This window comes from Trachurus trachurus (genome assembly GCF_905171665.1).
Source record: "Trachurus trachurus genome assembly, chromosome: 4".
NCBI lineage: Eukaryota > Metazoa > Chordata > Actinopteri > Carangiformes > Carangidae > Trachurus > Trachurus trachurus.
In genome coordinates this window covers 27,287,697-27,357,938 of record NC_139898.1, presented here as the reverse complement: position 1 = coordinate 27,357,938, position 70,242 = coordinate 27,287,697, and the positions used below count along the sequence as shown (strand labels likewise).

Sequence of the window (70,242 nt, the reverse complement as noted above, 5' to 3'; positions counted from 1 at the left end):
TCTACCTCCGTCGAATGACGAATAAATGAATGAATCTGTTTATGTTGTCGGGTTGTGGTATGTATGTGTTTTGGATTTTGTCTCTGTGGACTTTTGCCCGGCGTTGTCACGCCTTTACGTTGCCTCGTTCGGCGACTGTGAAGAAATCAATTCGCCTGCGAGAAGAAGCGCTGGCGAAGGAGCAGGTGACAGCAAACAGCAGCCAGAGCAGCGCCCAGAAATTGCGTAAGATCTTAAAAGAGGAGAAGAGGTGAGTTGGCTGTGATGGATTAAAGGTACTGCAGGTAAATATACTGCTGGGAAAAGGCATGTAAAGACCACATTATGTAATAATGTAATACATTTTCATGTAATAACGCCAAATTTTGCGATAAAATTCTTGAACACAATATGTAATTAACTTTGCTGCATTTTGTAATAATTACATATTGGATCAGTTATTACAAAATGCAGGTGTTACACTTTTTTATGAAGAAAATATAATAATTTGGAGCATTATGAAAAAATGCGGGGAAATTTATTACATATTGCATTCAAGAATTTGATCACAAAATGCGTCGTTATCTCATAATGTGGTGCTACACATCTCATAAGGAAAAGCAGCTGTTTGATCAAGAATGACATCATCAGTGAATCTCTCTTCTCCTCAGGATGAAGAAAAAACGAAAGAGATCAGCATCCTCCTCCTCCTCCTCGTCCTCCACTTCCACCAGGAGCTCCTCTGCTTCCTCATCTTCATCTTCCTCTCGCAGGAGGTCCAAAAAGAAGAAGAAGAAGCGTCGGAGGTCCGAGCGTGGAGGTAAACACCAGCGCAGGATCTCCTCGAGGGAGAGCAGGAGGAGCGAGGAGGGTAAGAGCGAGAGAGACAGGAAGGAGGAGGAGGAGGAGGTGGAGTGGTACCCCGCGCCTCCCAACACCTCTGCCACCTTCCTGAACCAGAAGGGAGGCCCGGGGTTTGGAGAGAGGGATGAGGACGCGGCGGAGGAGGAGAGGAGGATCTGTCAGCTTTACTCTCTGTCGGCAGCCTCGGAGAACGAGGAGTCGGACTCCTCACGTAGGGAGAGAAAGGGAGGAGACGTGGAGGAGAGCAGAGCCAAGAGGAGGAGAAGCAGTGTGAGTCCAGACAGAGAGGAGAGGAGGAGCAGGAGCAGGAGCAGGGAAAGGAGGGAGAAAAACAGGGAGAGAGGGAAGGAAGATAAGAGGAGTCACAGTGACTCCAAGAGGAGAAGGAGCTTAGACGACAACAGGAGGCGTAAAGTGTCCTGCTCGTCAGCCGACTCCGAGTATTCACGCAGATCCAGCGTCAGGTCCGAGTATTCGGCAAACTCTGCTTCTGTGTCCAAACGCTCAAAGAGGAACTCCTTTGACGGAGGTAGGTATGAGAACAGAGGGAGGGAGGAACTGTCTGAGGTTGGAGGAGAGAAAAGAGAGAAGGAAGGTAGAAAGAGGAGAGAGGAGGACGAGATCAGAGAGAGATCAGTAACAGCTGGAAACCCTCGTGGCGTGACCTCGGCGCCGGGGGCGACGCCTAAAAAAGATCTTCCTGCTAATCTGCTAAATATTTTCAATCAGATCGCTCAGTTTGAGAAGGAGAAGGGCGGCGGTGGCGGCAGGCCAAAAAAATGACTTATAAAAATAAAAGCCCAGAATTTGCCAAATACCCAGAGACATTGAAATGGATGATTGTACCATTTATATCGCTCTCAAATGTGCCGAGGATTTAATGTCCCAAGATGTCTTTTCTTTTCCCGTTATTGTTCCCGTGTTGCAGAAATTAAGTCATTTTATTTTGAAATGTTTCATTCTTGATGGTAATATTAAGGCCTTTTATTCAGCTGTATTGATCGCTGGTCAACATGTGATAAAATATTCATCTGAATGGACTGAAACTGAAGATGATAAACAATAAATGATACTGTGATACAACAATACAACTGATTGAGACTTTGATTTTTTAATTAGCACATTCACATGATCCCACCCAGCAAAGGTACCTGGCCTCACTGCAGCAACAGATGCTGGTGTACACACTGTGTTTAATGGTGTTCAAGTGGGAGAAGTGAAAGTGTTGTTCCAATAGTAAATGTAGATTTCTGACCTTTAAGTGGGCGGCCATGTGCATCAACACAGCGTGGAGCACAGTGACCTGCACCGACAAGATCCTCAGACATGTGGAGGAAGAAGAGGTTAAGGTCAAAGGTTGAGCACAAATTCATGTGGTTATATAGTTCATGAGGAGATGGAGCATTATTATTAGTATAAGCACTCAAAAGTAGGTGGCTGAATTAATTACAGTATTAGATGCACTGAAACATACACACAGTGGTATGATGCCTAGTTTGAGTTAAAACTATTATTAGTACACGCATAATGCTCTCTGCTCTCCCTCTTCCTGGCTGGGGACTCTCAGCTCTCCCCTCACAGTGAGCCATGATCTGGAGGGAGGAGACAGACAGACAGGTGGTGGTGGATTGTCATGATAAGACATTAGGTTGTCTCTAAAATATAAATTATTAGTCTTTTTACCCTGCACTTTTTTTGGGTATATTTTTGGGGGGGCTTTTGCCTTTAATTGATAGTGCAGTCGAGACAGACAGCAAATAGAGAGGGGGAATGACATGCAGCACTGTCTCAATGTTGAGTCTGCATAATCAGACTCCACTGGGTGTTTTTATTTTTAATCTATTATTGCATGTTAACCATTTATTTGTTTAGGGAAAAAAATGGCACAAAACGGCAAGTATACATTTTTTTTTAACTGCACTGAAAAAGTCACAGGAGTGAAAGAAAATACATAAGGATCATAAACAGGTTACACAAATGTTTTGTTCATTTGTACAATGCTATGTTAGGTTTGAATGCAATGTTATTTAATATGTGACACTGCATCATCAGGTTTTCTAAAAGCATCATCTGTATCTATCTAAAGTAAAGACTAGTCCATAAGTTTCCCCTGACGTCTAGTTTTCAGAGGGAAACGTGTTCTTACACTGAGTGCATTTACATGCACACTACTAAAACGATTATGAGGAATACCCCATTAGTGATAATAATGTGTTTGACGCGTCTACACGCTCTTCAATAATCCGTTTTCTGATTTTGTCAATTATCGAAAATCTTTCCATAATGCATGCTGAGAGAGAGACAAACTAATCTTACAACATCAGTGTCACCACCACTGCACCAGTAGAGGTGGATCCATGACAAGACCTCAGTTACAGTAATGTGGCATTCATCCATTGTGTAAGTGTCTTGATCTGACTCAGTGGTGAGCGCTGCCAGATGTTTCTCCAAGTCCAGGTGGAGCTCCTGAAGAAATAAACCCCTGACCCCTGTGCAGGTGAATCAGACCTGCAGTTCTGCAGATCTCCACAGGAGGGCAGTGGGACACTTAGGTGTGTGGACGTGTGGACACCAGCAGCAGGTTTCAGGTACAGAGAAATCTCAAGTACACTGCAAAAACTCAATACCTTACCAAGAATATTGTCTTATTTCTAGTCAAAACAAATCTCATTCTACTTAAAATAAGACTCATCACATTAAAAGCAGCTTGTTTTTAGACACTTTTTTTTTTTACTTATTTCAAGCTGATTTTCACTTGAAATAAGTAGAAAAATCTGACATCTTTCTTTCTTATTACAAGCACAAAAATCTTGCTTTCACTGGCAGATTTTTCTACTTATTTCAAGTGAGAATTTGTTTGAAACAAGTGGAAATGATCTAAACACAAGTTCATTTTTAGGTGATGAGTCTTGTTTAAACTGAAAAGAGATATTTTGACAAGAAATGTGACAAATATTCGTTTTTGCAGTGTAAAGCATCTTTGTTGATCATGCTTTGCTTCTGTACATATGTACACAGCTGTGCTGTACGACTTAATTGTGAGCTTTGTGTTTCCTGAAAGTAAATTGACCATGTTTGGTGAGTCTGAAAGGTATTGTAGCGGAGTGTTGAGCTCTGTTTAAACCTAGACACCATGAGCTCAAAATAACTTGTTTATTGATACTTGTACAGTAAGACTGACTAGCCTAATTTATTGTCCGATTCAATGCTTTATTGTTTTGTTTAGTGAGAGTTGTACTATACTGTATTTAACACAATCACACACACACACACACACACCCACACACACACACACACACACACACACACACACACACACACACACACACACACACACACACACACACTAGATGATAAAAACAGAACATTTGAAGCAATAACAGTCTTGTTCTCTCCAATTTATGTAAATTAGCATCTTTATTTACTGTTTAATGGAATATCCCTTTGGGGATCAATAAAGTCATTCTTATCACCATTGCACCCCAGAGCACCTCAAGCTCAAGACCAGGTACAAATTATGTAGCTAATATGTATACATACATATTATATAGCAATTTCTTATAATCATAAATTGGCAGCAGATACAATTTAAAACGGAGCCCTGTCAATTCACTAGTGTTAGAAAATTCAAACACTGTACATCACTGAGCTCAGGTTTGCTACAGCATAAAGTAAATAGAAGCAATAAAGTAAACTAAACTAACTAACATCCACTTTCAAACTCATCCGTCCTCGTGTAGCTGCAGAAGACACTCAGTGATGTTGATGATGATGCTCATGATGTTGCTGCTGAATGAAAACACATTGACATTTCCATGTGAATGCAAGCCTCAAAAATACAGTAAAAACACTGGATCCAAGTTAATGAGTTCTTTTTGCCAAAGTGTATATATGTATAATTCATATTATTTATAAGTATTTATAAATTATAGATTTCAACCACAGGAAGTGGTGGTTAACAGGGTATTTGTGACCCTTTTTTTTTTTTTTCTAACTTCTAGACATGACGCTGACCTTTTCATTGCACCTGCAGCAGTCGCCACACAGCGCTCCCAGAAGGCCGTTCAGCACCTGTGCAGCACACAGCACCACCTGGAGTGCACCCATCACTAGCAGCACGGAGAACAGGGCCAGATTCCAGGACACCACGCCTTCCGGCTCAAGACACTTGGACCACAGAGACGTTTCAGTCAGGTAGGCTCTGGAGAGGGAGGCAAGGTGGCAAAGAGATTAAGATTAAGATGCTTTATTGTCATTGTATATCATACAACGAAATTTCCATTTGAAGAGCAGATTAATTAATGAGTGAGTGCAGTGCTACAGCCCAGTTCAATCAGACAACTCTGGAATGAGAAGAAATCATTTATTGAGCATAAGCATAGCAAGCTGAAGCACAGCATGGATAGCATATTCTTGAGCATGGTTGCAGCAGGTTTGGCGTCAGGCTCTGACTCATATTCGTTCCCTGAATGATCTGCCTTGCCAGACATTTACAGGGAATGAAGCTGACCCCCCACAAGGGATCAAGAGACAGAGCCCACAGGTGGATGCTGGGGAGGTGGTGGGTTTGCAAAACCTCATGGGCAGCAGGGCAGCAGAAGCAGCAGCGGCGAAAGCAGAGCAGCGGCGCAGCAGCAGAAGCATAGCCAGGAGCGAGCAGGTGAGCTGGGAGATTTAAATAGCCCGCCCTATCTGGGCGAGGAGAGCATGTGACTGATCAGCTGATCAGGATGGGCGCGGCTTGAGTCGTCTGCCTGAACTAGCTTCGCAGGCTTCGCATCATTTAGTGTAGATTAAAACTGTGAACTAGAGCGGGCATCAAACCAATAAGAACTGATTTGTAAGAACAATTCAATTTAAATGATCAATTGGCCCAAACACAACATGACTCTAGATTCTGTATCTAGATTTTTCTGCTTTTTCTAGATTTTTTAAAATATTTATCAATTTATTTATCAATTTCTAATATGATTCAGTGCAAATGTTTAAATCCACAATACTAAAAATAATATACAGTAATTAGAAAGCAAACAGTAGGCTACTCAAAGCTCTACCCCCATGGACCCATGTCTGAGTGTTTCTCTATACATTTTTATTCCACCACCCATAAAAACAGTCAGCCAATCACAGAAGAGGATCAGAGCCTGCTCTCTTCTGATTGGCCTGTTGTTACTGAAGAGAAGCCTGACAGAGATGCAAAAGTACACTGAGATGTTTTTTGGATCTTAAAATCACAAATATATCTTCTTATGGATCAATAAAGGGAAAAGTGTAAATTATCGACCATTTTAATGTTATGTCTCACCCATCTCCATCTCCGAAGGGATAGGTCCAGTTTTTCTCGTTCTTGTCGTTGATGAATGTCACACACAGGGGTCCGTAGTTAATGCCCAGAGCAGAAACCAAAACCGAGTATCCGCCCCCCAAAACGCCCACAGCTGCAAATAGTAGTGAACTCAGCATCTGCAGAGAGAGTGGATGGAGAGAGGGAAGGAAAGATCAGTCACTCACATGGAGAATCAATACGTTCAGCTTTAAACTTCTTAACAATGGCAACAATGGGGTTATTCTCTCAGTGTGCAGAGACGAGGCCGAGGGTCATTAACAGAGCACGACCAACACAGAGCCGCCGAGATGGTGTGAACGTATCTGTGTGTGTGTGTGTGCGCGCGCGGTAATCTGACAGACTTTTGTTTGTTGATTCGCTCCTCACACTCACACACCTACACATTCCTGAAGTATCGATCAGTATGTGTGTCTGCGGTGGCACAATACCGGCTCTGTTAGAAAAAGTCATGTGAAACTCCCATCAGAGGAATTTCTCATCACACTGATCGAAATCTCATCAATTGGTGTGTGTGTGTGTGTGAGCGCGCACACACATTAACCACTCTGTAATTCCTGGTGTGTGTGTTTGTGTCTACAGTAGGATTGTGTTTGTTTTCCATTACAGGCAATTAGATCCTGCAGTTATCAGCTAAAAGGTCCAGCAGCTCCTAACCGTGAGCTTAAACGCTCAGTATCATGTTTTTAGTTAAAGGTCATTTTAACCAACAATTTTAATTTTCCCCAAAATACTTTTCTACAACATGTGGAGACCAGAGTCGCTCACAATTTTAAAAAAGAAAAAGAAAAAAGGCTGCATGGTAAAGTATCATGGAAAAGTTTGTGTATTGCTAATTTTTTACTGCTGTGCCGCACTTTTAGGTTGCTTCATTTAAGCAAATTAGAAAATATAATTTAAATGTACTAAACCTTTTAACTTTTTTTTTTTTTTAGAAAACACGATTGAAATCTAAGTCTGATTTTTGATTTCAGACAGGTTGAAGGGAACGGTGAAACGTCTCCTTACTGCAAATCTCCGCCCACAGCTTTCATTGCCACAGCAACCGCAGCAGTCATTGTTCTTCAGACCCAGGAAGACCAGAGCGGGGAAGATGACCTGTTGACAAAAAACATACAGCAGGTGACGCATTGCATGTTCCTCTGGAAAAAAACAAAACAAGGAAACTCAACAGCCCAATATCCCATGATGATGACTGGGACATAAAGTTATAGTTCCTGAACTGGTCATTTGTTACATCTGCACCAGTTTACACCAGTATTGGTCATTAAACATGCCATTACAACTATTTGATGGAGACTTTCAACACACAAAGAGTCAAAGTAAAGCTCTGGATGCTTAATTGACCAGTACATTTTTTTTTTGGTAAAAAATAAATATGAGATGAATATGATTTTTTCACTTTGTTGTAAATGACACCACCTTTGGTCTCTATTATTTTGTGGGTTACTCATAGTATGTATGTTTTTCAGGAATAATGACTTTAAAATATGTGGATAATTATTATTCTTTGTATTTAAAAGTACACACACATACTACATGTGCTACTGTATGAAGAAGTTATACTTTGAAAAAAATACTACTAATACTATATAAAATTATAATCTGAATAATTCAAAAGCATCTCTTATGGTAGAACCTATATTACAGTGAGCATCCTCTACTCTGTGTTAAACATGATCCAGTGAAGGCTGAGTTGATTCTCCAGCTCTCAGCATGTCAGTGTTTTTGGTTCACGTACTCACCAGTACTCCAGATCCTAAAATGCCCCCAAAGTACCAGACCTCTTCTGTGATGTTGTCGCTGCCCACATTATTCCCGCCGGGGAAGAAGAGCAGGATGTTGCAGATCACACACACAAGTGCCAGAGGAATCAGAGTGATCCCCAAACACTTGGCAAAACTGCCGACACACATTCTGACTCTGATTCCTCAAACTACCTCTGATAGAAAAAAAAACAAACTCTCCTGTTGTTGAGTTTTAAAAAACTCCACTCACGCCGAGCTGTAACCTGGATGATGTCAAACTCACAAAACAAGGACGTCTCGACGGTGAACCTAAAGTTGAGGGGTTAAATTTGCGGCAGATCTGACGTGTTATCTCCTGAATACTCTACCGTCTTTACTGTAGTACTGAATGACACTGAATGGCAGTACAGCTGAGACTTTATAGACCCCCACCTGTGCACGCGCTGTGTGGTTACAATTAAATAGACATAGAGCCATTAATGTGGGATTGTGCACACAGACACGCCTGTGAAGACACGATGGTTAATGTTCCACCAGGTGTTTTGTGTACGTGGAGACAGAAGGGGAAGTGACAGAGTTGGTCGACACAGAGATAGAGGTAGGGCTGGTGGTGTAGTGGTGGATTTTTGGGGCGGGAAGGAAGCTCTGAGCTGATATGCACTTCCACACAGTGAGTAAGGACGAGATGGTCTTCATCAGTTGTGCATTATCCTCTCGTCCATTGGTCAGATCTCATTTTACACTAGTCTGTTTTTTAAGTGCACTGATGAGAGACATTTGAGAGCTGGATAATCCAGTTGGACAAAAGTCCAATAATTTGGACTTTTGCCTATATACAGGGATGCAAACGGGTCAGGACCAAAAAAGAGAGGAATTGTTGTGGGGGGGGGGGGGGGGGGGGGGCTCACCATTAACAATATCACAGAAAAGTCTATTTCCAGTAGTTCAACCCCAACCAAGTATTGAGTGCATATAGATGGACAGTTTTCAGAAGGCCAACATTTCTATATTAAAAATGCTTTAAAAAAATAAAAACCATTGCAATATTTGGAGATACTGATTTTTAGGTCTTCACTGAATGTTAGTCATAATTATTACTATTAAAATGAACTGAAGAAATAAAGACATGGGATTTAACATCCCATTCAGTGTGTAATGGACATATAGGCCTATATAATGTGTTAGTTTCACTTTAATTGAACACATTCTACATCGCGGAGGCGACGTCTCTCCTTCACCTCTGAAACGGGGCAGAGCTCCGTGGGAGACACCTGCCTGACACAGCAACGGACATGCACGGGGGGGGGGGGGAGGGGGAAAACGGCGGCGCCGTCGCACCGAATGCACGCGGATACGCGCCGCTTTGGGTAACGAGCGCGCACGTCGCGTCTACATTGGAGGTGAATAGGAAGGCTCTGGGACTGATTGACTGTGGACCACCACCAGTCTGATCAGGTCCATCACAGCACAGCAGCTGCAGCTCTGCCCCGCTGTCACATGACGCATATCAGCGCAATCTGTTTACATTAAACCGACATCAGGAGAATAATGAGAATTATGATTAAAAAAAAAATATATTTGTTTCGAATTTTGGCCCCTGGATCATGATTTTTTTGGGCGCATTCTTGGTAAAAAAAAAATCCTCTAAAAAAAAAGACAGTTGGGATGCATAATGTGTCTCATAACAGTATACTGTGCGTCACGTTATCGCCTCAACCATGGTTGGTGAGAGCAGAAATGTTGTTGTAGGCCTGTGCATATTCTCATTTGTCCAGGTCATAGTATTTCAAAGGAGGTTAAATCGAAAGCAACTGGACTTATACTGAGTCTCCACACCAGATAGTTGGACCAGTCCCAGCCTGGTCAGATGCTACATGAACTGATGAAGCCTCTTGGATGAGAGGTGAAACGTCTTCCTATACTTTTTTTTTTCAAAGGAGGTTAAATCGAAAGCAACTGGACTTAGTTATAATAAGTAAATAACTAAGTCCAGTTGCTTTCGATTTAACCTCCTTTGAAAAAGAAAAAAAAAAAAAAATTGTTGTAGTGAATTTTTTTTTTGAAACGAGTGAAAACGAGCGCTAATTCGCGTATCTCGCGTATCTCGCGTTTGGTTGCGCGTAAAAGCTCGCGCGAAAAAAAAGCGTTCCTCGTGTTTGAGTGGGAAGCCCCTTTGGGTCTTCCCACCAAACACGATGAAATAGACGAAGACGCGAGGGTCCCGTCGCCATAAAAGAATCGGGTGTATTGCGTCGCAAAAAAAAAAAGTCGCGTCTACCGCGTCTCGCGCCTAATCGCGTCTTTGCGTCACGGCCTTTTACACCGCGGACGTAACGAATAAACGGTGACGGTGTGAATGAACAACATAGAACAGGACCAGACGTGGCGTTGTTTCCTCTTTTCACCGACAGCTCCACTCTCCCTTACTTACACTAACTACTGTTATTGTTGAGGCCAGAGGATTGTGGGATTTGTAGTTTTTGACCAATCGCAGGTTGTGCTCTTTCTTTTTTGTGATTTTCCTGGTTAACACATGTTTGTTTTTTTTTAGGGGCAAATGCGAGCGAAATGCTCGCCCATGGTGGGCATACGAAAATTTAAGAGCTGTCTTATTTAAGTCTTGAACACAATAATTCAACAAATTTAAGACATTTTAAGGCCTAAAAGTGTGTAATGGACATATAGGCCTATATAATGTGTTAGTTTCACTTTAATTGAACACATTCTACATCGCGGAGGCGACTTCTCTCCTTCACCTCTGAAACGGGGCAGAGCTCCGTGGGAAACACCTGCCTGACACAGCAACGGACATGCACGGGGAAAAACGACCGAATGCACGCGGATACCACGCGGATACGTCGCGCGTCAACATTGGAGGTCGGCAGTTATCAGTATAACCAGAGACAACCATGAATGAGTTCGCCTCAGTTTCACGTGATTGTCACTGTCAGCCTGTTAGAAAAACATTTTACTGACCCCAGCTGAGACCCCCCCCCCCTCCCAAAAACAAAAACTCTTCGGATCTGAACGATTCACACAAGTCACCTAATTGGTCATGAAAAAAGCGAGTTTCGCTTTTCGGCGCGCTGTTTGCATCCCTGTATATATTTGTGTTTACACAAGTGTAGAAACATCAGCTGAAATGGCCCCGAGAGTCAGAACAGAACTGGGAAAAAAGGCTTTTAAATTTTCTGCCCCGGCGTCTACCTGGAATGATGTGCAGAAGGACTTGAAATTAACATCTTGTAACTCTGGGGGAATTCAAGTCAATTATAAAAGACAGGGAAATGAGCTCGATCGGATCTTGTGATTGCATTGTGTAATCATGTAAACCCACTCTTGTTTTCCTGTAATGTGTGGGGGTTTACCTGGTTGTTATTGATTGATAATGATTTTCATTCTCATATCAACTTAAAATTAATAATTGCTGAAAATGAGGATATCCTTCATACAGTTAGCGATTTTGAAAGTTTTACTGTTTTATTTGCTCTATGATCAGTAAAAATGACAAGACAGACTGTTTAGATGCTGGCCACAACAGTTTCTTCTCCACTTGAGCTGTCAGATGGCTGAAGACCTGCAGCAATTCTGTCACGCACATACACAAACATGTTCTTAATGAAATTAGGAGAAAATTAATTAAACTTGAACTTGAGCTAACATCTGCTATCCACTGCATTGCATTATTCTATGATATTTAGATTTTTGGTTTACATTCATTAAACTTTATTTTGTATAAGAGCCCCAGTTAAATGTTACAGCCTTTGTAGAAAAAATCCACACATCTACTAAAGACCTACCTAACCCTAACCCAGTTTGGAGCAGTGTTGGGAACGTTACTTTTAAAAAGTAATTAGTTATAGTTACTAATTACTTCTCCCAAAAAGTAACTGAGTTAGTAACTCCACTACAGTACTTCACTATAATAGTAACTAGTTACCAGGGAAAGTAACTATTGCGTTACTTTTTCTTTCTTTTTTTTAAGTTTAAATATGTCGAAGAATTTGGATTTTTTTTCTCTCATTTTTAAATTGTATTTTTATTGTTTTCATATATTTCACTGATCGCAATTATGGAATGCGAGTGTGTGTTTTATTGAAAGCGAGGCTGGTGTGCCTATGAAAATAGGTTACAGTGGGTTTTTTAAGTGCTGTGGCTACAAGCAAATCTCATATTGTCTCTGTACAAAGACAACAAAGACCTTTTTAAATGTGAAAACAGCGGAGACCTATTCAAGATTTGCGTTTAATAACAGGCGAAACATCGAAATTAATTTATTCATGGCCACATTAAGTGAAATTATTAACTTTACCGATTATCCATCTGATTATCTGTCCTGCTGCGAGCGCACAACAGGGTATCTGCGGATCCTTAAAAAGTCTTAAATTCAATTAAGGCCTTAAAAAGTATTACATTTATTAGAAAATTCTAAGATGGTCTTAAATATATAATACACAGCATCATAAAATATGTATGCACTTAAACTTTTATATGAAATAACAGGGTATGCGCGCGGGGTCTTAAAAAGTCTAAAATGTGAAAATCTAAATTTTAGGTCTTAAAATGTCTTAAATTTGTTGAATTATTGTGTTCAAGTCTTAAATAATTTTAGACAGGTCTTACATTTTCTTATGCCCACCATGGGCGAGCATTTCACTCAGCATTTGCCCCTAAAAAAAACAAACATGTGTGAACCGGAAAAATCACAAAAAGAAAGAGCACACGATTGGTCAAAAACTACAAATCCCACAATTATCTGGCCTCAACAATAACAGTAGTTAGTGTAAGTAAGGGAGAGTGGAGCTGTAGGTGAAAAGAGGAAACAACGCCACGTCTGGTCCTGTTCTATGTTGTTCGTTCACACGTCACCGTTTATTCGTTACGTCCGCGGTGTAAAAGGCCGTGACGCAAAGACGCGATTAGGCGCGAGACGCGATTAGGCGCGAGAAGCGGTAGACGCGACTTTTTTTTTTTGCGACGCAATACACCCGATTCTTTTATGGCGACGGGACCTTCGCGTCTTCGTCCTTTTCATCGTGTTTGCGATTTTCATAATAGTTTGAAGCTGTAACTTACGGTTTCAAAAGCCTGCCTTGAACGCAGCATTAGCCGAAACGGCCGTGAAGCTGATATCTGCTTTAATCTCCCTGAGGTAAAAGACAAGAACATGTGAGGTGTAGCTACATTATGTCCCGGAGCGAAGTGTTTGTCCTGAGCTTCTGCTCACCTGACTCTGTGCAGCTTCTTCATTAAATCCAAACAGTCCGACACAGCGACGCACTGCTCCTCTTTACTCTAAAGTCTCTGTAGCTCATCAGCTGGAACTCTTCCAGAGCAGCTACAGCAGCGTTCAACCATGGTTGGTGAGAGCAGAAATGTTGTTGTTGTAGTGAAAATGGGCGGGCTCGTGAAGACGCGAATTTACACAAAGTCAAAACTACGAAACTACGACTTGGTAGCGTTCCAGGTAACCCGTAGCTCGTGTTTTTACCATCCTGTTGTCTGTGAAAGTTCCCTATAACGGCCACTCGTAACTTCCGACCCGTGAACTCGTACCAGATCGAACTGGTATGACTTCACAGGAAGGAAAAACACAAAGTACGAGTTTCTTTGAACGCACCATGAGTTAGCAGCCCCCGCCCTTGTCAGGCATCAATTGGTCCTCGTGCTACGTCACCACATTCACGCGCATCCCTTGGCTGCACACACAGCCCTTCATGCCGTTCTCTCTCCTCATTGGATAACACTTGTATCCCACAAGGAAAATTTTCTCCTCGGGTTACAGCAGAGCAGAGTGACGGAGAGACTCGTGTTTAGGCTGAAATACTTCATGTAAGTGATTGCTGACGGAAAATAGGACTATTTAGGACTTATATTAACAAAAACATTCCACTGATATCTGCTTTAAAGTAGTGTCTGTTTCCACTTTCCCTCCGATCTCGGCAGCTTCCCTCTGCTAGTCTGTGTGTGTGAGGCTAAACTGCGTGCGTGTGTGGTTTGTGTACAAACTGAACACTGCCTCTGATTGGCTTAGCATGAAACCTTACTCTGCCTCAACCAATCATCATCACTTATGCGGTTGTCTCGTCCCTCCCTCCTCCCCCCTCCCCTCACCAAAGGAGAGGAGGAAAAAACAACAACAGTTTAGCAGCTTCTGTGTCTGAGATGAGATGAGCCAAGTCGGAGGACAACGGCTTCACTGACCTAGTTTGTAACGCGCCTCATTGTCGGTAACGGTAACGGCGTTGTAACGGTGGAAATAGTAATTAGTTAGATTACTCGTTACTGAAAAAGATAACGCCGTTAGTAACGCCGTTTATTTTAACGCCGTTATTCCCATCACTGGTTGGGAGGCTGTAACAAACATAATTTTCAAACATAATACATCTCATTGTGATCTTTCTTTAACTGTTTTTGTTGAATAGTATAGAAAATTGCCAAAAAAATACTACAGGTTGCATGACTGAGATCAATTCATTTTTCAATTATGATGATAAAGATTTGTTAAAACAAACAAACAAGCACACAAAACAGCCTCCATATTTAGCAATATGCCACTGAAGTGCTCAGCTAATGGAAATTCAAAGTTTTCGAGTTTCTGCTGATGAAGGCAATGAAAGGACTGAAAGCTCCAGAATAGCTGCTAAATGGAACCTGTGCCTCGGGTTAATAACATCAAAAACAGTAAAAAATAAAAAAAAATAAAAAAAAGTATTCTTGCATTTTTATTCTTTGAGATGTATCATTTATGTAATCTATCTTCTCCTAAAACTTTACATAGCCTACTTTACCTCAGCGTCTATCGATCGATGTCATCAGTGATCGACTGCTCTGTGCTGTCATCCTTATTGAGCCAAACTCAATCGATAACCGAGTAACCGATCGGAAGTTGAAAGTACAAATCAGGTTTAGTTTTTATTGCTCTATCGACTTTGTTGTTGTCTTTGCACCGACGGTCTCTGGCGGGATGGACAGCGGCGGCTTGTCCTTCTCCTCTCGACGGTCTCCCGTGGTGTGTTTACACGGCTGCGCAGCGTCCAACCAGCCGTTAGCTTCCAACGTAGGACTCGGTGAGTGTCACCAGTTGTTGTTGCCATAGAGATCCGGGATGATTGGCGGCAGAACCTCAAGCTCCTGCAAAACACCTGCTAATTTTCTGTTTTAGCTCATAAAAGTAGAAACGAGGAACACACACAGCTTTATACTGTGACAAGAAGCCTGAATAATCCAGAAGGAAGAGCGAATTAGCTTCTAAACTATCGCAGCAGCATGATGAAGATGAAGGAAAGGGAAGTAGTGAGTGACCATAACAGAGTTTTAAATAAGTGATTTCTTCTCAGTAAATGGCATCAGTATGAAACACTCATAGCCTAAGCCTACCACTGGGTGCAGAAGATATAGTTTGACAAATCTCATACTCCTAACATCATCATCAGTGCATCAGTGCTATCAGTTAAATTATTAATTGATTTGTCTATTTGCTAGAAAATGGTTTAGTGTCCTGGGCCTAAAATGACATAGCCTACCGGTAGCCAAATAGCTTGACCTGTCCAACCAACAGTTCAAAACACAAAGTTAGTCAGTTAACACTATATAGGATGACAAAGAGAGGAAATAGCAGGATAAAAAACTTGGGAATCAAACTATTGAAGTAGTTAATCAGTTATGAAACTGGTTAGTCACTTGACAATATTATGTTTTATATAATTTTAAGTTTTTTTTGTTTTGGAATATATTTGCCTGACCCTCCATTTTGCCAATTTCCCTTTCTTTACCCATTGTGGGTTAGGATTAGTCGAAAGGGCAGACTGACGTCACTGCATTATCAGGCAATTAGCCTAATACAGCAGTGGTTCTCAAACTTTTTTTTTTTAACATCAAGGACCCCTAAAATGACAGAAAATAAACACAGTCCTCCATCTGTTAAGGTTGCAGATGTTTTATCTGATAAGGTGTTTGAAACCCATGACACAATAGTTCAAATTCTGTGACAAACTGTAAACTGTTTTCTTGTCTGTAACAACATCTATTGCACGTCTGTCCGTCCTGGGTGAGGGATCCCTCCTCTGTTGCTCACCCTGAGGTTTCTCCGATTTTTCCCTGTTAAAAAGGTTTCCATGGAGTTTTTCCTCAGTCGATGTGAGGGTCTAAGGACAGAGGATGTTGTTACGATGCCATGTAAAGCCCTTTGAGACAAACTGTTTGCAAAAACGGGCTATACAAATAAAATTGCCTTGCCATTGCCTTGCCTTCAAATAAATTATGTCATTGTGAAAATAAATGATTAATTTTTGTCCCATATGGGCCTGTGGAGGTCTGTGGACCTCAGTTTGAGAACTTCTGATAATACAAGTCTGTCTGACTCTGCCTGAAACTTGAAATGCAAATGTAGGTGAATGGGATGTAGATTACAGCTCACAGAACCAAACCAAAACTGTTCCCATCGATGAATACCACTAAGAGCAAGTGATAAAAGTTATTTTTGGCCTATGGCGTGAAACAAGGTAATTTGTAAATCTAAGAGACTAAACAGTGGAAAATCACTCCACATGTACAGTAGTAAATTCATAAAACATACTCTGAACACCGTGTTTGCCAGGAATGCTATTGTGATGCGTGTGTGTATGTGTTTGCATCCAGATGTCCTAAAGCGTGGCGGTAATGCGGCAGATGCTGCAGTTGCCATAGCAGCAGCACTGGCGGTAACAGAGCCGTGCAGCACTGGTCCTGGTGGAGACGCCTTCTGCTTGTTCTACGACGGAAACACTGGCGAGATCAGAGGACTTAACGGCAGGTGGAGACTCTTGACTCTCGAGGCTGTTGTCGACTGTTCAATACAAAGTGATAATCTCTCTCTTTTTCTTTCTCTGTGTGTCCTCAGTGGTCGTTCGCCCAGAGCTCAGACCCTGGAGCTCCTGGAGGGCCGTGGTTACACCGCAGAGGCCCCTCCCTCACCTTTTGACGCACTGAATATCACAGTACCAGGGGCTCCTGCCTGCTGGTGTGACGCTGTGCAGCGGTTTGGTAGTCACAAGGTTTGAACGTGTTTGTTTGTGTGGAAGTGTTTGTGCTGGTGTGTGTTTTATGTAACTCTCAGGTAGCTAATATAATCATTCACATGTCATAAACAACCTAGATACATATAAACACACAGCAAAAAGGGACCGTGGTGATATACACAAGACAACCATTCACAAACACAGTCCTAATCAGTGGTATTTATGTAAACAAGGAGCGGAAAAAACTTTAAGTGGGTTCTTGATACATCCTCAGTTTGGTCAAAACAGCAGTGTCATATGGTTGAGTTTACACAGTACAGGTAAACGTTTCAACTTTAAAGTGAGGCTCTCAGAGTTGAAAGGAGCTATTTGTACATTTTATGCTTTTTTCCCCTATTGCTTCATACCTAATGTTAGAATAAACAGCTTGTAAGCTTCTAGCATCAATCTTCAGTCCTTTATCCACCATCACATCTTTTTTTTTCTCCTGAAGTCAGCATACTGATCATCACTTTTTGATAGCAAACCTGTGTTGCCTCCAATTTTCTCCCGGAGAAGTAGCACTGCCTTTGTTACTTAATTTCCTAACTAACACATTTTGACGATATAGATTTCCTCTAGTCAGTGTCAAAATAGCACAATTCTTCTTTGAATCCTTATGTAATGGCAGTGAAGTTTTACTGTTGCTTTTGCTGTAAAAATAAATCATATTAGTGTGGCTCCTATTGGATTTTAATATCAGCTGATCATTTATTTAAAACTTAGGCATTAAAATAACTTTTTGCAACTGACATTCAATAATTATAGAAAGAGAAAATAGCAAATACTGTACTTAATATTCCAAAAGTTATGTCTGTCCATAATTACATGTGTATGATACAGATTACTGTTCACAGTGGCCTTTCAGAATGTGTTGTGGGAAATGTATTATATTATTAATAAAATGTATTAATAGATGGTGAGTATTAAAGTGAATTATCCCCTTAATCACAATTAAGAGCCAACAATTCTTCTATGTTGTCTCTGGAAAACCTTAAGGGGAAATTACGAGTCTCCACACATTTTCTTTCCAAAACAATGACGCACACTTCCTGCCCGATGCTCAGCTTTTCTGTGAGGTAGTAAGGGTGTGTTTCCTCTGTTGATATCCCCCAGCTGTCCCTTCAGGAGGTGCTGAGTGGGGCGGTGGAGATTGCAGAGGTGGGGTTTCCTGTTGCAGAGGTGGCAGCTCACCACTGGGCGAAATGGGTTACTGCTCTGAGGGATACTGGGAAGGAACTTGGTGGAGACCTGCTGATTGACAATCATGCACCCAAATGTGGACAGGTATTCAGAAACCCTGCCCTGGCCCAGACCTTGAAGGTAAATCCCTGAAATTGAAATATATAAATAAGTTAAAAAGAAAAACAGAAAAACAGAGAATCAGCACTGGAACAATCATTAAGACAACAGGGAAACAGAACAATTGTGCATCCGCCCAGAAATTGTTTGCTTTTCTAAGCTTGACGTACTCCTCTGCATGCGGAGACCTTTAATGCACCCAGAGGCATACTGGGTAAAAAAAGAAACCTTGAACCTGCTTGGATGTTCAACTTAACCTGCAGGTAAAAACAAGGAAGCTACAGTAAATGGAAGAAGGGATATAGACTGTACAGAGGTGAGAGAGGAGTGTACAGGATGCAGAAAAAAAGAGATGACAGGTGTGGAACAAAAAAGTCAAGATGAAGAGAGCTGTAAGTTTAGTTTTTAGTTTTTATTGTTTTTATAATCATTATCTAAGGACCCAAGAGTGACATGGCCAGATAAGAATAAAAACATAAATAAAACCTCTTTTCCACTGCTTATCTTTGTGAAGTATAAATCAGGTTTTATTTTTATTAACAAATATGGCAGGATACATTATGTAGTTTGTAGCTCACATTTCTGGTTCGCTCAGATTGCTAATATATTTTTAAAGCTTTTTAAAGGTGGTATCACAGCATGAAAAAAATCCTGAGAAAACTTGAGAAATCTTCTTTACATTTCTTTACATTCTCTTTACATTACGCTAAGAATAGACCTGTTGTTATAGTCTTCTGCTAATTTACAAACAGGTTCTACAACATTAGAATAAAACTTAGTGGCTGAAAGAAATGACACTATTAAATTATATTGAATTATTTAAAGGGATACTTCAACATTTTAGTAAATTCGAGAGCATTCCGGAGTTGTTGGATTGTGTATTTGATGAGTTTGATGAGGGAAAAGCGTGTGAATGTGAGACTATGATTGTTTGTATGCGTGGACAATATAACATTCATGGAACTTACTATGTAGTTTCCTGTCAGTGACACGTCAGTTGAACTGTGGCTGACCTCATCATGTGCCGTTATGGTCTGCTCATGCTTCACCTTTAAAACACGCACGGGTTTTTGCTCTTTTACATGACGACATCAAACAGTCTTTCATTAGGAATCCAGTAACGCACAAAAAATGCCAAGTTACGCCTCTGCATACACACACACACACACACTCATGGTCCTGACTGTGTAAAACAATGGCAGTGACCTCACCCTCATTGATGGATGTTTCTGTTGAATCATAACAGTCATTCCTTGGCAGTTGCAACGTATGTTATGTCATTGTGATACATTCACACACCCCTTCCTGTTCATTGATTGGAGTGGTGGGAACACACACAATGGTGGACGCGTGACCTGCATAACTTCAAAATCTGGACTCGTTAGGCCTCTCATTATTATATTGTCTTATTTGTTTTATCATCATGTTTTTGTGTCACTGTTGCCACAAGTTGATCCATCGATTGAGTGTTTTGCCAGGAGCTGGGTGAACGGGGGAAACCAGCTTTCTACCAGGGCAGAGTGGCACAAGCCATCGTTGACGTCATCAGCCAACATGGAGGAGTCATGACCCTGAATGACCTCAGCAGCCATGACAGTGAGGTCATCACGCCCATCAGCACAGAATACAAGGTGAGGTGGGCGACCACAGATTGTTGTTGTATGTGTCGTGTGCCGTAATAACGTGGCCAGCGTTCACACGAGTGAATTGCCCCATTGTGTGTGTTCAGGGGGTGCGTCTGTGGGAGCCCCCACCGAACAGTCAGGGACTGGCCGCCCTGCTGCTGCTCAACATCCTGGAGAACTTCCCCCTCAGAGGTAACCACAGGGACACAGAGGCAAACTGTTGTTCACTGAGTCTTTGAGCTTTGGCCATCTGAGTCTAATGTCTCCAGCGTAATCCAGTGGAGGTGAATGGACCTCTGTTTGTGCTGAATAAAACATGAATGAACTCTTCATGTGTAAGTTACAGCTGCCCCCTCAGCAAAGAATAGAGAGAATAAAAATGGGGAAAAATGTAAACATATGCAAATAAATAAGATGTTATAAGTATAACAAAAGTTTCACTAGCAAGGACCACGCCACAACAATGTGCCATTAGACGATTTAATGGGATGAAATGATGAACATGAATGAATGATATTGTACAAGAGTGGTAAAGGTGCAGTCTCGCGTCTCGTCTGGGAGGATAAACCGGAGACCGGCGGAGGGAGACTCAGAGTGGGGGTTCCGTCTCGGCGTTGTTCCGCCCGAGCTGGATTCGTGCCCCCCAGACGATGCCTTGGAGGAGATCTGAAAGGGAACGCGTTGGTTAAGAAGAAAGGGATGGAGAAAGGGAGGGAAGGATGGAGGGATGAGAGTGAGGATGATCCGGGAGGAGGCTGGAGCCGGGAGGCGCTTAGACAGGGGTAAGAAGGGAGGGTGGGTTGAGAAATCGAAGCAAACAGAGGAAGGAAGAGGTTGACCCAGGTATTTGTAGGCTTGACCGGTGATTAGAGGTATGGTTGAGGCGTGGCCCTGCTCCTGAACTTAAAGCAGAAGTGAGTGGTCCGGTCGTTTTCGCTAATGCTGCGTTCCAGGCAGGCTTTTGAAATCGTAAATTACAGCTTCAAGTCACAACTTACGACTTTGTAGCGTTCCAGGCAACCCACTCGTGTTTTTCCGACCTGTTTTACCGGTGAAAGTCACTATAACGGCCACTCGTAACTTCCGACCGGTGAACTCGTACCAGATCGAACTGGTACCACTTCACGGTCGGAAAAATACGAGTTTCCTTGAACGCACCATAACAGTCCTCGTCGCTACGTCACCACATTCACGGCGTTCCTTGGCTGCACACACAGCCCTGCATGCCGTTCTCTCTCCTCATTGGATAAAAACTGTAGGATACGATAAATGTTTTCTCTTCGGCTCAGAGCAGAGCAGAGGGACTGAGAGACCCGTGTTTCAGTCCAAACACTCTATGTAAGTGATTGCTGTCGGAAGATATAACTATTTAAGACTTATATTAACACAAATATATCACTCACTTCTGCTTTAAGTTAACTCCGTGAACTTTCATATAACCTTGTAGCAAAGATGGTTTAGAGTTTATATCTCTTTCGTTAAGACACAACAATACAAAACACTAGATACAGTTTGAATTAGCTTAGCTTAGTTAGCTTGATATCTGATCAACCCAGTACAAGATCATATCAGTCTAATGATATTCTTCTGCCCCCCCAAAAAACAAAGTTAAATGATAATTAAAGTAACAGTATCAAGCAAAGAAATACGAGTTTTATCTCAGCTCATTCTCATACAATAATAATAATGATTAACTTTATTTGTAGACCAATTTTTACACATAAATTGCAGCTCAAAGTTTGCAACAATTAGACATGAATTAGACACCAAAACAGCTAGAACAGGACGAACTGTCTCTAAGGCAGTGTTTTTCAACCTTGGGGTCGCCTGGAGTTCAAATGGGGTCACCTGAAATGTCTAGTTATTGATTAAAAATTATTACAATTTAACTAATTATTATTCTTTTTAAAATTATGATTAAAAAAACCACAAACAATCTTAGACAACTGTATCTATAATTTCACTTTCTCAAATATAAATCGAGTTCAAATAAAATGCAACATATACAAATATCTGAGCGGGCACATCATGATTGACGGGGGTCACCAGAAATTTGTGATGTCAAAATGGGGTCACAAGCCCAAAAAAGGTTGGGAACCACTGCTCTAAGTATATATATGAGAAAATAGAATAAGAAGAAATTTGTGAGGATAAGACTGTTAATATTGTACTGTCATATACTGTACACGTCACATGTTTAACTATTTCAACACAGCAGTACATAACCTCACTCCTCATATCAGTTCATTTTTGGATGTCAAGTTCAATAATATTGTTCAAATTAGTCACTGAAGTTCTCATTAATGCTGTGATGTCCAGTCTGAGCAGCTTCCTTAGTACTGGGGCGGCCACCAATAATAATAATAGATTTTTTATTATCAGCCCAGTGACTCACTGTCCGACTCACGGCCATGATACCACCATGAGGTATCTAATTCATCTAGTGTGTGTGTGTGTGTGTGTTTTTGTGTGTGTGTAGCTATGGGTCACAATAGCGCTGACTACGTCCATGTTTTGGTGGAGTCCGTGCGATTGGCTCTAACAGATGCTCTGCGTTACCTCGGCGATCCAGACCATGTGACCCTCCCTCTGGAAACGTTACTGGACAAGGGCTACAGCCACCAGCGAGCGCAGAACATCAGCATGGACAGGTGTGTGTGTGTGTGTGTTAGTACCGGTGTGCACCAGTCATGATCTGTTGACTTTAGATAGGACTGTAGACTTTTACCTCCCCACAACCTGAAAGCTCATCCCCTCATACCTCTTCCCTCCACCACTGCTCTGTCTGCTGTGTGTGTGTGTGTGTGTGTGTGTGGGTGTGTGAGAGAGAGAGTGTGTGGGTGTGTATTTTGGAAGCCATTTGTATTTATTGTCCAGTGCTGTAGACTTTGAACAGTGGGTCATTATCATTTGTAAGACAAATACAAACAGACTATAAAAGTATAAAACAACGTAATGGTCTCTCAACGTACATTAACACACACACACACGCACACACATTACTGAAGATGTGTTACAGAAGCAAACACAAATACTTACACTAACTCCTCACCGTACTGTATCACCTGACTTAACCTACATTAAACTAGTGTCTTGTTGTGAACATGAACAATGAGAAAATCTTAGGGATAGTTCAACATTTTGGGAAATTGGCCCATTGCCATAATCCCTATAGTTTTAGCAGTAGGTTTGTTACCGTTGATTGTCGGTGCAAGCTATTTTTAGAATGGCGGAGAAGAGCCGTGAGCTGCTCAGAGCTACTCTACGGAGGCTCATGGGATTTCTTGGTTTCCCTCATCAAACTCATCAAATACAAAATCCAACAACTCCAAAACGCTCTGGTGGACAAGTTGTGACCTGCACATTCACCACGCTATGAGATAATAACAGAGCGTTACGAGAAAGAGTTGTTTTAGAGGTAAATTCGTGCAAAAAAAAAACCTTAATTATCATTAATCACTTGTTGTATTTAACATATATATATTATTTTTTTGATGTGTATGTTTTTGTAGGGCCATGGAGGGGGTGGAGCCTGGCCCAGTCACAGGAAGTGACACAGTCTATTTCTGTGTGATTGACAGTCAGGGCAACGCCTGTTCATTTGTTAACAGCACCTACATGGGCTTTGGTAGCGGACTCGTCCCAAAAGACTGTGGATTCTCACTGCAGGTGTGTGTGTTTACAAAGCAACCAGGAAGAAAAATAACACCGGTATTCATGTAAATGTTCAAATCTGTGGTGATGATCACCACAAATTATTGAACATGTCAGGTTTGTATATATATAGTATATACATATTTACACACATACATTTTCCCACAGAAAAATGAAAGAAATAAAATCTGTGTTTAAAATCTGACAGTCTTTTTCATATGAAAAGTAGATTTTTATCTCAACTCATTTATGTTCTTTTTCATTCAAAGTCTGTCTGTAAATCACTGAGACTATAGTAACTAGAAGATCACATATGAACTTGTCTCCACACAATATTTGAGTGAAGTTGTATTATTGTAAATGAAACGACAGACAGACGGACAGACTCTGGTGTGATGCTGAAGTCATTTACACGCTGAGCGTCATGAGTGTGGTGGCATTTGACGACACAAAAAGGTCAAATAGTATAAAACAGCTGACTGGAGAAAGCTTTTCATATTTTATTGTGCTGTTTTGCATCATAACATCACCTTAGAGGAGCAGGAATGAATGATGTGTTTGTGTATTGTGTGTGTGGCTAATCAGGAACCAGGCCTATGAGGATATTCAGCTGTTGTACACACTGTAAACAGAACAAATAGAGATTATTTACTATGGATGGATCATAATATCATCATGACGTGTTAATAAATAAACAATTTCTCCCTCTCAGAATCGCGGCGCCAGCTTTTCTCTGCGTCGTAACCACGTGAACTGCATCGCCGGTGGGAAGCGGCCGTATCACACCATCATACCCGCGCTCCTCACCGCCTCTACGGCCACGTCAGAAAAACCCAGACTCCTCGCTGCCCTCGGGGTGATGGGGGCTTTAATGCAGCCACAAGGACACATTCAGGTACACCAGCGAATTACGGGAAATCAGACGTTGAGGCAAAGAATAAAACTGATCCACTGATATTGATCATTATGGATGTATGTGTTGTAGGTGTTGTTAAACATGTTGGAGTTCGGGATGAATCCTCAACAAGCTCTGGACGCACCGAGAATCTATGTACATCACGACCTAAAAAGTATGAACACTGCAACCACACACACACACACACACACACACACACATTTTAGCGTCATTTAAATGTCTTACATTACATAACACTATGACCTGATTAATGATCGAGGATGATGTGTGTTTAGTCAAAATACTATATGGTGCTGGTGGTGTTAGACTTCCTCTAGTTCTTCTTCTGATCAGATAAGCCACACTGACATTTATTATTTATTCATTTTATGTGGTTTCAGTGTGTTGTATAGAGACACAACAGCTGTTTACTCTTCACTAATTTAGGGAAATTCTTTTTTTATTTGCCCTGGTTTGTTGTTATCACACTACATAATGATTCAACTCATTTACTGATAAGCACAGACTTTGTAGAATTACATAAAGCAAGCAGTGAGTTTGTATACATTGTAATTTATATACTGTATGTATATGCCTATATAATAGAGAGATAAAGATTAGTGATAATATATTAGAATAAATCCATATATGTATAGGCCTATGTATTAGAGAGATAAAGATTAGCGATAACATATTAGAATAAATCCAGCTAAATAAATTTATAAATTAACTTATTGTATAGATTATAATGACAAGGAAGCTTGATAGCTAATTTATGAATAGGGGGTGAGAGTTAATAAGTTTCACTTCTTCCCACTCCTTTTCGGATATGAAAAAAAAAAAATCGAATTATTTTCATTTTAAATTATTTTAGTTTTTTCATGTGTTGTGTTTGTAAAGTATTTATTTGTTATGTCTGTCCATTGTTGTATTATTTCTTTTAACTGAAACTAACTAACTAACATATGAATTACAACATTGATATATTTACCCCAACATTCATTCAGGAATTAAACATTAAAATGTGTGTTTTATTGGCCAGAAAGATGTAGCTGTGTGTTTTTGTATGAGTGATGGTTGATACCTCATAATATTTGCTCTAGTGGTCAGCTATTGTAACTTGATTTGTAAATAAGAAGAGAATTATGGGAGTTTTGTACAAAAATAGAGATCTGCCTCCTGTTTTTATTAGAGCACTGTTTGTTTTAATCATAATCTGATCGGCCTTTCTGTGTCCAGCCGAGGAGTGGTGGGTGAATCTGGAGGAGGGCGTCGATCAGGAAGTGGCAGAGGACCTGAAAAGACGAGGACATAAAGTCAACTGGCCAATCACAGGTAAAACACTGGTTTAAAATGCAAAGTGTTTGATACAAAGTCCAGATTTCGTTATTTGCTTCACACATATTTGATAAAAATGGGTGTTGCTTGTAGATTACTCAGAAGTTAATGTGCTACATTAATAGTTTATAAGTAAAGTCCACAAACGGATGAGAGCATGGCTGAAAGAGCTGCTGGTCCCAGATCAGTAGGATCAGACCACAGTTCCCCAAAACCTGCTGCTTCCTGTTGTAAACAGGAAGTTTTTATTTGTTTCTCTTTCCTACGCTGACATCAGAGCGGGTCAGTGAAGTTGCTCTGTGGGTTAGGTCACATTGTTAAATGCAAATTATTGTAGAGTGCGTAATTCCTATGAATACTCTTTCTTGGTGATGCTTCTCTGTAGTAATATTTTCAGGTGTGAGTGATGGGAAACAAAGTACAATAAGTCAGTTCTTCCTGGATGCTCTCATCTTTATATGTCACAGCTTGGTGCGCTGTATGTGGGACATCCTGACATCATGCTGGCCTCCTTGACTCAGTTTCCCAGAAACTGCTGTGACCAATGAAATGATTCGAGATATGTGGCTTTCAAAGACAAACATGTTGATGTGAAAAGTCTGATGAATTAACAAACAAATAAATTAAACTGTACAACTTCTGATGCTAAAATTAACCAGTGAGCCAAGATGAGGCTCTGTAGAGCTTCTCTGGCCTGTGTGTGTGTGGATTAAATATCTCACATGGGGGTTTAAGTTATCACACTGATAATCGTTAACAAGAAAATTTAAATTCTCATCACTAAGAAATAAAACAGTGCTTTTTCCTATCTACATTAATGCCACCTTTATCTCACAACTTATTTTAAGATATTACATCCCTCCTATGAAGCAACTCATGTTTTTCTTACTTAGAAATAAGTTTATACTTACTTTTATCCTTTTGTTAATTTATTGTATCTCGTGTATCTGTAGAAGCTACATAACTACTCACCAGTGAGTCTCCAGTAACACAAATTCTCAATATAAATCAAAGCAGAAGACAGTAAAACAACATTTTCAAGTACTAGCATGTCACATGACCCACTGATGTTTTATATTATAGTGACAGACTGAGACGGGATGGAACAGTTTAATGGGCTCAATGCATTTTATTTCCTCCATTTATCTTTTCATTCAAACACACAGGACACGCAAGGTCTCAGTTTGGGCGGGGCCAGATCATCACAGTGGGGGATTGGTGGAACCCGTCTGTCAATCAAGCCGATCATCCAACCAGGGTGCTGTGGGCCGGATCAGACCCCAGAGGTGATGGGTGTGCTCAGGGTTACTAGGCGCACTTCACCTCCACTGATCTCCTATGTGGATGCACAGTAATAATATGAAGTGGCGAGGGGAGCAGCATCAGTATCAGACTGTGAGCACTTTTAGTCAGCTGATTTTTATTACCATGAGTGACTTGACAGAAATTCAGGATATGAAAACAAGCACCTTCATTAAGTGTCTATTTCATCATGTTCTTATTAGCACTTTCTAGATTTCTCTCTTGTATGCATACATGCTCAAGCTGCTCATTTAAGTGAGTAATATTGCTACTTAATGTGATATTTTATAGAGAAACAGAGTTCGGATCATGTAGTATGTGATGTAAGTTAAATCAATCTCCAGTCCAGATATTGTCTTTTTCCTGTCAAAGTGCCTAATGATTTTAAATGTTTTAGAAAAGGTAAATAAATGTGGCTTGTTTATATTTGTCCTCTGTTTCCTCCTCTGTACCTGATGAGGAACTGATATCGTCTTAAAACGTCACAAAAACCATCCTAATTACAGTTGCAGTCAGTAATTTGTTTTTGGGTCTCAGGCAGCATCTTGACAACATGGATGTGCATGGGTTTAAAAGCTGGTCTTTCCTCAGTTATTAGATAATTTATAGCTGTAATCTCTGACTTCAAAGATCAAAGAGATAATGTGGTATTTTTACCACCATAATAACACCACCTAATGGACGTATAATTGTCTCTCCTGTAATTAATGGTACATCATGTTACTCATAGTCCCCAGAGCACAAATCTTTATATTTTGCTTGTTCTTTGACATTTTCACCATCATAAAACTTTCTGAGCACATTCATGTTTCCCCTGAGGACAAACTTTTGGCATTTTGGATGCTCTGTGAGCTGCGGTGTAGAGCTAACATCTGTAAACAACAGATATTGCACAACGTGTTACCATGAAACCCTTCTGTGTGGATTCCAGCTCCCCAGATGTTTTGCATTTGGATTTTAACTCATTTGTTCATTGTTTTCAAGCATGCTGGGAAATGTGGCTAGTTTTGCACAAATGCGTCAGGAGGACAGATACAATAAGTGATGCTACAGTATATGCAGTGACATTTTATTGTGTGAAATGCAGTGAGTTGAGTTGGTAAACAACTCATAAGCCACTTAAAGCAGCAGCTCACCCATGTTTCCACCTCAGCACAAAACGCTCGATGTAGAAACATGATGTTGAACTTTGTGTCAATGTTGATCTGCTTACAGCTCCAAACCCAGCCTGGTACTTTAAACAACCATGTGCTCTGTCACCCCAAACACACAAACACAGATACACACACATAATAATCTGTCTTAATTAACAGAGCTTGTTAGTGCAGGTTGTTAGTGGACGGCTCCAGCTTACGGTGCAGTTTATCTGGATGTGCTACATACCAGCTGGATTAGAAAGAGCTCACAACATCCTAGAGCCTGAAACACACATGGGCTCAGTCTCTGTGGCTTTCTGACGCAGCACTGTTTGGAGTCATGTTGTGCCCCATTGCCCTACATAGACCTGCTGAGTTGTTTTGTCACTGTGACCCAGAAAGAGACAGAGGTTTTTTATCTTATGAGCACATTTCAGGGGAAACATTTAGAAACATGAATGAAACATGTTGATTTGTTGGTCTTTTGGGTGTTTATCCTTTCATGTTTTTGGAAGTGTACACCGCCTGTTGAGGGTTTATTGTTCACCGTGACGTTTGAATCAATCAATGAGTCAGTGACTCAAAGCTACACTTACATTCTCTGCTTTAGAGGTGATCAATAAGCAAACAATGAGACAGAGCAAACATAAACAATGAAACAGACTAAATGACCATGAGAAACAGAAACGAGTGAAATAACGATCATAATAAAATAAAGGATGGAGAAAAAATAGATAAAAAGGAGAGACGGCTACACTGGTGTGACCAAAAGTTTAAGGTTCTGTTTTTTTCTATTCTACAGTATATCAACTAAACAAATGGTCAGATTAATGCTGAAATGATTAGTCAATTAATTGATTGGTGTAGCAGAAGAACAACAGCCCCATACAATATTGATTGATGCAATTTATCAATAAATCGATAAAATTGATAAATTGTTAAATTGTTAAAAAGCTAAAGCCATTCTAAAGCAATTTATTTAGTAAAAATGCCAAAAAATAATGCGTCCCTCTAATTAATTTGGAGATTCTGGAGTGGGAAAGATAATTAATGGGAAAATCTATCTATCTATCTATCTATCTATCTATCTATCTATCTATCTATCTATCTATCTATCTATCTATCTATCTATCTATCTATCTATCTATCTATCTATCTATCTATCGTTCTATCTAGATTATTTTTTTTACAGATCAAAGTTTTGTACATGATTGTGTGAACTGTGGAGGAAAAAGGGATTAGGAAAAAATGCACCGATTATGTATTTAAACATGTCAACCTGTTGTTGTGACTCAGTAACTCTGAGGGAAATTAATTCTTTAGAGTGCTGTGTGAGGCCCCGCTGCTGCTAAGAGGCTGTGGGAAACACACACACACACACACACACACACACACACACACACACACACACACACACACACACACACACACACACACACACACACACACACACTCACACACCCTCTCTCTCTCGTGGGATTTTTCATATTTCTGTTTAGCTGTGTGCAGCTGACTGTGTTTCCTGGCGCACGTTGGGTCATGGCAGAACCCCCTCACTAAGGGATGCAGAGTCACACACACACTCACACACGCGCACACACACTCACTCTCACACACACATCCACTTGTTTTGGTTTCCTGGCTCCCCCAGCTGCTCAGACCCTTCCCTCCCCTCCGTCTCTCAGTCTTTCGCGGCTCTCCTCGGTCCAGTCCACTTCTCTCCTCTCCTCCCAGCGGTCGTGTTTTGTGTTTTAGGAGAACGATGTGTTGCTCCGTGGGCTTCGCCAGGACTCTGGGTCTGGCCCTGCTGCCTCTGGCCCTCTGCTGTATCCTGGCCAACTTGCTCCTGCTGTTTCCCCATGGAGAGATCTCCTACATCGAGCAGAACCGCTTGGCCAGCTACATCTGGTACTTTGGTGGACTAGGAGGTGGAGGACTGATGGTGAGTGAATTGTTTTAATGAGATGATGAAGTCCTCCAGTCATCCATGGTGTTATGGATCTAGATTTCTTTGTTCACTTTATTATGATACTGACTTTTTACAGCTTTCTGATTATTCTGGTGGCCACTTTGAAAACTAAAATTAGCTGTGATCACCACATGGTGTAAACTTTAAGTGAAATAATTTAACATCACTTTCCTTTAGTTTTAAGTCCTCAAGAGTTGTTATAGTTTTGACTTATGTTCAGTTTCATTTGTTTAAATTTATAATACAACATCTCTACACATAGATTATTGACAAATTCTTCATTTATTATCATTCATTATCTGTCGCTCACCCTTTTCTTGGGAGTTTTTCCTCAGTCGATGTGAGGGTCTAAGGGCGGAGGATATTGTTATGATACTGCGTAAAGCCCCTTAGACAAACTGTTTATAAAAATGGGCTATACAAATAAACTTGCCTTGACATTATTCAACATTTTCAGCCACCAGTGTTTTCTGAGCTGCTTGGGGGAACAGACCAGACATTTTAACATACTCTAAGTTTGAATTCTTAAATTAAAAAGAAAAAATTAAATTAAAAGAAAAACCTTTTCTTTTTCCATATAGTAGGAGCAGATGTGACTTTAGAGGGTAAAGAATCAGTCTGGTCTATTTGACTGCAAGTTTTAAACTTTTAAATTTACTATAAAGTACACATGTATTTTGTCTTGTCATACAAAACATAATTTGTTCTGTTCTATATAAAGAACCAAACGTTTGACTTCATGCTCATTCACTGTGATGAATGAGGAGAAGTGAAGGTCAAATCAGAGGGAGGTTTTGAATGGGGGGGGTGACGTGGTATCAGATCAGAGCCGATCAGATTATTTTGCCTGGCAGAGACTAAAACAATTAATGGATGTTGGTTCAGTTGAGGTCAGTGGTGCCACATGGTGACAATTATCACTATTGGCTACACTGGGGGAAAAAACAAAACAAAACAGTGACGAGATTCACTTTTCATCTGGTACTCATCTGGAACTGAAGCCTGTGAGATTCTTTAGAAACCACATTTTGACCCAGTTTTTATCCTCATTTAAACCAAAGTGAATGAGATTCTTTGACAGTGTTTGCGCCATGTGACACCGACACAGCCATGAACTTTTCTCTGAAAACGATCACCACCTCCCCTCCTCCCTTATGCGCAGAGACAGACGCTGGCACATGTCGATCCATTGGTGACAGACAGACTGAGGCCTCTTTATTTATCCAACCAAAGCTGATTAAACAATCAATAGGATTTTTAATTTGTTCTTCTCTTCGTAGATTAGTTGCAATTTACTTAAAAACAACACAAGCCTCGACTCATAAAAACATAGTTTTCAACCTATGAAAGATGTGAATTGTCTCCCCTCCAGCAGCACCATTCAGAGTAGTAGGTACTGTATGTTTGCAGTTGTTTATTGAGAACAATGAAGCGCTGTGTGAATTAATCTGTCTGCTCTACATGCTGCTGATCTGATGGGTTTATGCTGCCACTGAGCAGAAAGGTTCTGTTCTTTTAGTTTGGTTTTATGGAGGAACAGAGGACAGATTGTGTTTTTCCCAGACAAGATTAAGCCATCTGAACGTCCACTCTCAAGAATCGTGTGTTAAAAACATAGATACTGTAGTAGATATGAGGGATTTTCAGCTATATTGCCAGGCCTACAAGTGTGTTTTTGACTATTTCAAACAGTGTTTTTCTCATGGAGAACAAATGAATATTAAACAGGCACAGATTTTGGAGCCACACTATTCATCATTGTTGGAAAACTTTTTTTATAGCAGTGGTGAATCAGCACTGAAAGTATAGCACCCAGCATTTTTAAACAGAGAAGAATAGGCAGAACAATGACCGGAGGAATTTTAAAATCAACTCCTATCTAGTGAATTATAATATATATCATCACAATAAAAGTAAAGGACAATGCACCATGACCTGATGGGAAATGTTTAATCTTAATATGGAGGAAATTGTTTTAACATCAAACCGGAACAACACAAATGGGAGGGAATCACAAAACATCATAGGTCGACTAATATCACTTTTAAAGCAGGGGAACGCCTCCAGTAAAAATCTGTTTTAAAGGACAGATTACATCTAATAACTGAGTATTTGAGGAGTGCACATTAGTTGATGTAGCCTATGTTTCCCCCCCTTTGTCTGAGATAACTTTTTCTTATAGTTTTCTTTGTTTTTTCCTCTTTGGTTTCCTTTGTGGAACGACAGAACGTTAAAGAGTCAAAGAGCAAAGCGAACCCCTCTGAGAGGAATCTATCTTTAACTTCCCTTCCTTCGCGTCCCTCACTCTTCCTCCCTCTTTTTTTTCCATCTTTCTCCCTCTCTTCCTTTCTCGCTGTGCACTTCCCACTGCATTGTCAGTGTCGCTCTCGGTCTCTGTCGAAACCCTGGTGCTTCAGGGGTGGACATCCAGGATGTGTATGTAACGATGCCTATGATCTCTGTGTGTGCATGTATGTGTGCGTGTGTATGTGTGTGAGTTTAAAACCTTGGGAACTTCCTTCCCTCTGTTAGGATGTGATAGTCCATGACTTCTGGGAGAGAGACAACAGCACAGGAAAGAGGAGGAGAGGAAAAGGGGAGGGAGTGAATAGTAAACACAACACAGGCAGATGTGGCATTGCCTCTGTATCACGCTCTTTATGCAGCCAGTGTTCCTGTTTACTCATCACCAACTGCTATACACCCATAGTCCCCCATAAATCATGTTTCCACAATGCCCTGACTTTATGGCTTTACAGCTGTATAGTCAGCTGTAGTGTTTTTAACAACACTGTGACACAACTATTCATCTGCCAGCTGATGAAACACTTAACCCAGGTTGAAATATTTAATCATTAAATGAAATGCAATTGAATTTGGCTGAGAAAGGACACCAGAGGCTCTATTTATCTTTATACACTAGGCCTAAATTACTGCTACAGTAATCTCTAAATGGTACAGTAGCCTAAGGGTCAAAGTCAAAGTCAAAGTGTCTTTATTTGTCCCAAACAGGGAAAATTGATTTGCAGCCAGGAAGATCCACACATTCAAACACATTACACAAATAGATTATCATGGGCAGATTAAAAGGACCTACTGCAAGATAAGATATGATTAAAAAGTGCCAATAATGAAACAAATAAATAATAACCAGCATGGCCTAAAGTGCAAATGCAACGGGCAGGAACAGCCGTGAACAGTCTGTGTGTCCATAATTAATCTCTGTTTATAGCTAATATATTCACCCTATAATGTGTTATTTAAGGATTTGTGACATTTTTGTGCTAAAGTAGCCTCAAAAATGTAAAGTAAAGCTTGAAAGACTTGTAGCTACACGGTACCTTTTGCTAACAGCAACATGTCCATCAAGTTGTTGGTGCTACTTGAAAAGTATTAGGCCTTGTCCAAAATAATTCTCTATTCATAGTTTAGCTTACCTCCCAATGTGTTAATTGAGGTCTTGAATTTTATGTGACACCTACATGCCACTGTACATAAACCTCAGAAATGGAAAGTGGAAAGAAAAAGTAGCATCATGCTAACAACAGCATTTTGTTAATGTAGCCTATGGGAGAAATTAATGATTGTAGGCTACATCTACAGTAGCTCGCTAGCTGCTAGCAAAAGGAGGCAGGGTCAAAGTTTGGTAATCTATCTGATGCAGCTGAAGAAATGCAGCTCAAGCATCCCTCTGAATAACCTTGATTAATTTCCCTCACCTCATAAATGACCATTACTACCATCTCTAATGGATAAAATGCTCTTTAAAGTACTTTTGTTACGAAACATTTGTATTTTGTGCTTCCAGATGCTGATTCCATCTGTGGTCTTCATCACTCTGGGGAAATGTGGCTGCTGCTGGAAAGATAGTTTAATGGTGAGATGCTTTTTTAAAATATCCTGTTTTTCAATTATGTAAATGCTAAGCTTGTGTTATGATACATTGTCTTTCTGCCAGTGTATTTTAATCTGTCTTTTTTTGTTGTTGCAAACAAATAAACAAACATAAACATATGACATATCTCACTGTTATTTTAGGAAAATGGCACTTCCTGAATAGATGATCCCTGAATATGAAGTCAAATCTTTATTTTATGTTCATATTGTTACTCTTCACTATTTTATTGCCATTTTCCCATTTTTTACTCACTACTTGGAGAATAATACAGTACAGTTGTCATTAAGCCAGCTAACACTGAGTCCTCATGGGGTGGAATGCTAATGCTAATCCAGCTATGATAATTCAACAAGGGTCCCATTGTTAGGTAACACTCAACAAAGTAAGCTTGGCTCACACCACTCAAGCCACATGCACAGCTGCAGAGTGTGTGTGTGTGTGTGTGTGTGTGTGTGTGTGTGTGTGTGTGTGTGTGTGTGTTTGAGAAAGAAAGAGAGAGAGAGAGAGAGAGGGTGTTGAATTTAGCCTACTTTAGTTCTGATCTTTTTTGGAAAGGAAAACACATTTTTGCAGCATTTAAGCACAACCACATGAAAATACACCGCAACAAAAACAAACACAAGTCAGTTAAAAGACAACAAAATGGCAGTACTATACATGCAGTTCAAACAAGGGGTGTGTGTGTGTGTGCATTTGTGTGTGTAGCACCTGTCTCTGTCTGAGAAGTGAAACAGCTTCCTCTTTGTTCAGAGAAACAGAAAGTCACTCAAATATCCACAAAAGCTTCCAAACACATGCACGTCCTTTAAAAACACCGTGTGAAATTGTTTCCCTCTCTCTAGATGTGTGGGTCTGTGATGGCTGCCGTGGTCGGCCTGGTGGGATCCACCTACTGCTTCGTTATATCGGGGTTCGCCTTGGTGCAGGGCCCAATGTGCTTCACCTCTTATGGATGGTCGTACCCGTTTGCAGAGCAGCGCGGCAGGTAGGAGGATACTGGAGTGGTTTGTGTGTGTGACGGCATTGTGATATAAATAATTACTGTAATTAATTAATTAATTAATTATAAACAGAGCTTATATACACCATAAGTCTAATCTGCTTTGGATATATATGATATATCCAAAGCAGATTAGATTTAAAAACATGATAGTTTAAGCTGCTTTATGCATGTTTATGGTTTTTAATGTATATGCATTGTTCGTTTAAAAAAGAAAAATCTTGTTAACTCTCAATAATAAAGACTGCTGAGAGGACAAGATAATGAATCATTATTGTGCATCAATATTATCTGAATAATGGTGTTAGCTGACTTTTACCCATTCATGTTTCAGTCCATCTCAAGCTTGATATTTTAAAGCAGAAGTAAGCGATCCGGTCGTTTTGGCTAACTTCTTGTCAGCTGAGGGAGTTAGCAGTCCCCGCCCTTGTCCCTACGTCACCACATTCACGCGCATCCCTTGGCTGCACACACAGAGAGGACCGCCCCTTTATGCCATTCTCTCTCCTCATTGGATAAAGGTTGTAGGATACAAGGAAGGTTTTCTCCTCAGCTTACAGCAGAGCAGAGTGACTGAGAGACCCGTGTTTCAGACCAAACACTCTATATAAGTGATTGCTGTCGGAAGATATAACTATTTAAGACTTATATTAACACAAACATTCCGCTTACTTCTGCTTTAATATAAATACTTTTTTTTTGATTACCTAGCAGGTGTCTTCCTGAGATGTAATTATCAGTATTTAAGAGTAATGCACAAACCACTCACACCATTATTCAGCAACAATTTTGATAATTGATTAATCACTATTTAATCAAGATATATGCAAAGTTTTCTATTTTCTTTGAATATGAAAATTGAAAATCTTTAGACTGGTTGTTTGCTGGTGGACATAACCTTATTATTGCAATTGTAATATTATTATTACAATACTTTGACCCTAATAAGTGGAATAAGAGACTTTTAAGTGTTCTCATTCTGTACCCTGCTCCTCATTTTCATATATTGGTTCACGTTAATGCCAACTTTAACAGCGGTTAATGTATTCCTTCATATTTCAGCACACTTTTGTGATTTTCTCTTTACCCTGATCTCTCTCTCTCTCTCTCTGTCCCAGGTATCTGCTGCAGCCTGATACTTGGTCCCGGTGTCAGCAGCCGCTTCATATTGTGGAGTGGAACGTGACTCTACTGTGTGTTTTACTGGGTTTGGCTGTGCTGGAGTTCGTCATCTGCCTTTTACAGCTGGGCAGTGGTTTAGTTAACGCCGTGTGTCGGCCCTGCTGCTACAAGCAGGAGTACAGTCTTAACGCGTAGACAAACACACGTGTGTATGTAGACTCACCTGCACAGACAAATACTGTACGTGCATGGGCACACATTTAAAAAAACAACAACAAATTCACACATGAAGCACGCAGCCTCATTGCCCAGCTCATACTGTATGTGCGTGTGTGAGTCCAACACAACGCATTGTTTAGACACACGTACACATGCACTGTCATGGACCTCTGACAACTATGTCAGCTTTGTGTTACCACTGTATCTTCAAGCCTTCAAGTCGCCCCAGTGGCACAATCAATATGCAGTTATTGATGACACCAGCGTTTTTGTCCATAATGATATACTGTATGTGTATGTGTTACTCCAGGCAAGGGAGAGGAGGATATACTGTACTGTATTATTTTTGGATGGTGAAAGAAACTGCAGCAGACTCGCATATACAAAATATTAAGAAAGAACTGAAGCAGCCTTTATCATGATAATAATAATAATAATAATGATGATGATATGTAGGTAACAGGTGTCACTGAAGTGATACTAGTGACAATTGTTCAGTCACTTTATGATATCCATTATTATTTTTATTATTACTTTGTGTTGTTTGCATTGGGTTTAGTCCATAAACCTTTTACCAGTGTTATCAAAGGAACAGAGCAGTAGCAACAAACCAGCAGCCTGGATAAAGGTCATAATGCCTTAAAAATCAATATCATTAAACTATTGTAGAATATTCATGATGGCTGCCACCTCCTCTGGTATAGTATTGTGGGCATTTTACTGTTGTTGATGGTGTTCATATAGGGGCTGATGAACATTTCTGTAGTTTTAGTTATTTTATTTTTCAGTGTTATTTTGTGGTTCCAACTTTCACACACAGTGTTGAACGACTTACGGATTACAAACAAAGTGTGTGTGAGCGTGTGTGTTTGTACATTTGTTTTCATTTTCACAGCATTTTGTTGTAAATTGTTTTATGTCTTTCAGATTCTAGCTAAGTGCTAACGGACATTTTATATATATTTTAGCGACATATTTTTATAATGTATGTGTTATGTTTGTGCTGCCTTGAATAAAAAAAAAACTGTTTCCATTTTATACATTAGTGTTTATGATTTTTTTTTTTTTTTTTTTTTTACTTTTCCGAAACCTTCAAAAAGTGGAAACTCCCAGGTCAGTTTCTGTATCTTCAGCCGAGGCAGTTAACCCCCAAATTCCCCAAAGATAGCAGCGGTAAACAGCTGGTTGCATGAAGCAGAGACAGATGTGTAAGTGTGTGTATTCATGCGTGAGGCCCTTTCCTGCACTTTCTCCAAGCTGGTGCTATAAATCACCTGTTTGCCAGTTTATCAGGTGTCACTTTTTCTTCCTCTTTACTAAATTCTAAATGTTTAACCCTGCCCTCTTTCACAGAGAAGGGGAGGGGAAAGCGACGCAAGAGCAGTGTGTTATCTTAGGTAACAGGTCAGCATTTGGGTTTGTGCAAATGTGCACATGTAGCCTGCTTATATGTTGTAATGGCTTTCTGCACCAGAGATCGTTTCCTGGAGTGTCCAGAGTTGCGTAAATGTCCCTGATTTTATCCTGTGAAATCCATAGGACATATTTAAATAACTTAAAGCCTTAAAATGTTGGCAAACCAGCCTAAACATGGGGAAGTGATTCAGATGTTGAAATAATGAAACGTCTTCGTTTTGTTTGGTTTTTATTTAGTTCTTCAGCTAAAATTTCAGTTTAGTTTTAGTCATTTCAACAAGTGATTAAGCAGTTTTATTTTAGTTTTTATTTTGAGGCGTTTGTTAGTTTTAGTTTAGTTTTTATTTAGTTACATTTTTTCAGTTATTAGAGGGGAAGCCTTGATTTGTAGAAGCTTCTCTGTGAGAGCTCTGAAGATGAACTTTCAAATTAATGGGATTTTTCCCTTTTGGTTGCATCCCACAAATGTCCCCATCAGCCCTCATCACGATATAGGTCCGGTCATACTCAAAATAGTCCCATACTGGGCTGTGCTGTGTTGTTTTCTTCCTTAAGCCATTTCTATGAAAACTAAGCAAATTTGATCTGCAATTCAGTTTAGGTTGAGTTTTGCATTGTTAATTGTATTTTTTATTTATTTTCCTTTTTTAAAAATTGGTCATTTTTATCTTTGTTTCAGTTAACTAAATGTTTTGTTCACTGCAAGTTTTTGTTTTAGTTAACTATAATAACCCTGCTCAGAGTGTGAGGACACTGTCTGATCAAAGGTTCAAAGTGCTGTTGTCACAGCTGAGAGCAGCTGCTCCAAAATTGTGCACAAAAAATATACAATGTGACACATTATGTTTCTTCTGAGACAAACAAGACAAAGGTTTGGAGCAAATATTGCTTCAAAGTGATCGCTGAATTGTTTTGTTTATTATTGAGTCAGATATTGATGACACACAGAATATCAGCTCTTATGCAAGTGTTGACCAAACAGATGTTCAGGCCTCTGATAGGCTGCGTCAGACCCTGTCTGATGATGGTGACCCCTCTGCCCCTGCTTGGCTTTTCCCAGCAGTCAGTCAGATGAGGGGGTATAAAGACACACGCCGGGTTTAAAGTCTCTGAGACGGACTGACTGGCAGCGGACTGCACCGTCCGTCTGTCTTCTTCATCTTCCCCACCATCACCTGGTGGATCACTGGATAGAATTAAAAACTCGTCTTCCTGTCTGGCAGCTTTTCTTTGGATTTCCTCGTAGCTGGTGAAGTGCCAACACCTTCTTATCGAAATGCATCGGCTGGTGTTGGGGAGTGTGTTGCTGCTGTTTTGTGCAGCCGTGTGTGTGTCTGGGATGAGGAGAGAGTACTTCCTCAGGATAGAGGAGGTGTCATGGAACTACGCCCCGAGTGGGAATAACATCATTCAGAACCGCACACTGCAGGAGGACGAGTAAGTGCACACATCTTTATATTAACCTGATTTAGAGTTAATTTGAGAATTCATAGTCAAAGATGTTTGCATCCTCCTGGAACTGGTCCAAAACTCACTACTAACCTCTCTGCATAAAGCTCGTTAGTGGCTGCTCTGGAGCTTTCAAACATATCACACAATCTTCATCAGTGGGTGATGGGATTTTAAATGTTGTAGATGATGGAGCACTTAAAAGACTCTGTGTCCAATTAAGCTGATCTGAAAAGTATATTCCCTGACTTTGAAAAACTTTTTACCATCCTACGTATATCTCTAATCTCGACTCCACATTTTGCCATCTCAGATCTTCTGGCCAAAGGTCAAAGTTTATCCATATAGCACCGTTAAACAACCTCCCCTTTACTTAAGCGCTGTACAAACTTAACATTCAATATGAAACAAAATAACAAATGTGAAATAAAATCAAGTAAATAAAACACAACACAATAGAAGAAGAGGAAAGGAGAAAGGTAATCCAGGACATTTTTACTTTCGTATGTTCACAATTGTTTTTGAATCAACACCACCGAAAGATTTTTAAAATGCTCTTTTGGATGCATTTCCGGTTAAATATGTTAATTGTTTAACATTCGGATAATAATGTGCTTTTGAAATAACTTCAGTCAACATGTCAGCACATCTTTCTTCTAACATTAGTCATCAGAATAGATGGTAATGGTTATTTTTTTAAAATTCCTTCCTTACGACACACATACGCATTGCTGAAAATAAAATCACTGTAGCAGCAATACAACACACAATCAATAAAGAACATTCAGCTAACATGAAGAACTGATCAAATATGGGGCACAGCTTTGACAGAAGAATTTTTTTTTTGTCATAAATGTATTAGTGTTGTGACATTGACCTTTGACGTATTTTCAAACAATGGGCCTTTTTCACAGCAGACATTAACATGTCACAATAGGAAAACCACAGGTGTAAATGACAAAATGAATGATGGTGGCTGATTTGCATTTACACCTTACACCTTTACAAACGTGTTATTTCCCAGTAGCTTTTCCTGACAACTCACAATCAGCTGAGAACAGACCATTAGAATAGATACGTAACATACATGTCATCCTCTCTCTCCCTCTGCAGAGAAGCCTCGGTCTTTTTGAAGCACGGGCCCCAGCGGATCGGCCCCACCTACAAGAAGGCCGTTTATAAGCAGTACACCGACTCCACCTGGAGGACAGAGGTGACCAAGTCGGACTGGCTGGGCTACCTGGGGCCTCTGCTGATGGCCGAGGAGGGAGACACACTGATCATCCACCTGAAGAACACAGCGTTCAGACCTTTCAGCATCCACCCACATGGGCTGAACTACAGCAAAGGCAACGAGGGTGAGGAGCGGATGAAAGAATCATTTAATATTTAACATTTAATATGAGCACATAGACTCGACAGACTGATACTTATTGTGTGACTGCTTGTGTCTGTGGCCCTTCAGGAGCCAAGTACCCCGATGGTACAGGTCCAGAGCTGAAGCGCGACGACTCGGTGGCTCCTGGAGCAACAGTGACCTATGAGTGGACGCTCGCTGACTCCCACAGCCCAACGTCATCTGACAGCAACTGCTTGACCAGATTCTACCACTCCCACGTCGCCCCCCCAAAAGACATCAACTCAGGACTGATAGGACCCCTCATTGTCTGTAAAAGAGGTATTGGAACCTGTAACCTTTATTATACTCAACTAAACCAAATGGAAATATTGTACTTTGAATTATATGTGTAAAACACATGAAAAGCTGCAAATATTTGTCAATTGACTAGTCTCTATATTTGTATTTATTTGATTACAGGATAAACCCCTTGAGATGCACCATCTTGTTTTTTAAGGGGGATCCTCTAACATTAAGCAAACATTAAACAACAGTAGACAGGATCAAAATCAATAAACACCTAAATAAAAATCACTAATTAGACAATCTAATGACACACACATATCAAAAATCAACACATAAGAGCTCTCCCACCATCATACACCTAGTAAATCAGCTACAAATATCCCCACAAGGATAAATAAAAAAGAAAAGGGAAAGAGAAATAGATCACATTAAACCAGATAAAAGATCAATAAATACTGAGCCTAAAAGGCGAATACAGGACAAATAGATATTAGATAAACAAGCAAAGACATGAAAAGGAGTAATCAATCTGAGATAGTTAGGCAAATGTCTAATATAGTATAGTAAGTATAAAGGAAAGTTAAAGTTAATAATACATTTGAAAACAAAGAGCAACCAATGCAAATGTTTAATATCCTCTGTCTCTGATCAAGGAACTCTGGATGTACATGGCGACAGGTCGGGCGACTACCTGTACGCTCTGCTGTTCATGGTGTCGGATGAGAACTTCAGCTGGTACCTGGATGACAACATCAGGACCTACATCACGACTCCCGCCAGAGGCCTGAAGGAGGACGAGGATTTCATTGAGAGCAACAAGATGCACGGTGAGAGGAAAGGAGGAGGCGTCACATCCACATCCACATCCACATCCACAACCACATCCACATCCACAGATGCACCATTCAACTCTGACTTGTGTGTGTGTGTGTTTTCTGCAGGAATAAACGGTTTTCTGTACGGTAACCTACCTGGACTGAGCATGTGCCAAGGCAACAATATCCACTGGCACATGATAGGCTTAGGCAATGAGGTAACTGTTAGGTTATGTTCAACTATATCACTATTAACATAGTCTGACTGTAGAGGCATTCCTGAAAATGTATACTACGATGCTTTTAAGTCTCTGCAGTGAACAAGGGTCTTAATTAAGAAACTTAACCAACCAAAGTTAAACTGTAATGTCCCTTTTGCATTTCTACATTTAAACTGTGAAAAGATTTGCTAAAGCTAAAGTATGCTCAAATATGCTGAAGTGGTTTGAGTACCTGTAAATAGAGGTTATGTGACTGTGTGTTTTTTTTTTAAGTTAAGAAACCATGTTTGTTTTTTAATTTGGTGGCTAAAGGTCTCATCTAATAGTCTTTTTGCTATTTTGATTTGTTCTTAGTCAATCAAGGCAATCTTTATTAATTGTTTTCCTTTAATATCAGCCTGAGAGATCAAAAAGACACTTGTTCTTCCTCTACAGTTACTTCTGACTAAGTTTGTTGAAAATGCAAATTTGGGAACATGTTGTTAATCAAAATAAATAAATAATAGAGTGCAGGTGTTTCCCCGAGTCTGGGTCAAAGCCCAGTTGAAATGTCATTTATCTCCTCTACAACAGGTGGACATGCACTCAGTTCATTTCCACGGCCAAATCCTGACCGTCCAGAACCACCACACCGACACCGTCAATCTCTTCCCGGCCTCCAGCGCCACCGCTCACATGGTGGCCGACAACCCCGGACACTGGCTGCTCACCTGCACCGTCAACGACCATCTGATGGGTGAGCTCCCAAAACATTACATCACCATCATCATCATCATTATCATTATTAATATGAGTGAATTATGAGTTAACAGGTTTGGTTTTGTGTTCTTGTTCATTTATGAAGCCGGGATGCAGGCGATATTTGAAATCAAGAAGTGTTTCCCCAACGTCCATAAGCCCAGACCGTACGGAGAACTCAGGGAGTACTTCATCGCTGCTGAAGAGGAGGTGTGGGACTACGCTCCTATACGGCCGACTGACGGGTTGGTGACTTTATATAAACACACAAACACACACACACTGACAGAAATAGTCTTGGCTCATTTGGATAAAACTTGTGTGTGTGTGTTTGTTTGCAGTGAGGCTGAGACGTTTGTAACCAGAGGTCAAAACCGCATTGGAAGTCGCTATAAGAAGGTTCACTACGTGGAGTACACCGACAACAGGTTCACAACCAAGATGCTACGCACGCCAGAGGAGCAGCACCTCGGAATTCTGGGTAATCCCATCTTTATTTTCTTCTAATCTGATAGAGTAGCTAGTTTGTCTTTTTCAGCTAATTCATTTAAAATACCAGTTTTAGGATGTAGATTACGGCAAATCTGTACATAGTGTTTTGAATTAATGGTTTAATCTATTAAATGTCAGAAATGAGTTGCACATAACAAGCTTCCAACTGTCTTCATATTACTAATAGACCAACTATGCCAAAGCAAAAAGAAAAAGCAGCAAATCCACAAAACTGCGAATATTGTGGTGGTGTCATCTTCCGACCTTTATCGTAATGTTTATGAATGAATAAACATAAGGCCATAAGGTCAAAGAGCCTCTGTAAGAAAGTTGAGATGATCTGTTCTCAACTTTGTAGCCTCAGGTTGATATTTTTGTCAGTCTTTTCATTCACAACCACATATCTTTTAAAAACCTCTGTGTGTGTTGTCCTGTTAGGATACTGATGACAAAGTGGAAATACAGCAGCTCATCACAGTGTTTGTGTTCACCGTGTCTGTTTGTGTCGCTCTCTGTGTCCAGGTCCTGTGCTGCGAGCTCAAGAGAAGGACACCATCCGAGTGGTGTTCAAGAACAAAGCCAGCCGGCCTTACAGTATACAACCACATGGTGTTCAATACAGTATTGAACAGGATGGGACGCTCTATTACAACGAACTAGAAGGTTAATCCATACACACACACACACACACACACACACACACACACACACACACACACACACACACACACACACACACACACACACACACACACACACACACACACACACACACACACACACACTTTGGAGATACTATATAAGCATTTTCATCTGTTTCCATGTTTCCCTCTTCCATGACTTCTTCCCTAAATCTTCTCCTCCACAGAGTCTCACACAGCGAAGAAACTGAGGGAACTGAGGAGGGAACGAAGTGAGTTAAAAACATAAATCGCATTGACAGGATCAGTTGGTAAGCTGTGACAAAAGCGATGATCTTTCTGCTTGTCTGTGGTGTTTAGGAGTGGTGACTCCTCCCCCAGCTGCTCTGGTCAGACCCGGGACGTTGCACACCTACGAGTGGACGGTGCCGATCGGTGCAGGTCCAGTGGCGGGGGAGGCCGACTGCCTGACTTATCTGTACTACTCTGGAGTCGACCCCGTGAAAGACACCAACTCTGGACTAGTGGGACCCCTCCTCGTCTGCCGAGAGGGATCGCTGAAGAAAGGTGTACAGGTGAGGGGCAGGGTCGGGAACTGAAGGGGTAGAAGGGTAAAAATGTCTCACCTTTTGTCTAAATAGGATTCGATTTTATGATCAGATCAGTTTGAAATTATTCAATTTACAGTTCAGATTGTACATTTTATTTTTTCGTAAAACACTTTGTTTCAATCTAACCTCATCAGTATTTATGTGATTTTGTATTAATCCAGGTGCAACATCTATGGTGTGAGGTGTTTGATCATGTATTTACTCCAAATTTAGCTTCAAAGAACATAATAGCTGTCAATGAGATACCATAAGATATAATATTGTCAAAAAGGTAGATCCACTATCTAATGTGAGGTAATCAATGTGAGGCACAGTAATCAATGATTTATTTAAACTTTATCTATTTTCTATTCTCTCTCTACTTTTTATTCTTTTTTGCTCTTGCTTTTAACTCTATGTTTAATGTTTACATTTTTAAAAAATTGTTTGTTTTTCTGCTGTTCTTTTTAAATGTTTTGTCTTTATGTAAAGCACATTGAGTTGCCTTGGTATGAAATGCGCTATATAAAGATGCCTTGCCTTGCCTTTATTTGGATTACCTTGAAAGACATAGCCACATATGTGTTAGTGGGAGGTGTTGTGCTGTTATTGCATGTTTAAGATGAGCATTGTTAATGTGATCAGAGAAAGATTGAAAAAATTAGGCAAGTCAAGAGTGCAGTTTTCAGTGTGTAAGACAACATGATGTAATGTAACCCCAGTTTGATGTTCTTCTTCCTCGTCTCCTGATGTAGAAAAACTACAACAAGGAGTTTCACCTCTTGGCCACAGTGTTTGATGAGAACCTGAGCTGGTACCTGGATGAAAACATCAGGCTCTTCACCACCGCTTCCACCACCGCCCTCAACAAGGAGGACGAGGCCTTCATGGAGAGCAACAAGATGCATGGTTAGAGGAAGACACACAGACACACACACCGCTCACTGTCTATCAGCATCATGTTACATCTTTAACCCTCTTGAACTGTTTGATCATATAAGAGATAATCACTTCACTGTGTGTTTCATTTCTCCAGCCATCAACGGCTACGTGTACAGGAACGTCCCAGGCCTGACCATGTGCAAGGGCGACAAAGTCACGTGGCACCTGTCAGGACTGGGCTCAGAGTCGGACATCAACAGTCTTTACTTCGAGGGAAACCGTTTCCTCTATCGCCAGAACAGACGAGACTCCATCAGCGTTTTCCCCCACATCTCACACACGGTCACTATGGAGCCGGACAGCATGGGTAAACACCACTCATAGCAAAAACAGAGTGGACACGCACATCACACCAGTGAGGGCAGGTGCAGAGTGCAAACAATAAGCAAAATAGAAAAAACAAGAGCACTCGCAACTCTGCAGGACTCAGTGTCAGTTTATTGTAGTGACGTACGTTTCGAGCAATGTAGCTCTTCGTCAGACACAAACACCACTCATACACTCATACACACATACGCACACACACAGCAACTTCCCCATGGAAACCGTCTTAATTTCTTCTCTTTTTTTTTTCTTTTTTTTTTTTACATTACCTTAATGCTCAGACTTCCATTGGGCATAACTCATAGAAACAGTGTTTGATTTATTACAGTTATAGAATGATTATGAGTGACCACAATGAGTATTGTGGAAACTGATGACAATTTTCTGTCCTTGTGATAGACAATAAAGCTTTTTTGAAATAACTGAGCAATTAAGATGATGAACAAATTAGACAAAAAAGCTGAATTAAAAAAAAAAAAAAAAAGTCAAAACTTGAACCTCAAGTCAGTATCTATATTGCAGACCAGCAATATAAACAAAATGTGTCAGGCAATAAGCGGAGAAAGAACATAATTATGTCAACAATTAAAGATATAAGCACAATAGCCTCGCCTATGCAAAGGGCATTATGACTTTTGCCAGGTGCTAAAGAGAAAGTGGTATGCGGTGTGTTATCACATGTGTACCACTGAGCAAAGAACTTTTTATAGTGTTAAAAAAAATGCAAACATTAACTAATCACATCAGGATTTATGCTGTACAGACTTATTTGATGAACTTGCCGTCTGATGAGTGCACGGTGTGACTGCACATACTGTAATTACGTCTGTGTGTTTCAGGTCAGTTTGAAGTGGTGTCTCCGACCGTGAACCATTACCGCGGTGGGATGAGAGCCAACTACACGGTGGAGAAGTGCAGCATCTTCCAGCGTCAGGGCGAGACGATGCTCCACTCCAAAACATACTACATCGCCGCCATGGAAACAGACTGGGACTATTCTCCCAACCGCACCTGGGAGACCGAGATGTTCGTCGGCCTAGAAAAGTAACACATATTAATCAATCAAAACAATTAATCAATCAATCAATTCCTAATCAGTATCCTGTGGGTAACGTTTCTTTAAAACTTTGTGATCGCCACACTCTGCAGCCCTGCTCCTGTCTTCTTGGACCAGCAAGGTGGATTCATAGGTTCCCGATACAAGAAGGTGGTCTACCGCCAGTTCACCAATGACAAGTTCACCAAGCAGGTGGAAAGGGCACCTGATATGGTACACCTTGGCATTATGGGTAGGCTATGAAGATGCACAACGGTTTAAATCCTATAAACTGCATAGATCTGTTAAACAAAGCAGCTAAATTCAAATAGCAACTTGTATAATTAACTATCCAAGAAGCATTTTGCAGGTTTTACTGGTCTTGTAACTAGAGACTCCTCTTAATCCTTCTCTCAGGTCCAATGATTCATGCTGATGTCGGGGACAAAGTGAAGGTGGTTTTTAAGAACATGGCAACCAGAGCTTATTCTATCCACGCACATGGAGTCAAGACAGAGACCCCCGATGTCCACCTCACCCAACCAGGTACTGTACGCATGAGGGAAACGACGGCCATCAAGAGACACTGGGAGTGGGCTGTGCTTATTGTTGCCTAGTCAGTAAAGTGTTTTGTTTGTAAATGTTATCTGCATATTTTTTTATTATTATAATTTGACCAACCATTTTGACTCAGGAGGTTTTAATGCCAACAACAGTTCTGCTACTTATTGTAGAATCAAATTTAAGCACAATTTAGCAAGCAAGGGTTTGTCTCTATAGGCTACCTTTTATCTTAACACCTAAAAAACACCTAAAAATCAACGATGTCATTCCCAGGTGAGACTCACAGCTACTACTGGTACGTTACCAAGAACACCGGGCCGACCGCAGAGCAGGAGGAGTGCTCTGTGTCAGCGTACTACTCCACTGCTGATGTTGCCAAGGTACACACACACACACACATCCTTGTAATGCTATCTTTGTGAGGACACTCATTGACATAATGTATTCCCTAGCCCCTTACCCTACCATAACTCTTACCTAATTTAAACCTAATTATAACCTAAAGTCTTAACCCTCAAAGAGCCCTTGGAAAAAGTGAGGACCGGCCAAAATGTCCTCACTTCCCAAAAACGTCCTCACTCTGTTGGTTAAAAACTCTTGCTGGTCCTCACAACGTAGCATGTACAAGAACACACACACACTTACACACACACACACACACACACACACACATTATCACACTGACATGTTTTCTTCCTGCTCCCAAGGACCTGTACAGTGGCCTGATTGGTCCGTTGGTGATTTGTCGTCGTAGCTGGGGCAGGTGAGTGTTTCCACACTGAAGCATCAACTTAAATGCTAACGTACAGTTAAAGCAGAAGTAAGTGATTTGTGTTAATATAAGTCTTAAATAGTTATATCTTCCGACAGCAATCACTTACATAGAGTGTTTGGACCGAAACACGGGTCTGTCAGTCACTCTGCTCTGCTCTGAGCCGAGGAGAAAACATTTATCGTATCCTACAGTTTTTATCCAATGAGGAGAGAGAACGGCATGCAGGACTGTGTGTGCAGCCAAGGGACGCCGTGAATGTGGTGACGTAGGGACGAGGACTGTTATGGTGCGTTCAAGGCAACTCGTAACTCGTGTTTTTCCGACCTGTGAAGTTGTACCAGTTCAATCTGGTACGAGTTCATGGGTCAGAAGTTACGAGTGGCCGTTATAGTGACTTTCACAGGTAAAACAGGTCGGAAAAACACGAGTGGGTTGCCTGGAACGCTACAAAATCATAAGTTGTGACTTGAAGCTGTAATTTACGATTTCAAAAGCCTACCTGGAACGCAGCATTAGCCAAAACGACCGGATCGCTTACTTCTGCTTTAATGTAGGGATAGGACAAGATATGTTCCTGCTTCATCCTATTCCTTTTCAGTTAGGAATTATTAATGTGTATTTATTTTTTGTGTGTAACTATGTTTTTCTAAATTATTTTTTGCCTGTTTGATTTTTAATTTCTTTAAATTAAATTTAAATTAAATTATTTTAATTTCTTACATTTATTTCTAAGTTTTGTTCAAAGTAAAGGTGGATACACACTAATGTGCATTTTTATCAACTCTGTTTCAGGAGTTTTGGACTAAAGAAGGAAGTAGAAGAGTTTGCACTGCTCTTCCTGGTTTTTGATGAGAATGAAAGCTGGTGAGTTAAAAGAAATGATTGAGCTAACCAGTTAACATTTAGACCTGTAACAGTCGGTTTCACCTTAATTACCTGAGCATCATAGTGTTGAGTCAGGTAGAGAGTTTTGGTAACATTGTCTGAGATCAAACATGTGATTCAGTCCACAGAGCTGTATGTTTTGTTTTGCAGTTTTCTCTGGTATTTTTTCACCAGTAGTGAAAAATAGTTCCTGCAGAGTCTTCTGCCACGTCTCAATCCTTTCTGAAATGTTTCTGTCCCTGTGCTCATCACTTCAGGACACCCAGTAGCATTGTTTGTGTTGGTCTTTCTGCAGCAATGCCAGGAACAAAGACTGTTCTCTATGTTGTACACACTTCTGATCATAATAACCACTGCTGTTGTTATTTTTACAACAACAGGTATCTGGATGAAAACATCCGGAGATACATCAGGAGCCCTCGCACAGGCTTGAAGGATGATGAAACTTTTATAGAGAGCAACAAAATGCACGGTGAGATAAACATTCACACAAATTAGCGGTGCTTTTGGACTGATGGGATATTTTTCTCGCTTCATCTACATCAAAAGAAATGTCCCTAAATTTCATTTCCATTTCCTGTGTGTTTTCATGCAGCCATTAATGGATATATGTACGCTAACTTAAACGGTCTGACCATGGAGGTGGGCGATAAGGTGTACTGGTACCTGATGGGAATGGGCAATGAAGTGGACATACACACTGCACACTGGCATGGACACAGCGTGGAATATAAGGTAAATAAAAATGTACACAAGTCTCTCAGTCCTGGCACAGTCACACTGCAGTATACAGAAAATGATAACCTGCAATAATCCTCTTTTCTCTCCAGCTGGGCGGAGGTGCTCATCGTACTGACGTGTTTGAGCTGTTTCCAGCCACCTTCCAGGTAAAACTTCAAAGTCTCCTGACTGTCTGCTCTTTCTTACTGCATTAAAAGTTGCTACAAACTGTATCTCATCAAGTTTGCATTAGTTTAACTTTTAGGGATCAGGGAGAAAAGTTATTGGATGATAATGCCACCAACTTTTCTTAAAACAACAGGTCAAAAAACAAGAAATAAAGAAATACAAATATAGAATAAATATGAAGATGAATTGAATGTTAAAAAATAGAACAAAAGGTCTTTGGAAATGTTCCCATCTTGGGACTAATAAAAGGATATTGTATTGTATCGTATCGTAGCGTAGCGTATCTTAAATGTGCAACGGACAAAAAATAACAAAATGTTGATGTTGATGCTTCACCTGTAACCAGTACTTTACATAAAGCTTAGAAATTAATGATGTGCTGCTCTGGCAACCTTTACTGTATCTTGGATTTATTTAAAGTATTGGTATAAAAGATACATTTGACCATCCCAGTGTAGTTTTACTTCTCCACTCTCAGGCTTTAGTATCAGTATAGACCAAATAAGTGCAAAATATCTGGAAAAAAAACTTAAATTTTCTTGCAAACTTAAAAGATGTAATTATAACTGTTAGATATTATAAATCATGTGATGCTCTGGTTTCTCCTCCTCTCAGACGGTGAAGATGCGTCCTCAGTATCCTGGTACGTGGCTGCTCCACTGTCACGTCACTGATCACATCAAAGCCGGCATGGAGGCGATGTACACCGTCAAAGAAAAACGTAAGAGAGACAAACTGTAAAGAAGCAGCCCAATGATAACGGTGATGAAGATGCTGTGTATGATGTGACAGCTGTGATAACTGGTTTGTTTCTGCTCCACAGCAAAGAAGAGGGGGATCTTCGGCTGAAGAAAACAAATCCAGCATGAAGGAAACAGTCCAAAGTTTATTCAAAAGTCCAAAGTCTCAAATTAAATAAAACTTTTTTCTTTTTTTGTAAAATCAGTCCAGTATGAAAAGTCACATGTGCATCTCACCACCTAAGAGTTATTTTATATATTAGAATAAACATTTTTGTAATAACTGTATGAAAAATTAAAGAACAACTGAAAGCTGTAGACTTTTTTTTCTTTTCTAATGTGTGGACCTCAGTGGCAGTGGCAGTCGTCAGGCAGCAGAGGGCAGTGTAACCTGCAGTTTAACCTAATGGTACATTGTTATGTGTTCAGATCTGCTCAATGAACTCAAGAATCTAAAAAACTCTTTGCTACAGCAGTGAAATATATAAAAAAAATAACTTTTGAAGACTTAAGGGACGCCTGTGTTCTCACAGCCTGGTCCCTGCAGCATCACACATTTTTCAATCTCAATTTCCTTTATCCTGTATCAAATGATTCTTTAGTGAGTCTTTAGCTTGTACTACTGAATGATTTTGTATTTAGTCGGTTCATCACAACAAAAATTGGATCATATAATTACCCATCACGGGGATACAGAGAAAAGGTCCAGAGTGGGGGATGAAATGAAGGTTAGTAGAAGCCAAGCAGGTTCAAATCTCACTCTCCCATCAGAAATAGAGTCAGTGCAAAGTTATACTGAGCCTGGAAGCTCACCCAGGACAGTGTGATACCTTCAGGCTCGATCCAGGCCATAGTTTCCTGGGGTTTGAGTTCAGCTGCTCGATGCTCTGCATGCTACCTCCCTACATCTCTCTTCATTTCAGTGTTACTGTCATAATAAAAGAACCAATAACTTTTATTTGAATCAAAGTCCCAAAGAGAGGCCCCCAAAAGATCCCAAATATGTCAGGCTGAAAAATATTGGCGGGAATGAAATGGTCTTTGGTTTGAGATGTTTTACTCTGTGGAAACATCATTCCTGATGATTCAGCGAAGAGCTGGAACAAGCTGAAACCAAATATATACGATGCTGTCAGATGAAGCGGAATAAGATGATTTTCCAACCTTAGAATTGTAACTGGATTTTTAGTCCACAGACTAGTTATGCACAAGAGAAAAGATGCAATCACATTCAGGGGCGCAGACCTGGAGAGCAATAGATGGCAGCACTGACACTTTATAGACACTGAGCTGTGTGAGTGTGAGAGCTGCAGGGTTTGATCAGCACTGTCACAGATCAGTGTCTGTCTGTCGCTGCAGCGCTGGACTGAGTGGTCTGACCTACAAAACGTGGACAAAGTGAAAGACTTTCATCAGTCAGGAGGAGTAACGTGTTTTTTTTTTTTTTTTTTTAACTTGTTTGGATGAAAGTCTTTGGTTTGAGCTGTGTGAAAAGTTTGAGGGCTGTCACGCTGTCACAGAGACGACAGTTCCTTTATTTTCCAGCTGATGTCACTGCGAACGAGGCGACTTTCACCTCAATGCGCCGACTTTATAGGGTTTCATAGAGAGTGATGCAACGAGCAACCTTTGAGCCTGTCGGTGTCCCACAGCGGGACCTTTTACAGGCGCTGGTTCCACTGGGAGCACTGTGTCCACAAGTCCTGATGAGAAATTGACTTCAATCACTCTGAAGGTTGCCACACATCCCACAGCTCCTGTGAGCTTTGTCAGAGTCTGTAGCTCCACGAGGGGAGGGGAGAGCAGTCAACGGACGATGATGCAGTTTAGTTTTGGGTAACACGTTACAATAAATGCACTATTAAGCATTAGTTAAGCATGAAATACTGAATTAATCATTTATAACACATGAATACTCATTAGTATGTATTATAAACACAGTTAAAAATGTTTTACTCATCATTGATAATCTGTATTCATAAACTAGATACTAATGAGTATTCATGTGTTATAAATGAAGAATTCAGTATTTATTAATGCTTAACTAATGCTTAATAGTGTGCTGTAGTGTATTATCCACCTGAACTTTTTGTTTTAATATCTTGAATTGTCTTATGTTATTCTTTGTGTGTGCTTTCTCTGAACTGATGTGTGAACTGATGCTCTGCTTCATGGGTTCCATATCCTGCCTAGAAGCAATTTGGTCTGTTGGAAAGTTGATTATTGTTTTGTTTAGCCTAAAGGCTGAAACCTTATGGGCATCTTCTTCCGTTGACCTATGGTAGCCCAAAAGTTATCGATTTGGTAAAGAGGTTAAATGCCAGAAAGTAAATGATCTTTGTTGATTAATTGCGTTCCTTAGTTTGGAGAAGGTGGAGTGTTTGGAGTTAGAAACATATATAAGGTCAGAGCTTTGGGCCAGTAGAGAGAGATCTCACATTGGCACCAGAGATACAGGATTCGGCATTTTTTGAACAGTGTTCTTCTTCTTAAACTCTTTTTGAATGCAAGTGAAGACGTGTCGGCGGTGATCCCTTCTTTTCATCAACACATCAATATACCACAGTGTACTTATTATAAAGTGTTACCTATTAATAATTTCATAAATAGAAGATGCAAAGAGTGGTTTAAGGTCTCCAACACTCAGATAAAAGCCTCAAAATACATTTTAAAAAATTAGAGTCTGACAAGTCTGTGAGGAGCCGCTTATTCAGTACTAGGCTTTTTTTTTTTTCGAGTGTTCAAAGGGATCTGAGATTTGGAAGATTACCTATCACTACCACACACACACACACACACACACTGTACTGAGTGCAGATCAGTGTCTAGCCCCCCCTGACTGCAGTCCTCCATTAGCTGGCAAGGAAAAGGAATTTAAAAGATTCAGACCATGAAATGTGGCCAATAATGCCAGCTCTGATCTAAACCTGCGCTGAATCTCAATGATGTGCTAACAGCGCTGTCACATTCAACTAGTGAAACTTAACTTGACACACTCACTCTCTCTCACTCCAAAAACTACGGTGGCCCTCACTCACTCACACACCCGGCGTTATCTCTGCTCTCAGTTGCCGTTGAATCCAGCCGAACGAGTCGAACGCAGCTGTTTGATTGATGCGGCTAATTCAAAGCTGCAGCAAAAAAGAAAAAAAAAAAGAAAAGTGTAAAGCCTGGCTAGCAGCAAGTGAGGCTGTGACACTCATGACACACTAGAAATCAAAACTGGAAAACAGATGAAAACTAACTTTGTTATTCTCAGACGACTGCCGAGTTAGAAACTTTGGAAAAGTTGGAGGTGAGACTGTTGTTGACTAAATCAAAAAGGATTTAATGCTGTCAAGTATTTTCTTTATCCACAATATCATTTTTTTTGATCATTTCAACTCCTTAGGCCACAGTTAAATAATAAAACCTCCATCTCTGTGGCTGTGGGACATTGTGATCCCATGTACAATCCTTCCATCTTGTCCCCATTATCATGACGTTCATTACAATCCATATTATTATCACAGTGCTCATTACAGCGTGTGTTATCAAAGGACTCATCACAGACCATTTTTTACCAAGGTACTCCTTTCGGTTTTGTTCGCAGTCAGATAACATGATGGATGATGGAAAGTAAATTAAAAACCAAAGAAGGTCTGGGCCGTAAGGTGAAGTTATAAAGATGAAAGCTTTTTCTATTGCATTGTTAATATTCTGCTGGAGCTTCGTCCCTTAATAAATCTGAGTTTTTGAAGGCTCAGTGAGTAGGGTTATTTGTTCCATTTCATAAATGTATCGTAATTTTCTGTGTCCATAAATTGGAGATGTGGAGGACCAGGCTTTAATACACTTCAATACACTGACACTGGAAAAACAAAAACAAACGTAGCAGCAGCAACAACAACATGCAGTTTGAGATTCAGCTCTCAACTTTCAGTGTTTTGGTTCGGATCTGAAAAATCATTCAGGTTGTGAACCGACAGCTCTGAGAAGAACAAAAATTAAACTCCCAGAAAAGAGCAGATACTTGCTTTAAATACCTCTTGGTCCAAACCACCCCCAATCCCCTATCACCACTTGGTATGGTCACACAGATTGCCAGCACCTGGTAGAGTAGAGCATTGGGAATTAACATGAGAGGAAGTGGACCTTGAAAAAGAAACATTTATAAAGCAAATTAAACGACGATTACACAAACATCATCATGGAATTGCCATAAATGTGTTAATGAACTCTACAGAGCTGAAAGACAGACTGACAGCGTCTGTCATGTGACTGGTGAAGGTGTGCAGCTCCACAGGTGTAGGGAGAAGCTCCTCGACATGTTCACATGACAATGCAGAAGGAGAATATATATATTTTGTATATATTTTTTTTTTTGGCTTTTTATGCCTTTCTATTTGATAGTACAGTTGAGAAAGACAGGAAATGGGGAGGGAGAGAGAGGGGGAATGACATGCAGGAAAGGGCCACCCGATGCGGGATTCGCATTCACCAGGGCTGCCTGCTTAACCGCCCCAGAAGGAGACTATTTTATTGAAAGCTGATTTACTTCAGTGATTTTTCAATTATTCAGAACACGTTCATTCATTTTCTACTATTCAGTTGCGTTTACAAACATTTAGATACAAGGAAACTCCAGTGTCTTCTGCACATTCTAGACACTTGTCACCAACATAAAATATCTGAATATACACGTGTGTGTTCTCGGCTTAAAAACAGGGATGCAATCTGTGCCCTTAATGATGCGGAGCCAGTTCAGACAGACGACTCAAGCTGCGCCCATCCTGATCAGCTGATCAGTCACATGTTCTCCTCATCCAAATAGGGCGGGCTACTCAAACCCCCCAGCTTACCTGCTCATCCCTGGCTCTGCTGCTGCTGCTACTGCTATTTTCTGCTGCTTCTGCATACATCTCGTTGCTGCTGCTGCTGCTGCCCATGAGGTTTTGCAAACCCACTTCCTCCCCAGCATCCACCTGTGGGCTCTGTCTGATCCCCTGCAGGGGTCTGCTTCATCCCCTGTAATGTCTGGCATTAGCAGATAATTCAGGGAAGGAATAACTGAGGCAGAGCCTGACGTCAAACCTGCTGCAGCCATGCTCAGGGATGCTGTGCTTCAGCTTGCAATGCTTATGCTCAATAAATCATTTGTTCTCATTTCAGAGTTGTCTGACTAAACTCTCTCTCTCCTCGGTTATTCATTATCTACACAATCTTGTGCCATCATGTCCTTTTTTTGTGTATGTATGTGGGGCGGCTATATGTTGGGCAGTTTTGTTGAATAGGGCCCAGCTGCTGCTCTTCCACTGGTTTGTGGGAAGGCCAAAGTTAGCGTGAAGCTGCAGAGCGACCGGCTTTGGTCAACAGAGGAGCAGCATGTGGGCGCTCCATTGTACTCGCACAGATTCAGCCTGAGCTGTAGTTCAGGACCCAAACTTATCTGAAAATAATTTGTATCTTTATGGTGAATTTAAAAGCATACAGTCAGCTCTCATGAAGTGTGTGTGTGTGTGTGTGTGTGTCTCTCTCTCTCTCTGCCCAGACTGACCAGTCTCCAGGCCTGGAAACAGCCGTGCCCGTGTGCTCCTGAAACAAATGCTTGTTCTGGCTCCGCCCGGACAGACGGCCTATTAGGACTGATCGGCTGCGACATCAGCGTGCTGGAAGCAGATGGCTGGTGGTGCTCGCAGTCGTATCTCTCATCCACGCCAGGCTCGCCGGGTAGATTCGACATAAGCTTAATTAATGATTTGATAACTGCAGAGGCGTTAAAAGGAGCATGGAGACAGGCGTGAATTCCAAATGTAAGAGCTAAACTGGCTGGTAATATGATGTGAGGGGATTTCTCGCCACATGCTTGCCCACATGTTCCCCCTCCCTCTCTCTCTCTGTGTCTCCTTGCACTTTCTCAGATCAGCCCAGTGTGAGCGCGGCCACACGCTGCGGGAAAGAAATAAGTTGCAGATTTAAGAGCTAAACAAAGCAGATGTTTATTGAAGGCTGTGCTGCCTGTGGACCTTCACACTACGGGGAGCTGCTGGTTGTTCTTAAATCTAGATGGAGTCAACCATCTGTAAGATTTTTGCAAGTCATTTTTGGATGAATAAAGTTAGCCTGATAGTTCTCTGAAGAGTTTCTTGGCTCCAAACACCACAGATCGATTCATGAACGCACTCCCAAAATAGCCGGGGGGTCCCCCCCGAGGCTATAGCCGACACGGTGACGCTGAAGGAGACAGAAAAACAAATGATCACAAAGAGACAAAACAGCCACACGAATGCTAACAAAGAACAAGAAAGATATTTGTCTTTTTACTTTCTCTGACCTTAACCGAGGGATTTAGATGCGTAACCCTAATGGGCCGTCTACACAGAAAGTGATTAAAGCCTATCTGATGAACAGATACTCTCCAACTGTAATCAATCCAGCTGTCCCAACATGCTGTGTAATGGCTCGTGTTTCGCCTTTAGATGTGAAGCTACAAATGTTCCAGCTTATTTTACTGCATGTTTTTATTGATGCACCAACCTATAGTCTTTGAATTTTAGACCCCTGACCTTATATCCTGCTGAAATGTGGAAAAACAGAAACAAGTGACAATTTTGGACACCAAATGTTGCAGAATCACTGGATACTGACGTCCTCCTGACCTTCACCTGCACTGCAAAAACTCAAAATTTTTCCAAGAACATTTGTCTTATTTCTAGTAAAAATGTCATTTCTAGTCAAAACAAATCTCATTATACTTAAAATAAGACTCATCACATTAAAAAGTAGATTGTTTTCAGACACTTTGTACTTCTTTCAAGCATATTTTCACTTGAAATAATCTGATAGTGGGGCAAGTTTTTCTTTCTTATTACAAGCACAAAAAACTTGCTTTCACTGGCAGATTTTTCTACTTATTTCAAGTGAACATTAGTTTGAAACAAGTGAAAATGATCTAAAAACAAGTTAATTTTTAGGTGATGAATCTTATTTTAAGTGGAAAGAGATTAGTTTTGACCAGAAATAAGACATTTTGACAAGAAATAAGACAGATATTCTTGGAAAGATTTTGAGTTTTTGCAGTGTGAGGGTGACGACTGGATCCTCGCTGCATCACAGGCTTAGACAAAGTGTCAGGTAGTGGATCATGACGGCCAGTTCATTCACCCAGCATGCATCATGACCTGTTATCTATTTACCTTCATATATTTTCGAGTTCGAGATCCGTTCTCATGCAGTGTTTTGCTGCTGTAGACCTGTACACTGATGCTGTGGTGGATCTGGATCCACTCGATGAGACTTAACGTATTGATCAGCCGTGTTCGGCGGTGACTCCCCTGTGTAGAGTCTTTATCTCTGCTGAGGCAAACGCAGTGGTTCTGCACTGCAAGGTGGGCTTATCTTAACTGTTAACTGTCCTATTGTAGAGGGGTCTTTTACTGTCTATTCATCTTAATTTCATGTCACTAAATTCTCATTTTTCTCTCCTGTAGTCTGTCTTCTTCTTCTTTTTCTTGTTCTTCTATCTTATCTCACCCTGTATGGTGCCTTTATATTGAAAAGTTTTGGACCAGAGGTGATGTAATCTTTCAGCCGATGCCTTTTAAAGTCTATTATACTTAATCAGATTTTTACTGTGAGCGAGTGGGATACAAAATTCCTGCAAATACTGTATTTGAACAGTCTTTTTGTATGTGTGTTGTTGCCCTGGCTCCTTTAACTATAGTTATCTGGAGATTACGCCATTACAAGTGTCTGGGCACCAATCAGAGTGCAGCTTAAGGTTGTTTGTTTATGACTCACTGCTAATTACTCCATACCCGCCATGCAGATTAACAGAGTTTTTGAGCAGTAAATCAGTAACTAAGAATATTATTGTCCAAAGACTTCAGCTTTTCTTTTCCCCATTCGCTCAGGAATATTTGATGTAATAATTATAACTTCAAATCCCTTATATATATATATATATATATATATATATATATATATATATATATATATAATATATATAAGGGATTTGAGTTATATTATTACAAATATTCCTGAGCGAATGGGGAAAAGAAAAGCTGAAGTCTTTGGACAAAATATTCTTAGTTACTGATTTACTGCTCAAAAACTCTGTTAATCTGCATGGCGGGTATGGAGTAATTAGCAGTGAGTCATAAACAAACAACCTTAAGCTGCACTCTGATTGGTGCCCAGACACTTGTAATGGAGTAATCTCCAGATAACTATAGTTAAAGGAGCCAGGGCAACAACACAATACAAAAAGACTGTTCAAATACAGTATTTGCAGGAATTTTGTATCCCACTCGCTCACAGTAAAAATTTATTAGATTAAGATTAAGATAATCACCTCTGGTTCAAAACTTTTCAATCTCAAGGCACTTTACAGGGTGAGATAAGATAGAAGAACAAGAAAAAGAAGAAGAAGACAGACTACAGGAGAGAAAAATGGAAATTTAGTGACATGAAATTAAGATGAATAGACAGTAAAAGACGCCTCTACAATAGGACAGTTAACAGTTAAGATAAGCCCACCTTGCAGTGCAGAACCACTGTGTTTGCCTCAGCAGAGATAAAGACTCTACACAGGGGAGTCACCGCCGAACACGGCTGATCAATATGTTAAGTCTCATTGAGTGGATCCAGATCCACCACAGCATCGGTGTACAGGTCTACAGCAGCAAAACACTGCATGAGAACGGATCTCGAACTCCAAAATATATGAAGGTAAATAGATAAAAGGTCATGATGCATGCTGGGTGAATGAACTGGCCGTCATGATCCACTACCTGACACTTTGTCTAAGCCGTGACGCAGCGAGGATCCAGTCGTCACCCTCACACTGCAAAAACTCAAAATCTTTCCAAGAATATCTGTCTTATTTCTTGTCAACATGTCTTATTTCTTGTCAAAACTAATCTCTTTCCACTTAAAATAAGATTCATCACCTAAAAATGTACTTGTTTTTAGATAATTTTCACTTGTTTCAAACAAATTTTCACTTGAAATAAGTAGAAAATATAAACAAGTTTTTTGTGCTTGTAATAAGAAAGAAAAACTTGCCCCACTATCAGATTATTTCAAGTGAAAATATGCTTAAAAGAAGTAAAAAGTGTCTAAAACAAGCTACTTTTTAATATGATGAGTCTTATTTTAAGTATAATGAGATTTGTTTTGACTAGAAATGACATTTTGACTAGAAATAAGACAAATATATCTATAAAAAAGATTTTGAGTTTTTGCAGTGCAGGTGAAGGTCAGGAGGATGTCAGTATCAAGCGATTCTGCAACATTTGGTGTCTAAAACTGTCTCTTGTTTCTACAGTATTTTATCCACATTTCAGCAGGATATAAGGTCAGGGGTCTAAAATTCAAAGACAGGTTGGTGAATTAAAAAAAACATGCAGTAAAATAAGCTGGAACATTTGTGTAGCTTCACATCTAAAGGCGAAACACGAGCCATTACAGAGCATGTTGGGACAGCTGGATTGATTACAGTTGGAGAGTATCTGTTCCATCAGATAGGCTTTAATCACTTTCTGTGTAGACGGCCCATTAGGGTTACGCATCTAAATCCCTCGGTTAAGGTCAGAGAAAGTAAAAAGACAAATATCTTCTTGTTCTTTGTTAGCATTCGTGTGGCTGTTTTGTCTCTTTGTGATCATTTGTTTTTCTGTCTCCTTCAGCGTCACCGTGTCGGTTAAAGCCTCGGGGGGGACCCCTGGCTATTTTTGGGAGTGCGTTCATGAATCGATCTGTGGTGTTTGGAGCCAAGAAACTCTTCTGAGAACTATCAGGCTAACTTTATTCATCCAAAAATGACTTGCAAAAATCTTACAGATGGTTGACTCCATCTAGATTTAAGAACAACCAGCAGCTCCCGTAGTGTGAAGGTTCACAGGCAGCACAGCCTTCAATAAACATCTGCTTTGTTTAGCTCTTAAATCTGCAACTTATTTCTTTCCCGCAGCATGTGGCCGCGCTCACACTGGGCTGATCTGAGAAAGTGCAAGGAGACACAGAGAGAGAGAGGGAGGGGGAACATGTGGGCAAGCATGTGGCGAGAAATCCCCTCACATCATATTACCAGCCAGTTTAGCTCTTACATTTGGAATTCACGCCTGTCTCCATGCTCCTTTTAACGCCTCTGCAGTTATCAAATCATTAATTAAGCTTATGTCGAATCTACCCGGCGAGCCTGGCGTGGATGAGAGATACGACTGCGAGCACCACCAGCCATCTGCTTCCAGCATGCTGATGTCGCAGCCGATCAGTCCTAATAGGCCGTCTGTCCGGGCGGAGCCAGAACAAGCATTTGTTTCAGGAGCACACGGACACGGCTGTTTCCAGGCCTGGAGACTGGTCAGTCTGGGCAGAGAGAGAGAGAGACACACACACACACACACTTCATGAGAGCTGACTGTATGCTTTTAAATTCACCACAAAGATACAAATTATTTTCAGATAAGTTTGGGTCCTGAACTACAGCTCAGGCTGAATCTGTGCGAGTACAATGGAGCGCCCACATGCTGCTCCTCTGTTGACCAAAGCCGGTCGCTCTGCAGCTTCACGCTAACTTTGGCCTTCCCACACAAACAGCAGCTGGGCCCTATTCAACAAAACTGCCCAACATATAGCCGCCCCACATACACACACAAAAAAAGGACATGATGGCACAAGATTGTGTAGAATGAATAACCGAGGAGAGAGAGAGTTTAGTCAGACAACTCTGAAATGAGAACAAATGATTTATTGAGCATAAGCATTGCAAGCTGAAGCACAGCATCCCTGAGCATGGCTACAGCAGGTTTGACGTCAGGCTCTGCCTCAGTTATTCCTTCCCTGAATGATCTGCTTTGCCAGACATTACAGGGGATGAAGCAGACCCCCACACAGGATCATAGAGACAGAGCCCACAGGTGGATGCTGGGGAGGAAGTGGGTTTGCAAAACCTCATGGCAGCAGCAGCAGCAGCAGCAACGAGATGTATGCAGAAGCAGCAGAAAATAGCAGCAGCAGCAAGCAGCAGAGCCAGGGATGAGCAGGTAAGCTGGGGGGTTTGAGTAGCCCGCCCTATTTGGATGAGGAGATCATGTGACTGATCAGCTGATCAGGATGGGCGCAGCTTGAGTCGTCTGCCTGAACTCGCTCCACATCATTAAGGGCACAGATTGCATCCCTGTTTCTATGCCGACAACACACACGTGTATATTCAGATATTTTATGTTGGTGACAAAGTGTCTAAAATGTGCAGAAGACACTGGAGTTTCCTTGTATCTAAATGTTTGTAAACGCAACTGAATAGTAGAAAATGAATGAATGTGTTCTAAATACTTGAAAAATCACTGAAGTAAATCAGCTTTCAATAAATAGTCTCCTTCTGGGTCGGTCAAGCAGGCGGCCCGGTTCGAATCCCACATCGGGCGGCCCTTTCCTGCATGTCATTCCCCCTCTCTCTCCCTCCCCATTTCCTGTCTTTCTCAACTGTACTATCAAATAGAAAGGCATAAGAAGCCAAAAAATATATATATATATATACAAAATATAAATATTCTCCTTCTGCATTGTCATGTGAAACATGTCGAGGGCTTCTCCCTACACCTGTGGAGCTGCACACCTTCACCAGTCACATGACAGACGCTGTCAGTCTGTCTTTCAGCTCTGTAGAGTTCATTAACACATTTATGGCAATTCCATGATGATGTTTGTGTAATCGTCGTTTAATTTGCTTTATAAATGTTTCTTTTTCAAGGTCCACTTCCTCTCATGTTAATCCCAATGCTCTACTCTACCAGGTGCTGGCAATCTGTGTGACCATACCAAGTGGTGATAGGGGATTGGGGTGGTTTGGACCAAGAGGTATTTAAAGCAAGTATCTGCTCTTTTCTGGGAGTTTTTTATTTTTGTTCTTCTCAGAGCTGTCGGTTCACAACTGAATGATTTTTCAGATCCGAACCAAAAACACTGAAAGTTGAGAGCTGAATCTCAAACTGCATGTTGTTGTTGCTGCTGCTACGTTTGTTTTTGTTTTTCCAGTGTCAGTGTATTGAAGTGTATTAAAGCCTGGTCTCCACATCTCCAATTTATGGACACAGAAAATTACGATACATTTATGAAATGGAACAAATAACCCTACTCACTGAGCCTTCAAAAAACTCAGATTATTAAGGGACGAAGCTCCAGCAGAATATTAACAATGCAATAGAAAAAGCTTTCATCTTTATAACTTCACCTTACGGCCCAGACCTTCTTGGTTTTTAATTTACTTTCCATCATCCATCATGTTATCTGACTGCGAACAAAACCGAAAGGAGTACCTTGGTAAAAAATGGTCTGTGATGAGTCCTTTGATAACACACGCTGTAATGAGCACTGTGATAATAATATGGATTGTAATGAACGTCATGATAATGGGGACAAGATGGAAGGATTGTACATGGGATCACAATGTCCCCACAGCCACAGAGATGGAGGTTTTATTATTTAACTGTGGCCTAAGGAGTTGAAATGATCAAAAAAAATGATATTGTGGATAAAGAAAATACTTGACAGCATTAAATCCTTTTTGATTTAGTCAACAACAGTCTCACCTCCAACTTTTCCAAAGTTTCTAACTCGGCAGTCGTCTGAGAATAACAAAGTTAGTGTTTCATCTGTTTTCCATTTTGATTTCTAGTGTGTCATGAGTGTCACAGCCTCACTTGCTGCTAGCCAGGCTTTACACTTTTCTTTTTTTTTTCTTTTTTGCTGCAGCTTTGAATTAGCCGCATCAATCAAACAGCTGCGTTCGACTCGTTCGGCTGGATTCAACGGCAACTGAGAGCAGAGATAACGCCGGGTGTGTGAGTGAGTGAGGGCCACCGTAGTTTTGGAGTAGAGAGAGTGAGTGTGTCAAGTTAAGTTTCACTAGTTGAATGTGACAGCGCTGTTAGCACATCATTGAGATCAGCGCAGGTTTAGATCAGAGCTGGCATTATTGGCCACATTTCATGGTCTGAATCTTTAAATTCCTTTTCCTTGCCAGCTAATGGAGGACTGCAGTCAGGGGGGGCTAGACACTGATCTGCACTCAGTACAGTGTTGTGTGTGTGTGTGTGTGTGGTAGTGATAGGTAATCTTCCAAATTCAGATCCCTTTGAACACTCGAAAAAAAAAAAGCCTAGTACTGAATAAGCGGCTCCTCACAGACTTGTCAGACTCTAATTTTTTAAAATGTATTTTGAGGCTTTTATCTGAGTGTTGGAGACCTTAAACCACTCTTTGCATCTTCTATTTATGAAATTATTAATAGGTAACACTTTATAATAAGTACACTGTGGTATATTGATGTGTTGATGAAAAGAAGGGATCACCGCCGACACGTCTTCACTTGCATTCAAAAGAGTTTAAGAAGAAGAACACTGTTCAAAAAATGCCGAATCCTGTATCTCTGGTGCCAATGTGAGATCTCTCTCTACTGGCCCAAAGCTCTGACCTTATATATGTTTCTAACTCAAACACTCCACCTTCTCCAAACTAAGGAACGCAATTAATCAACAAAGATCATTTACTTTCTGGCATTTAACCTCTTTACCAAATCGATAACTTTTGGGCTACCATAGGTCAACGGAAGAAGATGCCCATAAGGTTTCAGCCTTTAGGCTAAACAAAACAATAATCAACTTTCCAACAGCCAAATTGCTTCTAGGCAGGATATGGAACCCATGAAGCAGAGCATCAGTTCACACATCAGTTCAGAAAAGCACACACAAAGAATAACATAAGACAATTCAAGATATTAAAACAAAAAGTTCAGGGGATAATACACTACAGCACACTATTAAGCATTAGTTAAGCATTAATAAATACTGAATTCTTCATTTATAACACATGAATACTCATTAGTATCTAGTTTATGAATACAGATTATCAATGATGAGTAAAACATTTTTAACTGTGTTTATAATACATACTAATGAGTATTCATGTGTTATAAATGATTAATTCAGTATTTCATGCTTAACTAATGCTTAATAGTGCATTTATTGTAACGTGTTACCCAAAACTAAACTGCATCATCGTCCGTTGACTGCTCTCCCCTCCCCTCGTGGAGCTACAGACTCTGACAAAGCTCACAGGAGCTGTGGGATGTGTGGCAACCTTCAGAGTGATTGAAGTCAATTTCTCATCAGGACTTGTGGACACAGTGCTCCCAGTGGAACCAGCGCCTGTAAAAGGTCCCGCTGTGGGACACCGACAGGCTCAAAGGTTGCTCGTTGCATCACTCTCTATGAAACCCTATAAAGTCGGCGCATTGAGGTGAAAGTCGCCTCGTTCGCAGTGACATCAGCTGGAAAATAAAGGAACTGTCGTCTCTGTGACAGCGTGACAGCCCTCAAACTTTTCACACAGCTCAAACCAAAGACTTTCATCCAAACAAGTTAAAAAAAAAAAAAAAAAACACGTTACTCCTCCTGACTGATGAAAGTCTTTCACTTTGTCCACGTTTTGTAGGTCAGACCACTCAGTCCAGCGCTGCAGCGACAGACAGACACTGATCTGTGACAGTGCTGATCAAACCCTGCAGCTCTCACACTCACACAGCTCAGTGTCTATAAAGTGTCAGTGCTGCCATCTATTGCTCTCCAGGTCTGCGCCCCTGAATGTGATTGCATCTTTTCTCTTGTGCATAACTAGTCTGTGGACTAAAAATCCAGTTACAATTCTAAGGTTGGAAAATCATCTTATTCCGCTTCATCTGACAGCATCGTATATATTTGGTTTCAGCTTGTTCCAGCTCTTCGCTGAATCATCAGGAATGATGTTTCCACAGAGTAAAACATCTCAAACCAAAGACCATTTCATTCCCGCCAATATTTTTCAGCCTGACATATTTGGGATCTTTTGGGGGCCTCTCTTTGGGACTTTGATTCAAATAAAAGTTATTGGTTCTTTTATTATGACAGTAACACTGAAATGAAGAGAGATGTAGGGAGGTAGCATGCAGAGCATCGAGCAGCTGAACTCAAACCCCAGGAAACTATGGCCTGGATCGAGCCTGAAGGTATCACACTGTCCTGGGTGAGCTTCCAGGCTCAGTATAACTTTGCACTGACTCTATTTCTGATGGGAGAGTGAGATTTGAACCTGCTTGGCTTCTACTAACCTTCATTTCATCCCCCACTCTGGACCTTTTCTCTGTATCCCCGTGATGGGTAATTATATGATCCAATTTTTGTTGTGATGAACCGACTAAATACAAAATCATTCAGTAGTACAAGCTAAAGACTCACTAAAGAATCATTTGATACAGGATAAAGGAAATTGAGATTGAAAAATGTGTGATGCTGCAGGGACCAGGCTGTGAGAACACAGGCGTCCCTTAAGTCTTCAAAAGTTATTTTTTTTATATATTTCACTGCTGTAGCAAAGAGTTTTTTAGATTCTTGAGTTCATTGAGCAGATCTGAACACATAACAATGTACCATTAGGTTAAACTGCAGGTTACACTGCCCTCTGCTGCCTGACGACTGCCACTGCCACTGAGGTCCACACATTAGAAAAGAAAAAAAAGTCTACAGCTTTCAGTTGTTCTTTAATTTTTCATACAGTTATTACAAAAATGTTTATTCTAATATATAAAATAACTCTTAGGTGGTGAGATGCACATGTGACTTTTCATACTGGACTGATTTTACAAAAAAAGAAAAAAGTTTTATTTAATTTGAGACTTTGGACTTTTGAATAAACTTTGGACTGTTTCCTTCATGCTGGATTTGTTTTCTTCAGCCGAAGATCCCCCTCTTCTTTGCTGTGGAGCAGAAACAAACCAGTTATCACAGCTGTCACATCATACACAGCATCTTCATCACCGTTATCATTGGGCTGCTTCTTTACAGTTTGTCTCTCTTACGTTTTTCTTTGACGGTGTACATCGCCTCCATGCCGGCTTTGATGTGATCAGTGACGTGACAGTGGAGCAGCCACGTACCAGGATACTGAGGACGCATCTTCACCGTCTGTCTGAGAGGAGGAGAAACCAGAGCATCACATGATTTATAATATCTAACAGTTATAATTACATCTTTTAAGTTTGCAAGAAAATTTAAGTTTTTTTTCCAGATATTTTGCACTTATTTGGTCTATACTGATACTAAAGCCTGAGAGTGGAGAAGTAAAACTACACTGGGATGGTCAAATGTATCTTTTATACCAATACTTTAAATAAATCCAAGATACAGTAAAGGTTGCCAGAGCAGCACATCATTAATTTCTAAGCTTTATGTAAAGTACTGGTTACAGGTGAAGCATCAACATCAACATTTTGTTATTTTTTGTCCGTTGCACATTTAAGATACGCTACGCTACGATACGATACAATACAATATCCTTTTATTAGTCCCAAGATGGGAACATTTCCAAAGACCTTTTGTTCTATTTTTTAACATTCAATTCATCTTCATATTTATTCTATATTTGTATTTCTTTATTTCTTGTTTTTTGACCTGTTGTTTTAAGAAAAGTTGGTGGCATTATCATCCAATAACTTTTCTCCCTGATCCCTAAAAGTTAAACTAATGCAAACTTGATGAGATACAGTTTGTAGCAACTTTTAATGCAGTAAGAAAGAGCAGACAGTCAGGAGACTTTGAAGTTTTACCTGGAAGGTGGCTGGAAACAGCTCAAACACGTCAGTACGATGAGCACCTCCGCCCAGCTGGAGAGAAAAGAGGATTATTGCAGGTTATCATTTTCTGTATACTGCAGTGTGACTGTGCCAGGACTGAGAGACTTGTGTACATTTTTATTTACCTTATATTCCACGCTGTGTCCATGCCAGTGTGCAGTGTGTATGTCCACTTCATTGCCCATTCCCATCAGGTACCAGTACACCTTATCGCCCACCTCCATGGTCAGACCGTTTAAGTTAGCGTACATATATCCATTAATGGCTGCATGAAAACACACAGGAAATGGAAATGAAATTTAGGGACATTTCTTTTGATGTAGATGAAGCGAGAAAAATATCCCATCAGTCCAAAAGCACCGCTAATTTGTGTGAATGTTTATCTCACCGTGCATTTTGTTGCTCTCTATAAAAGTTTCATCATCCTTCAAGCCTGTGCGAGGGCTCCTGATGTATCTCCGGATGTTTTCATCCAGATACCTGTTGTTGTAAAAATAACAACAGCAGTGGTTATTATGATCAGAAGTGTGTACAACATAGAGAACAGTCTTTGTTCCTGGCATTGCTGCAGAAAGACCAACACAAACAATGCTACTGGGTGTCCTGAAGTGATGAGCACAGGGACAGAAACATTTCAGAAAGGATTGAGACGTGGCAGAAGACTCTGCAGGAACTATTTTTCACTACTGGTGAAAAAATACCAGAGAAAACTGCAAAACAAAACATACAGCTCTGTGGACTGAATCACATGTTTGATCTCAGACAATGTTACCAAAACTCTCTACCTGACTCAACACTATGATGCTCAGGTAATTAAGGTGAAACCGACTGTTACAGGTCTAAATGTTAACTGGTTAGCTCAATCATTTCTTTTAACTCACCAGCTTTCATTCTCATCAAAAACCAGGAAGAGCAGTGCAAACTCTTCTACTTCCTTCTTTAGTCCAAAACTCCTGAAACAGAGTTGATAAAAATGCACATTAGTGTGTATCCACCTTTACTTTGAACAAAACTTAGAAATAAATGTAAGAAATTAAAATAATTTAATTTAAATTTAATTTAAAGAAATTAAAAATCAAACAGGCAAAAAATAATTTAGAAAAACATAGTTACACACAAAAAATAAATACACATTAATAATTCCTAACTGAAAAGGAATAGGATGAAGCAGGAACATATCTTGTCCTATCCCTACATTAAAGCAGAAGTAAGCGATCCGGTCGTTTTGGCTAATGCTGCGTTCCAGGTAGGCTTTTGAAATCGTAAATTACAGCTTCAAGTCACAACTTATGATTTTGTAGCGTTCCAGGCAACCCACTCGTGTTTTTCCGACCTGTTTTACCTGTGAAAGTCACTATAACGGCCACTCGTAACTTCTGACCCATGAACTCGTACCAGATTGAACTGGTACAACTTCACAGGTCGGAAAAACACGAGTTACGAGTTGCCTTGAACGCACCATAACAGTCCTCGTCCCTACGTCACCACATTCACGGCGTCCCTTGGCTGCACACACAGTCCTGCATGCCGTTCTCTCTCCTCATTGGATAAAAACTGTAGGATACGATAAATGTTTTCTCCTCGGCTCAGAGCAGAGCAGAGTGACTGACAGACCCGTGTTTCGGTCCAAACACTCTATGTAAGTGATTGCTGTCGGAAGATATAACTATTTAAGACTTATATTAACACAAATCACTTACTTCTGCTTTAACTGTACGTTAGCATTTAAGTTGATGCTTCAGTGTGGAAACACTCACCTGCCCCAGCTACGACGACAAATCACCAACGGACCAATCAGGCCACTGTACAGGTCCTTGGGAGCAGGAAGAAAACATGTCAGTGTGATAATGTGTGTGTGTGTGTGTGTGTGTGTGTGTAAGTGTGTGTGTGTTCTTGTACATGCTACGTTGTGAGGACCAGCAAGAGTTTTTAACCAACAGAGTGAGGACGTTTTTGGGAAGTGAGGACATTTTGGCCGGTCCTCACTTTTTCCAAGGGCTCTTTGAGGGTTAAGACTTTAGGTTATAATTAGGTTTAAATTAGGTAAGAGTTATGGTAGGGTAAGGGGCTAGGGAATACATTATGTCAATGAGTGTCCTCACAAAGATAGCATTACAAGGATGTGTGTGTGTGTGTGTACCTTGGCAACATCAGCAGTGGAGTAGTACGCTGACACAGAGCACTCCTCCTGCTCTGCGGTCGGCCCGGTGTTCTTGGTAACGTACCAGTAGTAGCTGTGAGTCTCACCTGGGAATGACATCGTTGATTTTTAGGTGTTTTTTAGGTGTTAAGATAAAAGGTAGCCTATAGAGACAAACCCTTGCTTGCTAAATTGTGCTTAAATTTGATTCTACAATAAGTAGCAGAACTGTTGTTGGCATTAAAACCTCCTGAGTCAAAATGGTTGGTCAAATTATAATAATAAAAAAATATGCAGATAACATTTACAAACAAAACACTTTACTGACTAGGCAACAATAAGCACAGCCCACTCCCAGTGTCTCTTGATGGCCGTCGTTTCCCTCATGCGTACAGTACCTGGTTGGGTGAGGTGGACATCGGGGGTCTCTGTCTTGACTCCATGTGCGTGGATAGAATAAGCTCTGGTTGCCATGTTCTTAAAAACCACCTTCACTTTGTCCCCGACATCAGCATGAATCATTGGACCTGAGAGAAGGATTAAGAGGAGTCTCTAGTTACAAGACCAGTAAAACCTGCAAAATGCTTCTTGGATAGTTAATTATACAAGTTGCTATTTGAATTTAGCTGCTTTGTTTAACAGATCTATGCAGTTTATAGGATTTAAACCGTTGTGCATCTTCATAGCCTACCCATAATGCCAAGGTGTACCATATCAGGTGCCCTTTCCACCTGCTTGGTGAACTTGTCATTGGTGAACTGGCGGTAGACCACCTTCTTGTATCGGGAACCTATGAATCCACCTTGCTGGTCCAAGAAGACAGGAGCAGGGCTGCAGAG

General features: G+C 40.6%; 6 protein-coding genes across 10 annotated transcripts in view; 4 read left to right on the top strand and 2 right to left on the bottom strand.

Annotated features, from left to right (window-relative positions):
- Positions 1 to 1,898, top strand: part of LOC310984673 (tetratricopeptide repeat protein 14-like) — an 11,294-nt gene extending 9,396 nt beyond the window's left edge. Inside the window, exons 11-13 of one of the 2 annotated variants that reach the window (XM_083969958.1) lie at positions 144 to 250; positions 651 to 1,016; positions 1,137 to 1,898. In XM_083969958.1, the coding sequence (XP_083826084.1) occupies positions 144 to 250; positions 651 to 1,016; positions 1,137 to 1,626 (963 nt within the window). In that variant the 3' untranslated portion in view covers positions 1,627 to 1,898. Of the gene's footprint in view, positions 1 to 143; positions 251 to 650 lie in introns of both variants that reach the window. The other variant, XM_083969957.1, reaches the window with a different exon arrangement.
- Positions 1,899 to 4,228: 2,330 nt separating this feature from the next.
- Positions 4,229 to 8,433, bottom strand: tm4sf4 (transmembrane 4 L six family member 4). 2 transcript variants are annotated; one of them, XM_083970776.1, is made up of 5 exons: positions 7,933 to 8,433; positions 7,196 to 7,285; positions 6,149 to 6,306; positions 4,858 to 5,044; positions 4,229 to 4,629 (listed from the first exon to the last, which is right to left on the bottom strand). In XM_083970776.1, exons 1-5 carry the CDS (start codon positions 8,101 to 8,103, stop codon positions 4,597 to 4,599), a joined length of 639 nt encoding a protein of 212 aa, XP_083826902.1. In that variant the 5' UTR covers positions 8,104 to 8,433; the 3' UTR covers positions 4,229 to 4,596. The 2 variants fall into 2 exon arrangements, with proteins under 2 accessions (XP_083826902.1, XP_083826901.1); XM_083970775.1 differs by having other exon boundaries at positions 4,229 to 4,632; positions 7,933 to 8,428.
- A 6,318-nt stretch (positions 8,434 to 14,751) lies between these two features.
- On the top strand, positions 14,752 to 27,513 carry LOC310985235 (glutathione hydrolase-like YwrD proenzyme). The gene is made up of 12 exons (XM_083970774.1): positions 14,752 to 15,005; positions 16,576 to 16,729; positions 16,817 to 16,970; positions 18,090 to 18,296; positions 19,754 to 19,906; positions 20,005 to 20,092; positions 22,380 to 22,551; positions 23,413 to 23,569; positions 24,267 to 24,449; positions 24,540 to 24,624; positions 25,689 to 25,784; positions 26,954 to 27,513. The coding sequence occupies exons 1-12, from the start codon at positions 14,903 to 14,905 to the stop codon at positions 27,097 to 27,099; spliced, it is 1,698 nt and encodes a 565-aa protein (XP_083826900.1). The 5' UTR covers positions 14,752 to 14,902; the 3' UTR covers positions 27,100 to 27,513.
- A 2,276-nt stretch (positions 27,514 to 29,789) lies between these two features.
- Positions 29,790 to 37,436, top strand: LOC310984516 (transmembrane 4 L6 family member 1-like). Its single transcript, XM_083969736.1, has 4 exons — positions 29,790 to 30,167; positions 34,003 to 34,071; positions 34,935 to 35,077; positions 36,211 to 37,436. Exons 1-4 carry the CDS (start codon positions 29,988 to 29,990, stop codon positions 36,407 to 36,409), a joined length of 591 nt encoding a protein of 196 aa, XP_083825862.1. The 5' UTR covers positions 29,790 to 29,987; the 3' UTR covers positions 36,410 to 37,436.
- A 1,488-nt stretch (positions 37,437 to 38,924) lies between these two features.
- Positions 38,925 to 50,933, top strand: LOC310984894 (ceruloplasmin-like). Of its 2 annotated transcripts, XM_083970267.1 has the most exons (24): positions 38,926 to 39,286; positions 40,412 to 40,656; positions 40,764 to 40,976; positions 41,597 to 41,770; positions 41,885 to 41,976; positions 42,553 to 42,715; positions 42,824 to 42,962; positions 43,059 to 43,198; positions 43,732 to 43,872; positions 44,078 to 44,122; positions 44,211 to 44,425; positions 45,196 to 45,349; positions 45,477 to 45,689; positions 46,546 to 46,750; positions 46,856 to 46,995; positions 47,160 to 47,288; positions 47,580 to 47,686; positions 48,014 to 48,069; positions 48,874 to 48,945; positions 49,347 to 49,438; positions 49,562 to 49,701; positions 49,797 to 49,853; positions 50,491 to 50,596; positions 50,699 to 50,933. In XM_083970267.1, exons 1-24 carry the CDS (start codon positions 39,126 to 39,128, stop codon positions 50,722 to 50,724), a joined length of 3,225 nt encoding a protein of 1,074 aa, XP_083826393.1. In that variant the 5' UTR covers positions 38,926 to 39,125; the 3' UTR covers positions 50,725 to 50,933. The 2 variants fall into 2 exon arrangements, with proteins under 2 accessions (XP_083826392.1, XP_083826393.1); XM_083970266.1 differs by having other exon boundaries at positions 38,925 to 39,286; positions 42,824 to 43,198.
- A 15,219-nt stretch (positions 50,934 to 66,152) lies between these two features.
- The window catches only part of LOC310984847 (ceruloplasmin-like), a 12,014-nt gene continuing 7,924 nt past the window's right edge, over positions 66,153 to 70,242 (bottom strand). For both annotated transcript variants that reach the window (XM_083970182.1, XM_083970183.1), the window contains 10 exons: positions 70,095 to 70,234; positions 69,802 to 69,930; positions 69,404 to 69,510; positions 69,021 to 69,076; positions 68,145 to 68,216; positions 67,652 to 67,743; positions 67,389 to 67,528; positions 67,237 to 67,293; positions 66,490 to 66,595; positions 66,153 to 66,387 (listed from right to left, as the gene is read on the bottom strand). In XM_083970182.1, coding sequence (XP_083826308.1) covers positions 66,362 to 66,387; positions 66,490 to 66,595; positions 67,237 to 67,293; positions 67,389 to 67,528; positions 67,652 to 67,743; positions 68,145 to 68,216; positions 69,021 to 69,076; positions 69,404 to 69,510; positions 69,802 to 69,930; positions 70,095 to 70,234 — 925 coding nt within the window. In that variant the 3' untranslated portion in view covers positions 66,153 to 66,361. The remainder of the gene's footprint in view (positions 66,388 to 66,489; positions 66,596 to 67,236; positions 67,294 to 67,388; positions 67,529 to 67,651; positions 67,744 to 68,144; positions 68,217 to 69,020; positions 69,077 to 69,403; positions 69,511 to 69,801; positions 69,931 to 70,094; positions 70,235 to 70,242) is intronic.

Excerpts from the sequence above, each read along its gene's own strand:
- LOC310985235 (XM_083970774.1), top strand. The coding sequence starts at position 14,903 with ATGGACAGCGGCGGCTTGTCCTTCTCCTCTCGACGGTCTCCCGTGGTG. Across the intron at positions 15,006-16,575 it reads AGCTTCCAACGTAGGACTCG|ATGTCCTAAAGCGTGGCGGT; the intron begins GTGAGTGTCACC and ends GTTTGCATCCAG. Across the intron at positions 24,450-24,539 it reads AGCCACAAGGACACATTCAG|GTGTTGTTAAACATGTTGGA; the intron begins GTACACCAGCGA and ends TATGTGTTGTAG.
- LOC310984516 (XM_083969736.1), top strand. The coding sequence starts at position 29,988 with ATGTGTTGCTCCGTGGGCTTCGCCAGGACTCTGGGTCTGGCCCTGCTG. Across the intron at positions 34,072-34,934 it reads GCTGGAAAGATAGTTTAATG|ATGTGTGGGTCTGTGATGGC; the intron begins GTGAGATGCTTT and ends CCCTCTCTCTAG. Across the intron at positions 35,078-36,210 it reads TTTGCAGAGCAGCGCGGCAG|GTATCTGCTGCAGCCTGATA; the intron begins GTAGGAGGATAC and ends TCTCTGTCCCAG.
- LOC310984894 (XM_083970266.1), top strand. The coding sequence starts at position 39,126 with ATGCATCGGCTGGTGTTGGGGAGTGTGTTGCTGCTGTTTTGTGCAGCC. Across the intron at positions 41,977-42,552 it reads TGATAGGCTTAGGCAATGAG|GTGGACATGCACTCAGTTCA; the intron begins GTAACTGTTAGG and ends CCTCTACAACAG. Across the intron at positions 50,597-50,698 it reads GTACACCGTCAAAGAAAAAC|CAAAGAAGAGGGGGATCTTC; the intron begins GTAAGAGAGACA and ends TCTGCTCCACAG.
- tm4sf4 (XM_083970775.1), bottom strand. The coding sequence starts at position 8,103 with ATGTGTGTCGGCAGTTTTGCCAAGTGTTTGGGGATCACTCTGATTCCT. Across the intron at positions 7,286-7,932 it reads TTTTAGGATCTGGAGTACTG|GTCATCTTCCCCGCTCTGGT; the intron begins GTGAGTACGTGA and ends TTTTGTCAACAG. Across the intron at positions 5,045-6,148 it reads CCCTTCGGAGATGGAGATGG|AGCCTACCTGACTGAAACGT; the intron begins GTGAGACATAAC and ends CTCCCTCTCCAG.